Genomic DNA, 68,736 nt, shown 5'->3' with positions numbered 1-68,736 from the left:
ATAGGTTACAGCCCCGATCGCCCTTCACTCTCTACACAAGGTAACTTCTCCCGTGCCCAGCTGTGGTTCAGCTATTTTTGGGCAGCGCAGTGTCGGCTGAGTTAGGAAACCTAGCCTCCAGTGAAAAGATACAATCAATTCTGTCTTCCTGGCCTCTCTCTCTCTCTCTCCTCCCCTTTTCAGTTTGAAACAGAGCGCGCGAGAGCGACCCGTCATTGATCAGAAATTCAATTCAAAAGCCTATAAATAAAAACAAATGAGTCTCCTGGACCCTTCTCTGAAGGTGCCAGCTGTATGGAGATCAAATCTATAATCCTTCAGCAGCAGACAGGAACAGCTCCAATAACGACTCTAGCCAAATAATTTGCGTGCAAAAAAATGTAATAAAAAAAATTACACTGGAATTATAATGGAATGATTGCTGTAGTGTGTCAAAGTGGTTGCTCGCGATTGCTCATACATGACTAGTTAAAGAAGGGCTGGAATGAAGTAAGAGAAAAGGGAGTCAAGGAGTGACCAAGTGGAAATAAAGACGTCACATGCGAGGTTTCCAATAGGACCTTGACAGAACTTTTGACCTACTCAAGTGCCATCACAGTGGTGAAGATTTGAAATTCTATTAGAATTACCGATGGAAAAAAAAAAGAAGGCAAGGAGTCATCAGGAAAGCAAATCTATAGCTCGACTCTATCAGCCAATTACTGTTGTTAAAGTAGAATTAGATGGGTATTGACAATGAGAGAAGGAGAAGGGATTAGGCTGACAGCACCACTGCACTGAGGGGACGGAGACAGAATTAAAGGAGATGGATATTTAATAAAAGGTTTGGAATGGAAGGCTATTTTAATTTGCAGCACTCTGTAACTAAAACACTTTGCATCAGCTCAAGTACTTTGAGGAATGGCGGGAAACACCGTGTTCAATCCATTACGAGGTGTAATACTCTGTACTCTTCAATACTCCAGGTGAACTATTTACATGTGGCTCTTATAAAATGGTATATACTATAATACAAAATTCAGAGACTGTGTGTGTGTTAGAGAGAGAGAGAGAGAGAGAGAGAGAGAGAGAGAGAGAGAGAGAGAGAGAGAGAGAGAGACTCCACTGTCAGATCTTTATTTCTTATTGGAAAACTAGCTGAAGTTAATATTGACACAGCGAGGTATGAATCAATACATTGAGAATGAGCAATACATTTTAATTTCAAACCTGTTCAAACCCCAGCAGCAAATCCATGCAGTTAAGCCACAAAGCGGGCCACAAGGGAGGGCAGAAGAGTGGGATTGGACAAGATAGAAATTTGCTCTAGATCAAATTCTGGATCAACCTCCTCCACCGTGACATTTCCTGTCAGCGGCTATAGACCAGCCGATGCAACTTTTTAATCCATGCTTTAAAGCAGCGGTATGGAAGCATGGCCAGGCACTGGGAGCATCCACAAAAGATCTAGAACACACAAGGATGTTTAAACAAAGCCTTTTTAATACACAAGTAGTCTCATATTGGGTTCAGTTCATTTTTTTTTATGTACAAAGATGATAAAAATTTGAGACAAAGACACAAGCCACATCACACGTAATATAAAGCTAATATAAAGCTAACTAGCTCAGCATACACTTTTACTTTATGTTAGAAACCACTTTGTAGCTATTTAAGGTTTCTAGGCCAGTGGTCAGTAGGATGGACAATGGATTACTCATCTGTCCAGCCTTAGTATGTGTTCATTGTGTTGTAGAAACAACGTTTCATCCTCACACAAATGTTATTAAGAAACAACACCCACAAAACTTCATACAAGGTCATGTGCATAGACGGCTGGAAGCAACGAGCAAAAGCAGAGAGACAGAAGTGGAAGTTATTTTGACTCATTTCTATGCCACTATAAAGCATTACTAATACATGAATATTATCAACAATAAACAAGCATTAAATCTTTCTTACTAAAGCTTAGGGAAGAAGTTTCCAGTGTCAATTATTTTAGATTTCCAGTTTCTTAGTAACATGACAAACTGAGAGAGAGTGAGAGAGAGAGAGAAGAGAGAGAGAGAGAGAGAGAGAGAGAGAGAGAGAGAGAGAGAGAGAGAGAGAGAGAGAGAGAGAGAGAACAAGAGAGAGAGAAGAGAGAGAGAGAGAAGAGAGAGAGAGAAGTGAGAGACAGACAGACAGAGAGAGAGAGAGAGAGAGTGAGAGAGAGAGAGAGAAGAGAAGAGAGAGAGAGGATAGAGAGAGAGAGAGAGAAAGAGAGAGAGAGAGAGAGAGAGAGAGAGGAGAGAGAGAGAGAGAGAGAGAGAGAGAGGAGAGAGAGAGAGAGAGATGGGACATCGATCTGAACTGAGGTAACTGAACTGTTTTTCTAGCTGCTTAACTTATATTTCTGTAAAGCTACTTTCTGACAATGTAAATATCTTCTTACTGATGAAATGTTCTAGTGTTCATTTAAACAAGATCTTTTCTCTATTGTTAATAATAATTTATATTTATAGACACTCTCTGGTGTCACCTAAATGAGGATGGCTTCCTGTTTGAGTTTGGTTCCTCTTGAGGTTTCTCTCTCATATAATCTAATGGAGTTTTTCCTTTTCCTTCCTCAGGCTTGTTCATTAGGGATAAATAGGGATAAATCTACATAAAAATGTTCTATTCTGTAAAGCTGCTTTGAGACAATGTCCACTGTTAAAAGGACTATAGAAATAAAATTGAATTGAATTGAATTGAACAATATCCAGATGTCTAACTGTATTTATTGTCTAAACTAAATAATTGATGCTTCATTCTTTAATAAAATACTTTAATCACTAGAGGAATTATACAAAAATAAAAGTGGTGTGCAAAGCATGTGGAAAAAAATGATTTAATGTTAGTGTGATATAGAAAAGTTTGGCTTTACCTTTTCTGTATTATCTTACAGGAACGGCAGAACCCTCAGGCTGTCGTGTGCAGGTCATCGTAGTCGTGTGTCTGGGTTCACCAGGTCACCAGGAGGAACGGGGCTCTTAATCACACCCGGCAGACTAGTCATTACTGCAGCTGGCCAGGGTGAATTACCATATCACAGCCTGACAGACAAGAAGAGCGAATGAGTGGCAGCTAGCGATGACAGACGCTCAGTGAGGAAAAAGGGCCGATGCACACGATCACGCTGGAGGACATCTCAGAACAACAGAAAAAGAAAGAGAGGGTGCGAACGCCTGCATGATTGCTTTGGTCCTGAATAGAGAAGATGTTCCGGATGATGATGAGTCGAAATCACAATAGATTTTTACTTTAGAAAGTTTTTTTTTACTTGCCAAACAGCTGCGTAATTGATCGTATATCCTTAACTGTTATTTATGAAGAAGTTTGCGATATTTTTAGGCAAAACAAGAGGTAATTAAAGTCTAGTCTTCGAGAGAGGAACATCTGTTTTCATCCTGCATAATTACCATCATTAATTAATGTTAATCAATCTAAAACAAATTATTTTTTAACACCTAGAATAAATCACAAAGGCTTCCTCTTCTCCGACGACCCAGTCTGGTTGGGCCAAGTGATCGATCACAGGTAAATAAGACAACGTGCAGCAATGAGGCGTATTGTACTCCTGTAATACGCACACACCTGAATCGTTAGTCTGAACGGATGGAATGTAGTCAATCTAAAGTAAAGACACTACGAGAAATGACTGAATCGGTATAAGACATCATGAGAATAAACACTCAGGGAAAAAAGGATTTCGGTTTGCAGTGTAGTTTAATTGCTCTGTGTTGTGCCGTTATGCAGCGAGGCAGTGTGTAATGAGGTTATCAATTCATAGCCTCAGGAAGGGATGTGTTAGCTGAATATTTCCAAATGTTTTCGCAAAAGCTCACACACACACACACAAACACATACACACACACACACGCACACCGTAAATTGGAGCATGAGCAGTGCAGTCCAGTGCTCACATGAACAGACACCTTTGAAATCAAACAGATCCAGAGAGGTTTATGAAAAGACACAAAACAGGGGCCTGAGGGAATCTACCCACACCTGGTGCTACTATATCGCTGTCAAATCCACCGTTGGATGTGTTAATCAAAAACTCATGGGGAAAGGAGCTATCTGGCTCACACACTGCCTTCTTGATCGATTCTGTTTACTCCAACTCGCTGTGATCCACTTCTTTAATTTTTAAATTGGCCCAAAATGGATTATTGGGTTTTCACTGCTGTAAAGGGGAATAAAACTTTAACTTTTCAGTTTTCATTAAACAAAATATTAAGCACACATCCAGGGTTGGGGGTTCGATTCCCACCTCCGCCTTGTGTGTGTGGAGTTTGCATGTTCTCCCTGTGCCTCGGGGGTTTCCTCCGGGTACTCCGGTTTCCTCCCCCGGGCCAAAGACATGCATGGTAGGTGGATTGGCATCTCTGGAAAATTTTCTGTAGTGTGTGATTGCGTGAGTGAATGAGAGTGTGTGTGTGCCCTGTGATGGGTTGGCACTCCGTCCAGGGTGTATCCTGCCTTGATGCCCGATGACGCCTGAGATCCCCGTGACACACAGGCTCCCCGTGACCCGAGGTTTTCCGGATAAGTGGTAGAAAATGAGTGAGAGAGATGATCTCGACTTCTCGTTTTATCTCGTTTTACGACAGATCAGCAATGATGTTATTGCCTCCTTAACCTACATTGACACCCAAAGTGATTTTATCGCTACAAGTTTTCAGTCACCAGAAAGCATTCCTTCTATTGGTTGCCATAGTAATAATATTGCCAAACGTCGCTACCTTTTGTTGAAAATGAACAATATCCAGTTACTATTTGTGTGAATGTAGCATTAGAAGTAGAAATATTCTCTAAATCATATAGGATTAATTCAATTCAAGTTGGTTTTATGTATGTATATAGTGCTTTTAATAGTATTATCTTGTCTTGTGTAGTATAGTGTTATTTATGTCTGTACTTTTGTTACAAACAGCTGGAACCAAATTCCTTGTGTGTGTCAACACACTTAGCCAATAAACCTGATTCTGATTCTGATTCTGATTCTGATTTAAGATGGGATACTGTCACAAAGTAGGTTTGCAGAAATCTCAGAGCAGGTCAGAGGTGATATTAGCAAAACTAAGCTTCCTGAGAAATATTGTCTATGAGCGGGGCCTTGGGGGGGGGAAAGTATATTTATATTAAATTATATATAATTAGAGTGTACACCATAACATTAACCACCTTCCTAATATTGTGTTTGTTCCCCTTTTGCTGCCAAAACAGCCCTGACCCACTGAGGCATGGACAGACCAGGCCACTTTCTTCCGTTGCTCTTTAGTCCAGTTCTGATGATCACGTCATCAGACTTCTTCAGCAATTTGAGCTACACTAGCTCTTCTGCTGGTTTGGACTGCACTGGTTAACCTTCACTCCCCATGTGCACCAATGGGCCTTGGCTGCCTATGACCCTGTTCACCACTGTTGGACCACTTTTGATAGATACTGACCACTGCAGACTGGGAACACCAACAAAGAGCTGCAGTTTTGATCCAGTCATCTAGCCGTCACAATTTGGCCCTTGTCAAACTCGCGCAAATCCTTATGCTTGCAAATTTATTCTGCTTCTAACACATCATGGGGGATGTGGTAGCCTAGTGATTAAGGTGTTTGGCTACCAATAGGAAGGTTGTGAGTTTGATTCCTACATCCACCAAACTGCCACTGCTGGGCCCCTGAGCAAGGCCCTTAACCTCAATTAACTGCTCAGTTGTATACAAAGGAGATAAAAATGTAAGGCGCTCTGGATAAGGGTGTAAAATGCTGTAAATGTAAACATCAACTTAGAGGACAAAATGTTCACTTGTTGCCTAATATCCCTTGCACTAACAGGTACATGATGAAGAGATAATCAGTGTTATTCACTTCACCTGTCAGTGGTCCTGATGTTATGCTTGATCTCAGAGAGTAAATACTGTATATATTCATTCTATTAATCTTTATGTTGTTTATTAATCTTTATACTATTCTTTATAATAACCTCTTGTTCTATGTTTATGTTCTGTAAAGCCGCTTTGAGACAATGTTAATTGTAAAAAGCGCTATACAATTAAACTTGAATTGAATCGAAGTGAACTATTCTACTATAGACGGTAAAAAGAATTATAAGTAGATGCAGTATGGGCAGATGCGTAATTGTTTTTTGTTTGGCTACAATTTCTTCTTACCTAAATCAAGCCAAGAATTAAATGTAAAAAAAAAAAAAAAAAAAACTATACTGAGCCAACCTACAAATGATGACAAAATACTCAGCAAGCTCAAGCTGAACAAAAATCCATTTAGTTGCAAAAGTTTGTGCCTCGCTTACTCTGCTGATTTGATATTTAAACAAAAGAACTTTTGGGTGTCAAACAGTCTTCTAAACACACAACTTAGTGGAGTCATCAGGCCCCATGAAAAACAAATCTATCTATAGTAATAGCTCCTATAAAGCTAGACAGAGCCATTGCAATAAGGGCAAATAAACAGGCAACAAATCCTCGTTTAGGTTCAGCTGTGCAATGAAGCACACCGAGAAGTAGAAATGGGATCGGGCCCTGGATGGACCGCATGGAACTGTGACTAAAAAAAGGGCCAGAAATAAGGCCAGAGATCATAGGACAAGGTCTTTATTAAGACGCAGCTTTCCCTCCTCCCTTCTTTTCCCTCTCTAGGAGAAAATGAATCGTTAGACAGGCTATGTGTTGTCTGGATCAGATGCAATCCGCAAGCCATTGCAGCCACTTAATAATGCAAACTCAAGCAATTTAGTATGTAGTTCACTCTGAAAATAACAAGGCAGATACAAATGCTTTAAAGAGCTGAAACAGAGCCTTTGTAATGAGCTTTTCATTTGAAGAGAAGCATTTAAGAGATTTCTACATTTCTATTAGCGATCTTTCAAAACACCGCTCAGTGTTTATAGATTAAATGAAACCTGTCATAAAACACCAGTGTCAGTCTTCAAACTTATAGTGAAAAACAGATTCTCAAACACGCACACACACACATACACACACGTACACACACAGTGAAAGTACAGGTTAGTTAGAAAAGCTCAGATCAGGCAAGGTCACCATCTTTGATAATGTTTGTTATTTTTTATGTTTGTTATGCGATCAGACTTTGAGTAGTTGTGGATTATTAAAGATGGTACACAATCTTAAATCTTTTATTAACATGTATGTCCAAAACGTTATATAGTGAAAGTCCTCGATAAAGAGGATATTGAGGGTGAAAGCTATAGAAGTCACACATTCAGGAAGCATTAATATGAATACGGTAAAGTATCGAATGAATAATGGTAAAGAAAGTGTAGAGTGTGGACCGTATTACAGTTGTTGATGCTTCTAGTGAAATCCCACAACAAAAAGTTTCCAATAACATCACCAAGAGATTAAAGAAATGACTGATCTGCGAGTGGCACAGAGAGACGGAGCCAAGCTTCAGGTGGACAGACCCATGAGCAAAGACAGGAAACACAGCAGGTTTCACTTCTTCTTGTTCTTCTTCTTCCTTCCCCAAAATAGGAAATAGGACAGCCAGCAGTGTGTTTTTCATTAACAGAAAAGATTGGGATTTTAGACATCTGCAACTGGAAGCAGCAGGAAAAGCAGCAACCTCGGCGACGACGTAAATGACTTCGCATTTTATCATTCGCTCGATCAAACCACTGCCTATCTCAGCTTTGGCTTTATATGTGATGCGGCACACTGGCCACAAAAACAACACAGCTCGATGAAATGGAAGAGACCTCAATCAAACCCGGGCTAAGCCTTTCTTCAGGAAATGAAACACTGCAGCCCTCCAGGCAGTCTGAAAACCAGGCCAAGAAAGACAGAATGCAAAACAAACAGGAAAAGGAGCTGATGAATAATAACCAGCGAGAAGACACAAAATAACTGCGGGTAAGCAAGATTATAGTGAGCGTACCAAACAGTATGGGCAGAGTTAGCTGTTAATTGCTGTACTACAGCGGTAACACGGCCGCCCAACATGACCTGCCTTGTACAGCATGAATGTCTTTGGCCAGGCTGGTCAGAAATACAGAGGAGGTGCTGAAAATGATGAAGAGATAAGCCAGCGCCCACCAATGATGGATCTCACGCACTGGCAGCGTGGGCCGGCAGCACTAAATGCCCTTTTCCATGCAAGGCACAGAAAAGCCTGGACTTCATCAAGGCCCCTCGCAGGATCATCCCCCTTCTTAATGGATTACCACTGTCTCCACGCAAGCGCGCCACAAATAATGATAAACCGCCGGCAGATTAAAGCACCTTACACAATCCTCAATTCATTACCTTTCCCCCCCAGATAAGGGCCAGCTAATAAAAATATGATTTTCTTTCCCACCAGAACAGTCACGCTTTTTTATCCATTAGGGGAAACAAAGAAGGAAAGAGAAGGTGAGCTGGGTAAAAAAAAAAAAAAATCCAGGGGAATAATGACCATCATTTCAATTATGTAGCCCCCATGGCGCTGGAACAAAAAGACTTTCATAATTGATGATGCACAGGTACATGTGTAGAGGAAGAGATTTCCTGAAATTAAACAACTTCCTGCAGGCACTGGCATCCTCTAACAAGCTGCCAATTTTAGGATGATCTCTTATTGTCCCACAGGAGCAGGTGGGAGCAGTAGCTCTGTGGTTAGGATGGTGGACTATGGTTAGGAAGGTTGTATGTTCAAATCCTACCACTGCTATCCTACCACTTATCCTTGGATAAGACCCACAAATTCTTACAAATGAGATGTATGTCAGGAATTTTTTTTTTTAAATGATTTTTATTCTGATAGTCAATTTTGCATCTAAGGTCCTTGGGATCATCATTCCTTTTCATTCCTTGATAGCTAAACTGACAAATGAAAAAATGCTTATTTGGGATATAATAACATCCCAAAATGTCAAGATTAGGATGATACTTATTTAAGTTGAGTTGTATCCCAATCCAAACAGCTATAGCAGATGTTCAGAAAAGTAGCAGCAAACAAAAGAAAAAAAAACATCGCAAATGCTGGACCCATCATATCAAGTTTGCCACAGAGTGGGCCAGGAGGTCAGGTGTAAAACATGCTGGTCTCCGTGCTGTGGGGAATGATGACTTTACCATCATCCAGCTTGTCAAAACAGCACTCTGCAGGTAATTACCATGGCTTAAAGTCCAGAGCCTGGGTGGATTGGTGCCATCAAGAGGTGAGCAAATGGATGACGAAGTTGAGGGAGGTGCCACAAATCCATATGCATGCTCATAAAGAGAAGCGTGCATGGAATAAACAATGGTAACATGGCAGAGAGGATAAAAATATGATAAACACCAAAAAATATTTAAACTTTCTTATTCTTGAAACCTCTGGCCAGCTAATTCATATCACTGACTAGCAAGAAGCTAGAGGACTGGCAAAGAAAATATTGGAGTCAATAACAAACATATTATTTACCGCAAGAATACAACAACAGGCTGCTAATTAGTAAACAATGTTAAAAAAAGAGAGAGAGATTAATTATTATCTCTTGTTAGATAGAGCGTACAACAACCCTTCCTCCATACTGATATGTAAGGAATAAAACACAACAGGAAAATAGTGTCTGGAATTTACTTCCTGTGGAGCATAAGGATTAATAAGGAATAAGGATTTAATAAAGTTTCTATATAGCTATCTACAGTATCTGAATAGAGGCTGCAATGCATAAATCTCAACCTCTGACTTAAAAAATAAAAGCAAACAAACAAAAAATAGCCTGAGGATAATGTGACATTATCCTGCTGTAAGAGGCTACTGCCATTAGGGAATGCTGTTACCATAAAACAACGTTAATGAGGATTTAAGGTTTTCATTTAAAACATTGTTCAGTGTATCACACTGCCTCTGCCAGCTTTACATCATAGTCATCATGGTGTCATGTCGTCCCCCACATGCAATTCCCCCTGGGACGCTTGTATTTACCAGCTGGGAAGTCGTAATTACCCGAAAGTTGTACTTTCTCTTCATTCATTCATTCATTCACTCACTCACTCATTTTCTACCGCTTATCCGAACTACCTCGGGTCACGGGGAGCCTGTGCCTATCTCAGGCATCATCGGGCATCAAGGCAGGATACACCCTGGACGGAGTGCCAACCCATCACAGGGCACACACACACACTCTCATTCACTCACGCAATCACACACTAGGGACAATTTTCCAGAGATGCCAATCAACCTACCATGCATGTCTTTGGCCCGGGGGAGGAAACCGGAGTACCCGGAGGAAACCCCCGAGGCACGGAGAGAACATGCAAACTCCACACACACAAGGCAGATGCGGGAATCGAACCCCCAACTAGGTCTGGGCGGTATGACGGTATAATCCGTTTCCGCGGAATAAAATGTCTACCGTTACAGGTTTTTCTATTCCGTGCATACCGTGAAATTTAAATTAGTGGGCGTGGTTAACCTCACGTGTAGCACGCCTGAATCTGAGAACAACAGATGCGCTCCGCATCAGGTGTTCCGTCAACATAATTAGGTCTAAAAGTTGAGAGTCTCATTCACTACTAACGCTAAATAAAAGAAAAATTAATAAAATAAGACGAGAAAGCCTATTCTTTATTTTTAAAGTGTTAAAGTGGTATTTAATATATTAAGCACGTTCCTTTTGTTGATTTACCTGAAGAATTATTATTCCGTGATATATACCGCTACCGTGAAATAAAATAACTTATTCCGTGAAACAGATTTTTGGTCATTCCCCCCAACCCTCAACCCCCAACCCTAACCCACCCCCAACCCTCAACCCCCAGCCCCCAACCCCCAGCCCCCAACCCTCAACCCCCAACCCTACCCCACCCCCAACCCTCAACCCCCAACCCTACCCCTACCCCACCCCCAAGCCTGGAGGTGTGAGGCGAACGTGCTAACCACTAAGCCACCGTGCCCCCTGTACTTTCTCTTAATTAACTACAAATACAATGAATGCACATGATATGTTGATGTGTTTTACTTTTTTGTTTGTTTTTTTAGTTGTTTTTAATCAATTTATGACGCGAATGTAAACTTTAGATAGATACTATATCGTATTGTACAGTGTTATCGTATTTTGTGCAGCCAGTTAGCTAGTAAAAATTAAATACGTATATTTAATTTTTAAATTAATATATATATATATATATATATATATATATATATATATATATATATTTTTTTTTTTTTTTTTAAAGAACAATTTACTTGCATTCCAATAACTTCCTGCATATACCAAACACAATTATAATCAGCTTCTAAGACCAATATAATTAAAATGTTAACAAATGTTTTGCCACATCGACCCATAAATTCCACCATGTTTTCTTACTGACACACACACACACACAAAATCCCACTAGTAATTACGACTTTGTGATGGCGGTTCACGTTCGTTCATGCTTGTAAACACTTGTGATCTTTCCGACATGACTTGAACGCACCAACTTAGTGTAGTTACAAACACCCCTCCCTTCGCTGGGTTGGACTCGTCCTCTCGTTGTCATGGTTACAAGCAAAGCAACCTGAAAATGGCTAGGCTAGTGAAGTTGTACGAGCATATAGACCTCGTCAAAGAGCAATATTTTATCCGAAACAGGTAAACACAACGACGCAAAACTTTCATTTGTTGTGTGTTTGTTTTTCTTCACTACAATTTGAGCAATATTTAATATCACTAAGCTAATCTATATCTGTTTACTTAGTAGTTACAGCTAGCTTTAGTTCGACAGATAGTAAAAAAAAAAAAAGTTATAATAATAAAATGTAATGGTGAACTCGGTAAATTTGGATATTTCACCAAACTGATTAAGCAGTTGTTTTTTTTTTTTTTGTAATTTTATATGATAGAAAAGCGGAAGAAAACAGACAGCACGAATATGATGCAGCTGTCAAAATTCAGAGGTGGTTTCGAGGCTGTCAGGCACGTGCCTACGTCAGGTGAGTGCGACACACACACACACACACACACACACACACACACACACACACACACACACACACACACACACACACACACACACACACACACACACACACACACACACACACACACACACACACACACACACACACACACGAACGATTGTTTACTGTGTGTAAAGTTTCAGAGTTGATGTGATTAGTTCTGTGAAGATATTAATCCAAGTTTGGAGCATTTATAAGGACAAAGCATGCAACTTTTCTTAGTTCATATGTATATGTTTAACCCTAGGGCCGGTGTGAGTGCAGCTTTTCATTCCAACCAAGCAGAAGCCACACCAGAGTCTACTAAAAGCCAATAACAACTGATTAAACAGGTGGAATCAGGTGTGGCTTCTGCTTAGTTGGAATGAAAACCTGCACCCACACCAACCCTTTGTGGATAAGATTGGACATGGATACCCTAACCCTAACCCTAACCTCATAAACAATTGCACGTGTGTGTTGCGCCTAAGATCCACCATGACCTTGACTAGTTACTGAAGATGATTAAATGACTGCTAGGTACATATGTAACTGTTGTTTTGGGAACACAATTCAACCAGTGTTTATAGATCCACAGCTACAAATATAACTAGCATTCATTCAGAAACAACTGGAAAACCTCTCATGCTGGCCTTCACGATGACCTTCATGACCTGATATTAGATTTAAAAAAAGAAAATGTCATGTGACCATTGTTCCATTGTACTTTGTGAGCGAGTTCCAATCAAGTATCATCTAATTAACTAAACTAAGTAACTTTATATACATAACTAGTGTTATATTTCATCCCTTCACTTTGTTTCGTGAGGAAGCAACCCAGTTTGGGACCAAACAGAGAGTTGTTTGGATATGAGCACCGCTGGAATTTAACACCATAGAAGCTGGTATTAACATCTATCCTGGGTGATCTGGTCACTATGGGATAGCTGTTTACACGTTGTCTTCGGTGTCTACATATGATTGGAATTTTATCCACATTTAGGGATAAACAGATCTTGTATATATTAAATAAACAGATCTATATATTTAATAGCATTTATATATTCAATAGCATAGTTATATATGGCGAAAAGATTTAAAAGAAAATTTTTTTCCCCCTCCAAGTGTTGTTGGTCCATTACTGTGTTTTCATTCATAAGCCTAAAGTGCTGTGGACAATCACCACCCCCCTGGAGCTACACTTTATGCGGCCTCTGCGTGCTAAATCACTGTCTATTTTAGTCTTTAGGCACAGAAATTAGCGAGACCACTTGGTGCTCCAGCAGTGTAACCTCCATATATTTCTGTGCAGTCAGCAGACAAACTTCCAGACACTAGGTTCATTTAGATTACTTTAGTTAATTGATCAGTGTGTTAAGTGGTTAATTAGGCACAATCTGAGCGCCTTAAGTGCAGTTCTTGGGTTACCACCTTCCCTATATACGCATTGATTTTCTGGGATTATAAATGGTCTTTTTAAAACTGATGGCCTTGTTGAGTTCAGCATTGCCATAGACGTGCATTTAGAGTGGATCATCTTGAGGAATGAATGTAAATGTCTGAGAAGCGCCAACCATTTAGGGCTCTTAGGAGGAAACTTTCTAAATGTTCCTTTCACTGTTAATATCTAGCAAAGATGATTAACTCAGAAATATTATTACAGCTATCTTCACCAGAAGGCAACTGTAATACAGAAAACATGGCGGGCTTTCAGCGCACGCAAGTACTTTAGGAAAAGGCTAAAGGTAAGCTGTGCCATTGTGTAATATCGATTATGTTATGATTACCCTCATTAACATTCAGCGGTTACAGGCATGCCACGACTTACACCTCAAGTAGGTTTCTAATTTGACAGGATGTATTGATTAGCTATGAAATGCCTTATCTAAAAGAGGCTGCTGATGTAGTGCACTTATTCCTCTTGACAGTCATTACATAGGTATTGTTTTATGCAAGCTCTTTAACAGTGAACTTCAGAATTTATCGCCCCTCTTCAGGAAACCTGGAAAAACATTACCAAGCTCAAATATTCAAATATCGCTTTCAAACTATTGGACAATGTGTTTTTAATTTTTACAGATGTCTGGTAAAATCCGACTGCCTAAGACATACATTAAATAAATGTAAAACACATAGTCACCCATTAAAATGTATTGCTCTCCATAACCATAAAATAAATGGCTCTTCAGGAATAATTGTTGCCTTTAGCCAGATATAAGGCTTTAGGCTTTTTTTTGCCCATTTATCACCAGTCATCACAGAAAGAGCAATCAACACAAAACGGACAGATGGTCTTGAACTTGTATGGGTCAAAAAAAAAGCAAAGGATTCAAAGTTAAGCACAGTCAGATGATTAAAAAAAAATTAATGACGGAAACTTTTGTAAATCTGTTTCATAATAATAATACACTATATGACCAAATGCTTGTGTACACCTAACCATCACATCCATATGTGCTTTTTAAACATCCTGTTCCAAATGTAGTCCCTCTCTGCTGTTATAATAACCTCCATTCTTCTGGAAAGTCTTTCCACTAGATGTTGGATGTTGACTGTTCGGATTTCCTCCACTCCGTCCTACAAACAATATCTTCATATAGCTTGCTTTGTGCACAGGAGCATTGGCATGCTGGAGCAGGTTTAGGCCTTTTATTTCCAATAATGGGAAATTGTAATATTTCAGCAAACAAAGACATTTTATACAAGCTTGTGGCAACAGTGTGGGGCAGAGTCATATGTGTGTGATGTTCAGATGACCGCAACCATTTGGCCATGTTGTGTACTGTATATCATGAGACCAATTAGAGATTGTATACAATTTAAAACCCCTAAAGCCATTGTAAAATGGCTTGGTCATAGGTTCAGTGTATCAATTATAATCAGCAACAGCAGTTGATGTATTTAATTAAATGTGATGGTCACTCCAAAACTCAATATAAAACCTTTGCTATGATCTGTTGAGGAAGTCCAGAAGTAATATTATTAACACAGAAAAAACTTAGCCTTAGCATGTAGCTACCTACTATCATGTGTGTTGATAATGTATCATATCGCGGTAAAGTAAAAGTGTATTAAACATTAGTATACTTAAGGTATATTATCAAATACGCTAACATTTGCCCCCAGCCCCTGACACAAGCGGTTCTTAGGTCTAGACCAACAATGTTTTGGTGCTACTTAAGAACCACTTTTCCTGGTTCAGAGCCGGTGCTTTGGCTGTCGAAAAAGAAAGAACTGGTTCTAAATTAGGCTCTGGCTCCGAACCAGCACTCAAACTGCCTCGGTGGAAAAGGGGCATAGTGATCTTGAAATGTCCAGCTTGGAGGTACTCACCTGCCAGTTTTCACCGGACAGCCAGCTCTCCTCATTATACAACAGCTTCCAATCACTGAGGGTGAAGGCTAACATGTTCTTCCTCCAAGACACATGAAGCCAACCAACAGCGTAGTTTTTTTAAACTGTTGCTCATGCTGCGTAAGATGCTTAGAGAAATCTGCCCTCTTTCACATACATGAGCTCATAGACAGTCTGGATTGGACAGTATAGAGAGAAGGGCTAGGTTTGCTCGCTTGGTTCCTGGAAATGGGTAGCTGTTGCATTGCTGGGATTCTAACTTAGATTAAAAGTTGTTAGAAAGAACACATTTTTATTGTGCTACTTAGCTTCAACTTAGATTACTATGACTCTGATTATCACATTCTGTGTGTTATTTGTTGCTCAATATCATTCCGGGTGCCAATGATTCTGAAGATATTTTGATTGCTTGATATTTTATTTTATTAAAACGCAACTCCGGTAAATTACATTAAAAGTGGCATTAAACATTTTAAAGCTTGCATAAGCTGAGTGAGATGTCTAATGGGGCGGTAGTAAATTCACTATACGTTTGCTATAAGTTATTCCTAAATAGTGTTCACACTTAATAAATCATATCCTTACCTCTAGTAAATATTCTCTGCTATGGTTATTCAGTTAATTCCCCACAGGGCGTCATTGATTATCAGACTCAGCATAGAGTGTTTTGCCATACATCTCCATTAGGTTCCAGTCTGACTAGCATAGATTTTCCCTAGCCATAACTATATTATGTATTAAGAGCAACGGTGTCCCTTCCATATGAGGTCTGACTTCCTTTTACATCCCATCTCTCTCTCTCACAGCTAGGGCTTTGTTGCTTAATGCATATTACATATTTCATATAAAGCGGATTCCTTTCGCATATGTTTGGAACAAGTCAGAAAGCAAGAAGGTTCAGTGTGTGTGATGTAACTCCATCTCCCTCTCTCCTCACAGATAGCATACTTTCGCATGAAGATGAATTTCTACAATAAGATGGCTGTCAAGGTAATACTTCTATGTCTTCTTGTCTCAAGTTTATAATACGCTGAAATCTACTAACAGATCGTCTTGCCATCTGATAAGCAGAAGTCAGGGTACAACCGATAGGCATGTGATGAAGACCTCGTTATATTATATACTAATATATAAGTGTCTGAAGTAAAAACACTGCATGTAAAATGTAAATTTGGACCCTACACTTATTTATCTCAATAGAATTTATGATTTAATTTATGATTTATTATAGTTAAAGTAAGTTTTTATCATTTATCTTTTTTTTAGCAAGTGCTTGTTCAGCAGGTTAAACTTCTTATAACTCAAACAAATTTAGGTTTTAATGTGGTTTTCACACCAATGACATTCACCCATATTCTTCTGTACAGTCATTACAAAGTCTAAACAGACTAAAGTCTTTTTTCACTTATTTTCGACCTTTTCCAGTTACGCATTCCAAACCATATAAAGTAGCGGCTTTTTATTTGACTGATGAATTGACACTTTTATAGGGGTATCAATATGCAGTGAAATCGTAGCTTTACAATCCCATGCAGCATTTTCTTTTCCTCCCTGAAGTAAAATTTTACAACACTTGCAAAACTTCCCAGTTTATTTTATTGAGGAACGGCAGGTTCCCACTACAGAAAAATATTACTGTGATGTTTGGAGAACACTGGAAATCAGGAACAAGTGAAGATTTATATATCCATTTCCATGTAGAACATAGGCCCTAAGCCTGTGCTCTCTGTCCGTTCTTTTTACATGAGTATAATTGGAGCGATGGAGCTCGACCTTTTCCCAGAGGCCCCAGTGCGCAAGGCCGAAGGTCCTGTCACCGCTTAGATGCAAACAGAAGCCGCTCAACAAGGCAGATGTGTTTTATAGTTCTTGTAAAAGAAGAGACTGTTATGTCTAGGAAGGAAAGGAACGTAAAAAAATATTACGGGAGAAACAAGGGGCCGGTGTGAAAATGACACTCAGCTGCTAATGTTACAGTCCACAAAAACACGTTAGTCTGTTAGAATAGAATAGAATGTATTTGTCACATATATACATTACAGCACAGTGAAATTCTTTCTTCACATATCCCAACTGAGGAGGTTATGGTCAGATCACAGGGTCAGCCATGATACAGCACCCCTTGAGCAGGGGGCATAAGGGCCTTGCTCAAGGGCCAAACAGTGGCAGTGCTGCGGCTTGAACCCAGGGCCTCCGTTCACCAACACGGTGCCTTAACCGCTTGAGCCACCACTGCCTGTAGTCAATTAATTAATAAACTAATCCCATAAAAATCCAAACCTATAGTATTTATGATTATCTGTCTTTTGCTTGTTGATGTGAATTGGTTATTGACTTTTAATTTTTAGACACAGTTTTATCAATTACTGTTTAAGCTGTGCACTTTTTCCCATCTAGTTTTCCTCACTCACCCACATTCTTTCCCAAAAACCCAAAGTGTTAAGTTTGTTAATAGAAACCAGTGTTTACAAGGATGCACACATTTGTATTAGATCTAATTGAGCAGTACGCATCATCGATTTTACTCGTCTAAAAGGTCAGCGAGAACTTGGATTTGCAGCACGCAATTACTTTATTTCGAATTATCTATTGACTGCTGATCAATGCCAATTTTCATTTTGTTTTGTTTTTGCCTTATTATTTTTCTGCTGCTGTTGTTTTAATCTCCTAATTATCCTGAAGGACATGTGTCCACTCCGGTACAGGACTCCAGCACGAGAGTTCGAGTAATGCCGTCCTACACACTTAGCTGTGTAACTGTGTGTAACGGCCATGTCTAAACCTTCTTCATTTATGCCATTTCTTTCAGTGGTTAAGTCAATAACCTTATTTCTATTAATGAGCACATTTATCTAGCTGTGTAGGCGACCATACAGACAGAGCTACTTTAGAGTTAATTAAGCTCTGGAGTTAATTAAACTCTAGCGTTGTGCACGTAATGAGGAAAAAAAAAAGAAGAAGCTAATGACAAACAATAATTCTGACAATTCTAAATGAAATATATTCTTGACAGATACAACAGACATGGAGAGGCTACTACATAAGGAAGTATGTTCACAATTACTATGCGCGGAAGAGGTATTTGGAAGACTTGGCAAAGAAGAACGAACAAGTCAGGTGGGAGAAAACACTCAATCATTTTATTTACTGAAACTAAATATTTGTATTATTTTATTGAATTATTATTATTGTTATTATTATTATTATTATTATTGTTGTTATTATTATTAATTATTATGCAGTTTTTAGATTATCTTGCACTACACAGAAATATATACAGGCAGAGAGAGAGAAATAAATGTATGATCTAAGATGTTTACACGGTTCCCAACTATTGTGTATTTGTAAGAAGTAGATTTAAATCTGATTTTCTATCAAAAGAAATGACTTTCCTAAACTGTAAAATGTGCAGATTAAGTAACATGCCAGGCATTATTTGCCTGTGGGTTACTCAGAAGTAAAGGATACAGTTAAAATACTAAAATAAATTAGCCCTAGTGTCTGCGTTAATAAACTATGCATGCTTTGGGGCTGAAAATGATACCATCTTTTAGTTTTGATAAAAACTTGGAGTCACATGTTAATGTGGCCAATATATTTTGTGGGGAAAATATCTTAAGGGTTTTGCTAAAATTAAATGTGAATTTGTTAAGTGCTCCTTGGATCAGTAACTCCAACTCCCACCATCGACACCTCCAGCCACCAGAGACTCAACTCACTTAAGTGATGCTGCTTGCTTTTAATGGGGTTTCTCACCTATGAGTCACTTTCTCTAATGTGTATAAAACACTGAGGATTCAATTTCTGTTTTTTTTTTTTTTTTAATGGCCTTTTACAGTATCCCTTTGTGTTTGATGAAAGGTTTGTAACATATGGGCCGACGTATTGACATTCATAAGATATTAAATAATTGTCTAGAATTAGAAAACTGCATACATGGTAATAAGCTTATTATTATTATTTTTAACTAACTGCAATATAAAGTATGCACCAAAACAAGGTGCCTCGTCAGATCAGACTTGTTTCTCCAGCACGTCCCATAGATTCTTGATCAGTCTGAGTGAGATCTGGGGAATCTGGAGGCCAATTCAACACCTCTAAACTCTGTCATATTGCTTAAAACATTACTGAAACATGATCTGACGCACACTCACCTGGCTGTCCAGAAGATCAAACAGAAGACACGATTCTTCAGACCAGCTTACCTTCTTCCATTGCTCCATGGTCCAGTGCTTTTGGTGGTGGACAGGGTTCAACATGGACATTCCAAGGGCCTGATATTTTTCACACAGCGAGCTTCACAACTGTGTGCTTTTCTGTAAGCGCCAGCTTAATCTTTTCAGAAGGTTGTGCAACAGTATGCATTGCACTCTTTAGTCTGTCACTGGTCCATGGGTTGCCCTTCCTTGGAGCAATTTTGGAAGCTTATGATGAACACCACAAAAGATCTGCTGTTTTGGAGATGAGTCATGTAGCCATCACAATTTGGCTCTTGCAAGATTTGCTCAGATTCTTACACTTGCTCATTTTTTCCAGATTTCCAAAACATCAGTGTATGAAAAGCATCATTTTTTTTCCCTCTTGGTTAAGTTCATTGTTTATGTCTTGCACTACTCAATCTATAATATGTGTCAATATATTTCTGTAACTACTCACTCACTAATCGATCTCACTGACTTTGTGAAAACGTTCCACTTTGGGCTTGGAATCACACGATGATTGATACGTCACCCTTTAAAGGTCTCTGTAACAGGACTTTAATTCATGTAGCTCTAGCAACCAAATAAATTATTCAGAATTTTACTAATGGTTCCCATTGAACACAAGGCAATTGGATCAAGCTGCTAGTGACCCCCCCCCCTTCTCTCTCACAAGCACATGTGCTGCCAACAATGAAAGATTTCAACCAACAACAACAGGGAAAAACTAAAAAAGAATCATCCTTGCCTATTCATTAGCTGAGATTTGATGACATGAGAAACTATGCTCCAGTGTCCATCTCCATCCCGCCGTCCCCTCCTGCATATCTTAATGAAGTCAAGGCCCAAGTTCACTGCAGTAATTCCACAGCAAGAGTTTGTGCAATATAACACTTCATCATTTGTCAAGAAGACACTTAAGGTTCTGCTGCTTAATAAGGGCTTCCTCTGGGCTTGAGTAATTAGAAGTGAGCGGCTTGCATATTTACTAAATGCGGAGTGTCATTGCCACCGCGGCCTGTTTCCCGCATGAATTATTTCTCTATCTGTAATAAACAGCTGGGTAATTATTACAGCCATAATCAGATAAATGTCTCTCTACAATGTTGTAGTAAGGCAAGTCTTTAACTCTTCAGCAGTGTCCGGGGGGGGGCAGTGGGGTGGGGATAATTGATGGACTGCTACCGGAAAGGCTACTTTTGTGACTCTTGTATTCCTTTCAAGGGCATGTGAAAAACTGGCTTTCTTTTAATGTATTGCAAGCATTTGGAGAGTGTTTAAGGCACGTACCTTATCACAGTAACAAAGAAATAATTTATGGCTACGGAATGCGAAAACATTGAAATACGGCTTAATTTATGGAACAGTCAGACATTTTATATTGAAAGATTATATTTAGTATATATTTATATTTTTATATATATTTTTAGGTTGTACTAAAATAATACAGAAATGGCAGGCTATACTTAAATATTAAAAGCTTCTGAGAGCTACAATGGGTATAAAAAAATCTACAAAACCTTGTTAAAAGTATTGTTGTAAAAAAAAGATAAATCATGGCAGAATCTTTTTCTATCAATCAAAATTTCATTGGAAAAAAATTAAGTGAAAAACAATTTATCAGACAGATTTTCTGATTAAAGAAAAGTAAAATAAATTAAATTAAGTAAAATACAAAACAGGGGGGCACGGTGGCTTAGTGGTTAGCACTTTCGCCTCACACCTCCAGGGTCGGGGTTCGATTCCTGCCTCCGCCTTGTATGTGTGGAGTTTGCATGTTCTCCCCGTGCCTCGGGGGTTTCCTCCGGGTACTCCGGTTTCCTCCCCCGGTCCAAAGACATGCATGGTAGGTTGATTGGCATCTCTGGAAAATTGTCTGTAGTGTGTGATTGCGTGAGTGAATGACAGTGTGTGTGTGTGTGTTTGTGTGCCCTGTGATGGGTTGGCACTCCGTCCAGGGTGTATCCTGCCTTGATGCCCGATGATGCCTGAGATAGGCACAGGCTCCCCGTGACCCGAGATATTTCGGATAAGCGGTAGAATATGAATGAATGAATGAAAATACAAAACAAAAAATAATAGTTCCTATTTGGAGATTTGGCTGTGTTCAGAATTAAACAAATACATTCAATCTCATGTGCAAGTTATTATCTTACATCTGACATCAATTAGATGATTCAGACTTTTCCCCAAATAAAGATTTCTGTTTCTTCAGAATCAGAATCAGAATCAGCTTTATTGCCAGGCATGTTTTCACATGCGAGGAATTTGTTTTAGTGACAGAAGCTCCACAGTGTAACAGAATGGCATATACAGTATAGACGAAATTGTATGTACACATTTACAGGTGTGAAATGTGCAGTTGAAATATACATATACAATATAGGCAATTTGTATGTACAAATTTGCAAGTGTGAGAAATGTGCAATTGAAGTATATAATACAATTTGTATGTACATATGTGCAATTGTGAAATGTGCAATTGAAGTAAACAGTAAACAGTATAGACAATATGTATGTATGTATGTATGTACAGGTGTGCAAGTATGAAATGTGCAAATTGAGGTATACATAGTACAAATGTGCAAGTGTGAAATGTGCAATTAGGTGTGTGTTCCATGGTGTTAATTGTTCATCAGATGGATTGCTTGAGGAAGAAACTGTTCCTATGTCTGGTCGTTCTTCTTGGTTTCCTCCACAAAAAGCTTACAGTGTATGCATAGTATTGATCAAAAGAATTACAGTAGCTTTTATTGTCATTTCAACCATATATAGATGACGTGGTACATAGTGAAATGAGACAACGTTTCTTCAGGACCGTAGTGCTACATAGAACAAAGACAAAGCTAAGGACTTTAGTAAGTCAGTCCTAGCCACATAAAGTGCATCTGTGCAACCGGAATGAACACTTAATATAATATCCGCAGTTATATGAATTCATTATATTGTAATGAATTGTGCAAAACAGCAATTGACTGAAATGTGCAAGACAACATGTGCAAAGAGCAAAAACAGTGTGCAACACATACATGTAAACAGTTTGATATGGGTGATGCTGTGAACATGGATGTATTGGAAGTGTGTGTATTTGGTGCAGATCAGTGTCGTCCATACTGTTGTCCATACTGTGTGTGTGTGTGTGTGTGTGTGTGTGTGTGTATTGTGCTCGGTTCAGTTTAGTTATTGAGTAGTCTGATGGCTTGTGGAAAGAAACTGTTACCAAACCATGTGGCAAAACTTGTTCTAGTCTGATGAGTCCAATTCCAAAAAGTAGGATATGTTTGTGCACCAAAAAGTACATCACCAAAACAACAACATAGCAGCAGGGTGTTGTTATTGTCATGCTTTACATCTGCTCTTCTTCAGCCAGAATTGGGGCTTTTATTGAGGCAGCAGGAATCACGAATAGCTACAAAAACAGTAGATTTTAGTGCAAAACTTTACATTACATTTATGGCATTTGGCACCCTTATCCAAAGCGACGTACAAAAGTGCTTTGAAGTCTATCAATGAATACATTAACACTGGTTCACTAAGTTTACAGACTTTGGGACTATAGACACAGTGGGGCGGTATGTGAGAACTTGAAACAAGTCGTGCAGTTGCATTTTGGATCATTTGCAGAGGATGAATTGCGTTCATAGGCTGACCTGTCAGTACTGAGTTGCAGTAGACCAGTCTGGAAATGACTGAAGAGACTGAATAAGTACCTGAGCAGCCTGTGTGGATAAAAATGGCTGATGTTGTAGAGAAGAATCCGACATGAGCGTGTCACATTAGCAGCATGCAATGAAAGAACAGTTGAGTGTCCATGGTTACCCCAAGGTTGCAAGCCGAGAGATCAGATCGTTGTGTAGGGATATTGCAAGATCCTGACCTGGGGATGAATCTCCTGGGATGAGCAGCAGTATAAGGTCCACGTTAATTTGTCTCCTAGTACGTTAAAGATGAACACATACAAATCAATAAGGAAATGGCTTAACTAAAGAATGTAGAATGTTTTTGCAAGAAAGAATGGGAAAATCTTGCCAAGTCAGAATGTGCCATGCTTATAGAGTCTGTACCCAAAAAGACTGAATGGGCAACAAAATTGAAACAAAAGTTGTTCAACAAAGTATAAGTTTAGGGTGTGCATACTTATGAAACTCAGTTATGTACGGGTATATTTTTCTTTTTTTTTCATAAAAGGTCTTCTGATTGTTTTTTACTTTATATCTATATTTTGGAATTTGACATTGACAAACATTTTTTGCTGGATTTATCTTTTTTTCTACATCACAGATACCTTTTTTTTTTTTTTTTTATCACAGATACCTCTATACTTTCTTTTTTTTTCTTCTTCTTCTTCTTTTTTTTTTAATATCCATTGAATGTGCAAAAATGAACCCAAATCTTTCAAATTGCTTGTTGAAACACTTTAAGAATAAGCAGACCTCCTGCAAAAATGTTTTCGGATTTAGAAGCATGTACGTGTGTTGTGGTTTAAGGACGCACAAAGGTCATCTGTGTGAGCCACTCCCGTGTCTCCCCACTGGTCCATCAGCACTAATGAGCTTTATGTGTTTCCCCATCGCCTTCCTCAGACACAGATTGAGATCCCCTCTACGGTTACAAATCTGTTTGGCTTTTGTCCACTACAGTGCAATTAATAATAAGTGTGAGATATAGGTCAGCAAGGTCGCACAGACAGACTATAGTACACAGACCAAAAAAAAAAAAAAAACTGGATTGATACATTACCTATTATTGTGCTTCCTAAATCCAATATATTATGTACTTTACAGAATATCGTTTATAAGGAAGCTGGAGCTAGGCAGAATAATGCAAATGGGATCAAGCCAACTGTTAGATTTCACTCCTCATTAATACACAAGTCCATTTTGTACAGACGAAGATGTCTCTGTTCTACATATTTCATTTTGTAATTTAATCTTCCGCACGGAGAGAAGGGGAGTTCTGCAAAAGCGGTGATTTTTAAGTGTCAGTACACTCAGTTCTCTCATGATATGTAATAGAGAATGATAATTGAAAAGCGAGAGCTTAGGCACGATGACGCCGCACGACTACGCGCGTGCGCTTGCGTGTGTATATTAGAACAGAAAGTTGTTATCCCTTACTGTATATTGTACTGTACGTGTTCTATTCTGCTACACTGCCAACCAGCTGTGTGTAGAAATATACACAAATACAGACTATGTTTTTGTTTGTTTTTTTATGTTAAATAATTCTATGTAAAAAGTATGATGAGTGATATAAAAAGTAGATGAGTAAATCATTTGTGAAGAAATGTTAGTTTTTTTTTTTTTGTTTTTTTTTTTAATTGTTCCTTAAATTGTTTTATTTTCCTTTAATAAATTTCCGTTTTAAAGAAGGGAACTAGAGGAATTGGCAGAGCAGCAGAAAAGAGAACGAGAGCGCATTGCTTTGGAGAAAGAGGAGCAGGAGAAATATATGCAAGCCCAGCGTCTTCACTTCCTCCTCAGCACCAAACAGGTCAGAACCAAGTTCAAGTTTTGCTTTGTTATCAATCTTCCACATGTATAGTACATACAGAGAATTGAAATTGCGTTACTCTCAGTCCCAAGGTGCACACACACACACACACACACACAAACAATTTTTTTTTATTGTTTTTTAATTCTTAATTTTCACTTTTCGTATTTCCCATTTTAGGTTGTGTGACAGCTTTTTATCTGCTTTTCAATGACACAGTGTGAATAGGAGCATGACTTTTTTAAGAGCACATACTGTACACTGCAGATGAAAACATTAGTTATGAAAGATAACTGGCAACATTTAGTGCATGTTTTTTAAACAGGTCAGTTGATTCGGTGTCCAGCAGTGATGTTAATACCGTCTCATGGCCTTTAACTCATGGCTTTTAACTCATTTTTGTCTGTGGCATCTGTGGGGTTACATCTACTGTCATGGCCATTAGAGCAAGAAGACGTCATTGGCAACATTCTGCAGTCGGTGTGCAGAAATTAAGTAATAAAACGTAAAGGTAAATGGAGAACAGATGTTCGGAAACAGCATGATACAGGATTTAAAGGGGGAAAGATGGGCAGTCGTCGAGTGGGCACTCCAAGAACAGCCCTCAACACAGATTAGCTACGGTGTTTGGACAGATACTGCTTTAAACCAGCCCCTGTTTCTAGAAATCTAAATCCCTGTACCTTAATCAAGCTCTTCTTACTGCAGATTGTCAGCGTACCCCATTAGCCACATCAGCTCCATCATCAGGTCTGTAACGGAATTGGGTACGGTGGTAGATTACCAGGAACAGGGTGTTGAAAACATTTTACTTACACCCATCTCACATGCACATTATTCATCCTGGCACATAAAAAGCTATTGGAAAGGCCATGAACCTCGAGCTTAACCTCACTATAAAGCAAGAATGGCATCACTATCTTTAGGAGAAGCGCTCTCTTCCTTTCGCTTCCTCTCGCCTGCACTTTCTCTTAGTCACTCGCACGCTGCGTGTGTGTGCTAGGCAACTTCTGTTCCCACAGTCTGACCTTGTCTGGAGGAAATGAATGGGTCTCCGACGGTTCATCGTTAACCAGAGAAAATTCTGCCGGACAAAAGTGGCTTGTGCTGACATAGATGTAGTTGCTCAGTATGAGGGTCAACATCATTGCTCTTTTTTCCTAGAAGACTGTGGCAAGTTGGGAGTTTACAGTGTACCTACGGTCCCCAAAAGACCTGCAGTAGCATCCGAAAAAAAAGAGAAAAAGAAATGCCACAAAAGTGGTTTATTAGCAGTTCTGTTAGTACGTATTGTAGCGCAGTTAATACATTATACGCACAATGCGTGAAGGATACCCAGGATAACTAGACATTCCAGCCAGCTCACCTACAGCAAGGTTGAAACTTCCTGGAGGAAGCTAATGTTCATGCTAGCTGGAGGACTTGACAGGTGCTGAAGTGATAGATATACGTCTACTCACGGGAGGTGACAAGTATAATTGTTTTGCCGAGGTTGAGTGATTAAAAGCAGGTTCATTGTCAGTAAGAACGTGTGCATTTTTTGAGCAGGTTTTGCATGGATGCCTTCAATAAAAGGAGGTGATCAGATTGCAAAATTATTAGAGTGAGAAAACACACACACACACACACAATGGAGCCTTTTCAAGGCCACTGGAATAGTTTGAATATGTCAGTACTTTGTTGGTGACGTATATTTTTTTAAGTGTGTGTGTGTGTGTGTGTGTGTGTGTGTGTGTGTGTGTGTGTGTGTGTGTGTGTGCGTGTGTGTGCGTGTGTGTGCGTGTGTGTGCGTGTGTGTGCGTGTGTGTGCGTGTGTGTGCGTGTGTGTGTGTGATCTACAGCGCCCAGGTGTGTTCAACTCACCGTTCCGCCCAGAGCCTGATGAGATGGAGCTGAGGTTAAGGGCATTAAAACCTTTGCGGACAAGATCTGCTCCCAAAGAAACAGCAACCAACCAGCAGCCATCTGGCTTCTTGTCTAGCGTAAAGAGACTACCACCAATACATAAGACACCACAGGTAGAGTCACCTCATGTCTTAACATGTCTCTAGTATGCTTCCTTTCATACCCTAATGCTGGCTTGTCCTAAGTCTAAAACCTTGTCCAGACATTAATAAATCCTATTGAGCGTAAACACATTTTAGAACATTTGACGACGCATATTTGCATCTGTGTTATTTACAACACACGTCTTTTACAGTGACCGATTCTCATTACTGGGTTCTAGTAATGTTAAACATGAGAGAGCAGAAATAAGACATGAGTCATTTCTTTTTATTAGAGGTCAAGTTAATCGGTGTGGGCTGTAGATTCATCAGCACATACTAGTAAATTACAGACAGACAGCTTGACAAAGATAAAAGATGTATTATTTATTAATATTATACCCCATACAAAAATAAATAAATAAAAACACCTCTTTCTTACTCATTGTAACTCTTCTCCGGCATGATAAGCATCAGGGAGTGATGGATTGATTATGTGTGCCATTTGGGGAAGCCGGGGGATTGGTCAGTGCCGGATGCTGATCTGGTCTCGATAGCATCAAGGGCATTTGTGCCTGCATGAATTAGCAACCACAATGTCTGAAGGTCACATTAAGAAACAAAGAGCAACAAAAAAAACACAAGTGCATTTGAGCAGAGCAAAACGATGCTGTGAGCGTAACACATTGTCATTTCATTTGTGTCTCTGGACAGAGTCTATATGCTGTACCATATTAATGCCGTACTAATAAAAATAATTCCACTAAAAAAATTCCACTGTTTTTATGAAACATTTATTGTAACACCTTTTTTTAATTAACAAACCAACTAGGCCAAAAATTAGAGAATAGAGTATGTCTCGAGTTTTAGTTTAGTGAGTATTTAAACTTTTTAATAATTTTTCTAAAATTCCTTTTAAATAGACATCTTGTATGTGTTTAATAGTTGTATGTGTCCATTTAATACACTTTTTAAATTGTAGCTGAGGTTGTAGCAGATACCTCGATATAACACCAACCCTGCTGTGTGAGGTACCATACGGTGAAATATTTAGATTTTTTTAAACCCCTAATCCCATTCATGCTCATCATGCCTTCAGCATCGCTACAACAAGCTTTAATGCCACAACAGTAGAGGAACCCGGGGGCCAGTTGGCTGAAAGAGGGAATCATCAATAACAAGTAGGGTGAGCAATAAAACATTTACGTTATCCCTCCCCATTCATGTCAGGGGCCTTTCAGGCCAGCTGCAGAGGTTCAACGGCAGCGCCAGCGGCCCCTGGAGCCGAGTCTGCGCGTGGCCACATCCATCACGGACCTGGAGGAGGCCAGAGAGGAGCTGCGGCAGCGGGAATGGAGGTCTCGCCTCATCGACCAGCCGTGAGTCCCACACACACGTATGCAACACAAGAGCATTTAGACCAAAACTGTTTTAAGTGTAAAATCAAAGCTATACATATAAATCAAGATTTGACCAAGCAAGTAATGTAGTCATGGCCAAACACAGAATAAATGTGTTTTAAGATTCAGCGAATTCAGTGACCACACTTCAGTGTTGAGGGTTCAGTGTATCTTTATGCTCGAATAACATATATCATACTGACAGCAGGCAACATGTCACACTGCATTTGATATTCAGATGTCATAAATTAGGATACTTAAATGCCAGCTGGTGGCTTTCCAGTAGCTCAAAAGTTGTTGCGCTTTATTTAAAAGAACACCCAACTCTGGCTTAAAGGGCAATAGAGCTTCTAGCTTTATCCTTCCAAACTTCCCGAACAGATGGTAAAAACTCAGAAGGGGCCACTTTTAAACAAGTTAGCGAGAAAATAACTGCACTCTTGAATAAAACACTGCTATTTCAGCTATTAATGTCCCTCCACACGTATTCCATGCTCGCTGAAACATTATTAGAACGCCTCTCAAGAATATAATGATTACACCGGATTATCATAATAACATTTTAAAACAATATTCCTTTAACAGTTTGGTTTGAAATCCCTGCCATTTATTTAAATTACAAGCTTAGTGTGCAGTGTTTATTAATCAGGATGACTCCAACATTCAACAGGAAATTAGCTAACCCTATTAACACAGACCACTGCAGCCAGGCTGTTATATGAGAAGTAGTTACTGTGCACATGTGGCAGCTCTGGGGCATGCCGAAGTGCAATTAGACCGTGTTTTTTGCTCTTGTGTCCAGCTCATCCTGTTCTCAGTAATTCCCACTGAAAAAGTTTCTTCTAAAACATCATCTTAATTTAAATTTAAAGACCTCTACTAAGTTAACCATTCAGTCTATACTGGGGAGTGTTGTGACAAATTCAAGCAGCTTCAATATGGACTGGACAATAAAGCTGGCTGAAAGTGCGACTTTAATTATTTTGGCTGTTTTAATTTGCATGGAGCCTTGCAGCCTTTTGGGTTGGTTATTCATATGGAACATGCATTAATTGTTATTGCTCCACCGTGCTGTCGAATTCTCGATTCTGATTGGTCAGAAGGTGTTGATGAATATTCTGAGAGAGCAGCTCTGACAGTAGGGCTGGCTGCAATTCAGATCACAGGCTTATGTTAATCTGCTCATTCTAATATGTCTAATTCACACTGGATGATCCACATAATCAAAGACTAATAATAAACAGATGCTAATGTGTAACAAAATAATAAAATGGCACATAGATAGATAGATAGATAGATAGATAGATAGATAGATAGATACATAGATACATAGATACATAGATACATAGATACATACTGTAGATAGATAGATTTATTTTGTGGAAGAAGTCTCAAGTCTCAGCATTTGAATGTTTAGCATTACCTTAAAATTTAAAAGGCTGGTGAGGTTCCAGCACTTCATACCGTATGCTATAACGCAAGTGATAAAAGAAAGGAACTTGTTTTTCAGGCATTCCACAACATTTACCTACCAACATTTTAATTAAATTTCTACGCCATGTACAAACAGGATTATGATTATCATGAACACAGAGCTTTAATCTTGCCATATAAAAAGTGGGAGAGAAAACTCTCTCTCTCTCTCTCTCTCTCTCTCTCTCTCTCTCTCTCTCTCTCTCTCTCTCTCTCTCTCTCTCTCTCTCTCCCTCTCACACACACACAGTCTCTCTATCACTAACTTTTCCCCCTTTTTTCCTCTCTGTTTGGTGGCTGCCTAGTGTGTTGTCACTGCACACTGCCAAGAGATCCCCTGTGAGGAAGCCAAACTCCTCTTAATGGCTTTGAATGAATAAAAACTAGCCTATTAAAATGCAATTCAGAGGCAATGAAAGCAGTAAGTGAAACAGCCGGCTAGCAGCAGAAGCATTGTGTATTCGAGGACATTGGGGCCACATTAATTTTTACTCTGCGCTGTCTGTCCCATGTGCACATTAGCATGAGTTGCACTGTAATCTGTCTTGCAGGAGCGGCTGGTGTCTCTAGTGGGGAAGGATGTACGTATGAGGCCATTATTTAAAGTGCTGTGTTTGATGCAAACTTTTTTACTACCCTATCAAAATTTTTATCCGCTGTTTTTTTGCTCCTTTATTAGGCTATTAGGCCATAATTATTTATTAGAGTATTATACATAGGTTCTCTCCTTGAGGTGTATATGGAGAATAAATTACAAAATCACGCTGATTCTTTTTTTTTATTATTATTTGACATTTTCTTCCGTTGTCAGATGTAACAGTACTTTACTTTTTGTTTCCCTCCACCGAACATGTCGTACCCTAGCCCACCCCCATGCATGATTACCCACAGGAGAAGAGGCAATTATAAAATATCCATATGCCAGGAATGATTTATAGACAGTTTACCTTTTACAAAGTGCTTTGATAAGAGCCATGTTCTTTCTTCCTGTTCACTGACAGTTCCCTCTTCGTACATGGCTTCTGTATGATCCTGTATAGTTTATTTTTTATTTTTTAATTTTTTTATTGCATTCCAAAATGACAATTTAACACCTGTGGTTGTTGTCAGATCATCATTAAAATCTTATGAACATGACAAGGGTGGGGGAATTAAAAGGGGCCTTTTAGTGCAGAGAAAGCTCACAGGAAGTGCCAGAATTGTTGGTTGTTTGTTTGTTTTGTGATGAGCCAAGCCAATGCCCAGAGGACGTTTAGCCGTGCTCATGCAGACACCTCTTGTACTGCGCCGGATAAATCTTCCTCCAGGCAACGTGTCTTGGGTGCAATTTACAAAATCAACCTCGCTGTAATTAACATCTGGCATTTTTCCTAAGTAACAGCCATTTGCATTGAACAAGTGCCCAACAAACACACAGGCGACTCTAACAACCCACAAGAAATCAAGCGATTAAGAAGCCATTCCGATTTGGACTGGAATCCATTGCGGTTCCAAGGGAGGAATGAGCCGACACGGTGATGTATAAGGGTTGAAACATTAGCTGCGAGTGGATGTATTAGATAGAACTAGAGGCTATTGCTTCAATTTAGGACTCAAATTAAATCTCTACTGCAGATTGTGGCAACTGTAGCAATGTGGATGTTTCGTCGTTTAATGCCATTTACAACATTTCACAACATCAGAACACTAAGTTCCTTATATTCCTTACATTACGAGCTTATTTGTAGGAAAAGCTACTCCATCTATTACATGTATATTAACTTCAGGTTGTTTTTTTTTCTCCCACCTGAATAGGTTTATGCCTTTCTCAAAGGCCCACCAGAACAAAGAATATGAGGCTCTTCTCCAAACACGTTCTCCATATAAGAGGAAAGAGTACGGAACCAAGCACTTCCGAGAGGAGAACCAAGTCCAACTACAAGGGAAAAAGGTAGACTTATAGCACAGACAATCTAGATACACACACACATACACACACATATATATATATGATTGAACAGGGAAAAGGGAAAGACATAAAGACACATCTTCAAGACATGTCACAAATTTGTCAAATCCGACAGCAATTTTACAAATACCCAAAAGTAAATGAGAGGGAAAAAAAGCTCTTTGGTCTCACAACCCCGAAGTCCTTACATTAGGTAATTGAGTGTGTCTTTGCTGAAGGCAGTTCATGGATGAAAGTTCTTTATTGGCTTTTACCAGCAGCCACTGCCCTCTGCATCCAGTGCAATTGCCTGGAAATACATCCTCCTAGAACCAAATAAATATGAGTGCCTACTACTGACACCACTCAGACATGTGCAGCCAGTGTTTCAGACAGCGTCTCATGTTCGAACACGTCATACCCGAACTGTCTGCTGATCCCGGGAACACGAGACACTGATGCCTACATGCTATCCTTTCTATTAATCCATGTTTAAAGAGGAATGAATCGTTCTAGGTTCATCGTGGTGTAACGCTAAAAAGTGCAGCCAATCATGACACAACGTAGTAACTCTCTTCATTCTTTTTTTAAACCAGCTTCATATTCCAGGGCTGTAAAGCCTGTCCTGCTGGCGTTTGACAGTAATGAAGGCTCAGCGTAACAAGCATGTGTGAGATTAGCATAATTGATGCAGCTGAGGATGTCACATTGAGGATTAGCACTGATCCATAGGTAGAAACCAGGTTCCTCCCACCATCAGGGGTTAGGCCCCACTGAGAGAGGTCTCTCAACTTAATGTCAAAGCACACACACACACACACATGCCCGTGCACACACACATACATTATGAAGTGCTTCGTCTGTGTTTTCAAGTAGTTTTTTAGTTTTAGTTTTTTTTGTGTGTTTTACATTAAATCTCCTTCTTTTATCTGCACAGCAGGAAGTCAGATAATTCTAGTACAGTATAAATGTTTACACAGTTCTAAAAAAAATAAAGCTTAGGCATTTACTAACTCCTTAGTAAATAATCAGAATCAGAATCCGGTTTATTGACCAAGTGTGTTGACACACAAGAAATTTGGTTCCAGCTGTTGGTGACTCAGACGTAAAGTACAGACTAAATAACACTATATATTTAGCTTGGACTATACAAGACAGAATAGACAAGACAAAACAGACTATACGAGACAATACAATGTGAGACAATATAGACAGTACGAGTATTAAATAGGAATACAGAGTATATGACAGATCAGTAATGTACATAAAGTGCGAGAGTGCATGTAGTGCAAATAACAGTATCAGGTACGATAAAGAGTTTACTTTAGAACTTTTGTACAATATACAGCAGCAATAGTGTGTGTAACATATACGGATGATGTGATGACTGACGGTTCTGATAATTCGGTCTTAGCATAATATATATTCAATGTCATTCCAAGAAAATACTGTTGACGAAAATGTAATGATTTAGTGACTTCTACTAAATAATTATGCCAACAAAACCTCAGTCATCCACAGTCTGAGTCGTACACATTTATTTACTGATACATTAAATAACTTTGATGATGTATTGATTCATGGCTCCTTAATTAATGATTGATGAAGTACATATTGTAGTACTAGTATTTCCATATCAGTTCTCTGTTCATGTACAGTATGTAATTAACAGCAATGCTGATGAATTTATAATATTTTAGTAACTGATCTTAAACACTTACCTTAACACTTACCTGTGTGTGTGTGTGTGTGTGTGTGTGTGTGTGCGTGTGTGTGTGTGTGTGCGCGTGTGTGTGTGCGTAAAGTTTGAATGTTCTTCCCATGCATTAGGGGTTTCTATTGGGTACTATGGATTTCTTCCCGGTTTGTCTGAATTATTTGTGTGTGTGTGTGTGTGTGTGTGTGTGTGTGTGTGTGTGTGTGTGTGTGTGTGTGTGTGTGTGTGTGTGTGTGTGTGTGTGTGTGTGTGTTTGTGTGCAACCTTCAGTGGGTTGGTCCACGGTGTTTCCATTGTTCGGCTGAGAGTTTACTGGGATAGACTCCAGGCTGCAGCTGTATGGAGAAAAATTGCTACAGTAAATGGATGGTTAAAGACACTTATTGGAAAATATCATCAGTAATAACTTCTGTAATGAGGAAGCTTACAACACTAATATGTGTAGATCAAAATTCTTTTTTTTAATTAGTTACTAAATCGACAGTCAGAAGTTTATTACAGTGATTAGTAATTATTGAAAAACTACTACGCTCACACTTGTTCACTTCCTGCTTGCTGAGGTTTTTATTAGTCATTATAATATCATTTTATTTTATTTTATTTTATTTTTTTTTCCCCACCATGTCCATGTTAATGTAGGACAAAAAGAAAACGCTCCAACATGTAAGTTCCTACGTCAAGTTGCACTCTTGTCTTTATCAGATCTCACTGAGCTGTTTGATATGCAAAAGTATTTCCACCTCTTTAACTCTCGCAGGAAAAGTTTTGTCCCTTGATAGCAATCCTAAACGTAAATTGATTCTAAAGAGGAAATTAAATGGCACTTATTACACTGTCTAACTAGTAACCCGGTGTCATTTGTCTGTGGCGTGATAAATGTGCCATATTTGCCTGCGGTTGCCGCTTAGCGGTGAGATATGCACCGCACACAAACCTGTCTTAATAATGAATTTCCACATCGTCTCATTCCTTTCTGCCTCACATTGACTCACAAGAAGATAATGATGGATATGGTTATTTTCAGGTGCATTTGTGATTAAATTATACCCATAATCTTTTTTTTTTTTTCTTTCTCTACATTTCTTCTTTCCTCTTCTACTTCTCCTTAATATGGCACCCTGCGATGTGCTGAGATTAACACTCCTTTACCCATAATGCAGTGCGCTGTGATTTATCTCAATTGCGAAGTTAAAAAGGAAGATGGCAGAGGCCTCAGGCATGCTCACATACATAGCTAATGAACATCTGATACGTCTGTCTGCTTTTTTAAACATTTAAAATCTTAGTGTTCGTGTGAACAGCTATCTTTGCTGGTTGACGTATCAATTGCTGTAAGTGTTCATCATGTATAGATCCTGAACAAAGAGAGTATGTGTGTATGTGCATACAAGCTTCTCACGATGATGCCGGTTGTTGTTGATGCATTGTGAAAGTCCAGGTGGTGAGGATGACGGGTGATGCGTACCGCTTAATTAGCACATTAGTTAACACCCCCTTGATGAGGACGGCCCTTCATCAGGCTGCCCTCTGCATGGTAAGAGCGTGTGTTTTTCGAGCTTTGCATCAGCACTGCTAGCACTAGCTAATTACAGAGCCTAATGAAGTTCAGACAGCGGCCGTGCCTAGCCGCAAAAGCCTCACTATCACCTTTTATTAGACTTTCATCAATCACGCTTTTAAACCGATATACCTTGCTAGTGAAAGCACCTCTACACTATACCTACATTTTACCTTGCTCGCTTTTTGAATGTTGCTTCAGTAATTGCTTTTTGCGTCGCGTGTCTCAGCCAACACACCACATTGTAGTAGATACAAGCAGGAAAATGTTTACCAGTGACGTGACTGGTGTATGAGGCGTGTTTTATGGGTTTGATACTCATTATGACAAACAAAGAGTAAAATAAAAAGTCAAACTTTTTTTTTTTCTTAAGTGTTCCTATAACCAATCTCACACACTCACACACACACTAGTCTCAGCTACATTAGAGACCAAAGAGGCTCTGGGTGATTCACTATAACTGTTTTATAGGGTGATAAAAAAATTCCCAGCCCCTTCATTTGCCACGTAATAAACAAATCTCCAGACGTCTCACTCTCCATTTTTTTTTTTATCTTAGGTATGTATCAGTTAACACTGCACCTTCTTCCATCATGCCATCCTTTTTTTAATCGCTGCATACAAATAATGTCAATGAAAAAGAACTTGACACATTTAAATGGGCTTCTTGCCTTTTTATATTTAGCACAGAACATGTTTGACTCAGATCAGTTGTACTATAATTAAATAATTGAAAATATTATTTCACTTCTCAGGGAACCCGATGCCGTAATGAAATCCAGTGCACTTTTATCTCTGAACGAATCAGCCTGTGTTATGTATGTATTTAGTCTTGGACCAGCTCACTATATTTCCTGCTTAAGATCTCTCTTATTCTAATGCTTGCTGTGTCCAGAAATTCTAACAAACAAGAAAAAAATAATAACACAACACGTGACCAGTATCTTTCCAGTGCAAATAGGAATCAAAGCTGGAAAACTTTCAAAAGTGTCTTTGCATTAAGCGAGTGCCAGAGACTCACCCTTGCATCCGGCACGCTCTTTAATAATTATGCTCCACTGAACCCATATACTCCTGTGTTCTTTCAGGACTGTACGCTTTCCACACCAGCACCAGATCTCAAGCCTTCAAACAGCCAGACATGACAGCTTCCTTCCTTTTGATTCGTGAGGAATGTAAGAAAGAATAGCGTAGAACGTAAACAAAGAAGAAAATGAAATTACCGTTTGATTATTTTGTTTAGCAAAAAATAATAATAATAAAAGGAAAAAAAAGATGCAGGTGTAATCCGAATGGTGTATGAGACTGGTAACACACACACACACACACACACACACACGTATACATATATATATATATATATATATATATATATATATATATATATATATATATATACACATGACAAAAACAGGATAAAAAATTTAGCATTAATACAGGCTTGCCTGAGTTTATCAAAACATTCATTGTGCTACTGTGAATTTTTTTTACAGGGTTTTGTTTATATTACAAGGATTTTTATGTAAAGAAATTAATAATGCACAACATTCATATTAACCAAAAATGTGATTATTTTTCAGGTCTCATTATGTTTCAAAACAATCCATTATTTGTATTAGTCAGAACACAGACACGATCAGTAGTTACCTGGCTTTTTTTTTTTAATCCCGTTACGTCTCGGTTGAACAAGACATTGAAAAACGAGCCGGATTAAAGAGAAGGACCTGCAAGAAGGAGCAACACCGCTTTACATTTCCAAATCATTGTTATGGGGAACGTAGGGAGACGAATGAAAGCACTAAACCCTGGTGAAAGAGCGGGATTTAGAGGAACAGCGTCCACGTTCCAGCATGTGCCGGAATTTAATTGCACAGCCTTTGAGCTCAGTTGATCTGGATAAAAGAGAGTATTAAAAAAATCTGTGGTTGTTATTATTAGTAGTAGTATTAGAATATTAAGGTACGGTATACAGAATGACAGATTTGACAACTTGTACTGTAATTTCCGGACTATTAAGCGCACCTGAATATAAGCCTCACCCACTGAATTTTTTAAAAAAATATTATTTTGAACATAAATAAGCCGCACATGTCGATAAGCCGCAGGTGCCTACAGGTACATTGAAACAAATTAAAGGTAGGGTCTCCGATTTTTGAGAAATGCTTCAGAAAACTGAGTCGGAACAACAAACTAAAAAACAAAACAAATATCAAAACAAACGTGTAGCCAATGAGCAGAAAGGGGCGGGACTTGTCAATATGCGGTGGAGAGAGTGTTCAGTGCGCATGTGTGACATTAGCAGAAAGCGGTTTTAACACTGACATGGAGGATAAAAACAAAGAAAGAAAGCGAAGAAATGCTAACCACTGTTACTAGCAAAACGCGGTTGTAGCTGCGTCTCTACATTACTACGATAGAAAAGAGGTGTTATTTGTGTAGTAACAGCGTTTAGCTCAGGAGTTATTGACTCGGGAAACTCCAATCTGTGAATATGCGGCCAACTTCCTGCTCCTTATTTCTCTTCAGCGCTGGAAAGCTGATCCTATATTAACACGGGTCCTACTCCTTATCGTAAGCCTTTCTTCACTTTCTTTCGGAAAAACTCGAACATGAGCTTGTGTTAGTGAGTTTCTGTCAGTTCTCCTGGTGTCAGCATGGGGTTCCTCTCAGGTTCCTCTCCAGCTTCCTCCCTGTTAGTAGGTGGATCAGATAAGATGCCCTCAGCACACGTTGTCCTGAGTGGGGTGTGGTAGCTTAATGTTTCAGGTGTTGGACTACCGATCAGAAGATTGCAAAGAGCAACCTCAGGTCCACCAAGGTTCACTGCTGGGTCCCTGATGTCTCATCTAGGGTTCATTCCTACTTCACACACAGGGTAGCTGGGATTCTGACAACTCTGGGATCTGTACCTACCGCAAGGATCTGTACCTACTGTGACCAGGATAGAGCAGATACTGTGGAGCAGGAGATACTAAAAGGAAACAGGAAACACGATGGTTATTTTGAACCTGCTTGGAAAAAAAGCAAGTTTTTACACCTAAGAGAGATGCAGTAATTCAATCGCTACTCAATACTCCTGCAGTAGAACATCACCTCGAGGTAGCATAATTAAGAAAAACAAAATATTTAGATATACTGTTGAGATATAAAGTGTCAAACTTTTTAGCAATGTAGATAAAATACGGATGAGTTTATACCTAATATATCTAAGTGTAGACTTTCACATCAATGCTCAAGTACACAGGAGTTCTCGAGCTATAATTAATATGCACAATATGTCAATAGACACTTCTCCCTTCTCTTCTGGTCCCATGTCACTGGCTATCAGACACTCAGACAGTCAGGTCTAACCCTTTGGTGTTAATAATATTACATTAACACGTACTGTATGATTTCTTTTCTTTCTTTTTTTTTGCCATGTTTCAGCAGAGATTTGTGTGTTTTGTTTTTGTTTAGGTTTCTATTCTTGAACCTCTTCTCAGCCTAAAGTTGAGTCTTCACATGGGAGAGATAAATAAATAAAATAAGAAGATAAAATAGGACTTTTGGTATGTGGGATGCATATTTCATCAAGCATCTGAATAAAGTCGAATTATTATGCATTGCCATCTTGGGCTTGGACTGATTACCATATACCATAAAGGGCTTTTTTTTTTATCAGTCTAGCCCTGATTGTTTTTTTGCCTGTAGATATTTTTGCTTGTAGATATCCTGTAAGACTTTCGGCAGAAAAAAATAGAAAGAAACACCATATGAAATGTACTTTTGTTTTCCATCTGAGTTCAAATAAATTTCATATTTGCGGCATGAAAAGGTCCAAAATCAGATTTTGAGGTTTTTTGTTGTTGTTTTTACACCTTTTTATTTACTTTTTTTTTAAAGTGTGTTAATACAATTATCTTACACTCTTCTGTTCTGTAACATAAACGTATTTATAGAAATAAAGCAGAAAGTACATAATTATTTTTTCAGAATAACGGTTCATAGTTTTCCTAGATCAGATGCTTATAAACCCATAAAAAGTCAAAAATAAAAATTTTTGAAAACTCTTTTATATTTTTAAGAACATTCCTGTCAGATGACACAATGCTAAACACATCTGTATTCAGACAGTGTGAACGAAAACATCCATGAACATCTGTGGGCTGTTATTTAATTAATTTACTTTTGAATAAGAAAGTTCATATTTTTTATTTATTTTTTTTTAATTGCTACAGAGAAGCTTCAACTACCACTAATAATAAAATATTTAAAAAATAAAATAACATTATTATGATGATTATTATTATTATTATTAATATTATTATTATAACTAAATTATATTTACCATCTATCTATCTATCTATCTATCTATCTATCTATCTATCTATCTATCTATCTATCTGTCTGTCTGTCTGTCTGTCTCTTAGTTAACTAGTAATAAATGAAATGAGCAAAGCCATTTTAATATATCATGGTTTTAAAGTTTTCAGACACGATACCTTCATTTTATTACACAGTGTCTTTGTTATATTCAGTTTCTCTACACTCACTTAACCCAAGCTAGCACATGTGCTTGATGTGTCCTAATTGTTTTCTCAGTGTCTCAAAATCAACTAGACTAAACACTCATTTGCTATGTCAAACGTCACAGTGTTAAGAGCTGAAGCAGCTTCAGAGGGAACAAAAGGCAGCGGCGTATGAAAGAGTCCTCTGCCTTTTCAGCAGGGAATTACACCATCAGCTTCTGGCTAGCGAACATAATGTAAACTCGTTTCGGCTGCAGGCCGACGAGATGTCAGCGTGTCGGACTGAGGAAAGTGCATTGGATGCATTAGGACTTGACAGGGTCCGTTCTTGAAATAAGTGAAATTAATGGAGCTCTTTTCATGTACGACAAGGCCGCGGCACCCCTTTCACACTGCTTACATTCAGAGAAAAGTCAATACTTTTTTATTACTCGATTCTGACCTACATTCTGCACTACAAGTGCTAGCCCACTAATTGGTTTGAAGAGGAAAAAAAAAACAGAATAGCTCCATGCCAAAGAATGGCAAAGTAAATTATTCAATCTTTTTGTTTCTTTATAATGCCTGCATCTAGGGTAAAGTTGCAATAAATGCTGTGATAAATATGGCTCCAGCAGGAGGGAGAAAAATAAAGTGTTCATATTGAAGCTGTAGTTAAGTGGCTTCAATAATGCCGATGTCTCCTGGCATGTCGTACCCTGTTGTTGGGTTTTAATATTAACCAATGTACACAATAATAATCTAAAAAAAATCACAATAATTATGATGAGTAATGAATAATTCTGGGAATCAGGAACCATTGAGATTACGGTATGTTATTCAAACTCTAAAAAAAAAACCCATGAAAACAGCTGAGTAAATGGGTAGAATATGAGCGTGTGATTATGTATATATCAAATACAAAGTGAAGACTATGAAGCTTTACTCACATTGGTTCCTGACTTTTCAGACCAGCCCCCTTGTCTACACCTCTTCCTTAAGCTGACACGTCGGCACATAACAGTAACTAGCTCTGTGTAATAATGCCTCATTCAAGATGTTACTCTGATTTAATCAAAACAAAGTAAAAAAAAAAATATACCGATTTTTTTTTTGTTTCCCTTTTTTCTCTTCTGAGGGCTGTAAATAAATTGCATTTTCAACAGCATCCACTTGCGTTTCCTTCGTAGTCATTAGTGTCACAACTGAGCAAACGGTGTCTACAAGGACAGCAGTCTGCAGCATTTCCCGAGGCCATGGCACAAAGATGATTGTCACGCTGGCCGACACTGACTGACAGACAAATCGCATGCATGCCTGCAAGAAGGGAAATCGTCAAAGCCCCAGTCTATGACATTAGTTTGTCCTTCGTCGTTTTTTTTTCCTTTAACTCTAAACAAAATATATAATTAAAGTAGCTCCCTTCCCTCGCTCTTTTTCCTGCTTTTCTAACTTGACTCTCCACATTCATTGCTTAGCCCAAACGCTAGCGAGCAGGCAAGCCGTGTCCGAATGGATTCGGACCACCTCTGCCTCTAGGGGGGGTCTGCGAGCGTTAACGCTCGTCTAGTGAAACGGAGAGGAACGCGGCAACTAGGACACTTGTAAAAAGCTGAATCCAGTCCAGCTAAAAATACCTGACACTTTTTTTGCAGAGCTGCAAAAATAGAGGTCAGGATGTATGTGGTGGCTCTGGCATTCATCATTAACAGGCTGACTGAGCTCAGGATAAACTATTAGGATTATGATGAAGAGGGCATGCTACTTACAGCAGCAACTTCTCCATATTAGAGCACAGAGTAAAACAAAGTATTTATGCATAGTGAACTCTCTACTAAAACTAATAAAAAAATTCATTTTTTGAAATAATTATTGCACATAACAATGAGTAAACAATAATAACTCGTTCAGCAATAATAACTCGTTCAGATGGTGCCAGGAGAACAATCTTCTCATGAACGTCAGCAAGACCAAGGAGTTGATAGTGAACTTCAGCACAAAGCAGAAGCGGTCATACCAACCGCTAAACATCAACGGGACTCCAGTGGAGAGAGTGGATAGTTTCTGATACCTGGGTGTTCACATCACACAGGACCTGTCTTGGTCCTGTCACATCAACACCCTGGTGAAGAAGGCCCGGCAGCGTCTGTACCATCTGAGACGCTTAAGGGACTTCAGACTACCCTCTCAGGTGCTAAAAACTTTCTACACCTGCACCACTGAGAGCGTCCTGACGGGTGTCATCACTTCCTGGTTCGGGAACAGCACCATGCAGGACAGGCGAGCCCTCCAGAGGGTGGTGCAATCAGCTGAACGTACCATCCACACCGAGCTCCCTGACCTGCAGGACATCTACAGAACGCAGTGCCGGACCAGGGCCAGGAAGATTGTAAAAGATCTCAGCCATCCAAACAATGGACTCTTTTCTTTGTTGCGTTCAGGGAAACGCTTCTGCTCCCTGAAAGCAAACACAGAGAGGATGAGGTGAAGCTTCTTTCCGCAGGCCATTTGGATCTTAAACCAGGAAACACCCAGGATCTGGATCTAGATCTGGATCTAGGACTGGACCGCTCCCCTTCACTGTTTTTTGCACACCTTTTTTGCACTGACACTTTAACTCTGGACTGTCACTTTAACTCTGGACTGACACTTTAACTCTGGACTGTCACTTTAACTCTGGACTGTCACTTTAACTCTGGACTGTCACTTTAACTCTGGACTGACACTTTAACTCTGGACTTTATACACTTTATACACACCATACTGCACATGGACACTTTAAGGACAATCATTTAAAACCATACGCATTTATGTATATGTATATACATTATTTTTTACTTATATTTTCATATTTTATATAGTTTTTTTTTTTTATATAGTTTATACTTTTTTATTTATCTACCTCCTTTTGGTTATATTTTTTATCCCAAATTGCATTCCTTATGTTTGAATATCGGACAGATGCAAAAAGCATTTCAGTGCATGTCGTACTCTGTATGTATGTGTATGTGACAAATAAAATTTGATTTGATTTGATTTGATTTGGTGTCACCTCTATTTGTCTTTCAACCCGCATTACCTACATCTGTAGACTTTGGCTGCTTCGGCTCCAGACAGCCTTCAAAAAACGACTTGATTACTCAATATCCTACTTTCTTTAATGACATTTAAACATTTGACATTTGCAGAATATTTAATGTGCACTTGCAGAAAAAATAAACCTTTACTGTGAAATAGATAGATAGATAGATAGATAGATAGATAGATAGATAGATAGATAGATAGATAGATAGATAGATAGATAGATTAACTATTTATCTGACTAGATATTAGATTATTTACTGTATATCTCTTGGTAAACAGCTCTCTAATGGCTTCTTCGTCTTCTTTTTTCCAGCCATTCAAGACGGTCTTCACAACATGCCACGTCTTTGACAAGGTTGGACGACTGTACTCTGATGCTGGGAATATTGTTTAGCGGAGTAAATCAATTCAATAAAATGTGTACCATGTTGTTGTTTTTTTGTTTTCATTATATAAGGCATTATATAAAACAAAATATATCCCATGTTGCTGAACTGTGCTATTTTACTATATATCCTGTGATTAGATTTTTTTTATTATTTCCAAAGATATATGATCATTATTCTAATGATGGATTATTCTAATCACATTTATAAAGGATAATTATGTTTGCATGTTATATTAACTCTGTTCTTCCAGTGAATTATTTTTATTTCAGCATATGGAAGATCTGCTTCAATTAAATTTGAACTTAGTGCTTTGAAGTCGTGATTGTAGACTTGACAGCTGTCCATCAGCAGCACAAGTAGGCAGCTACCTTATTGCATGCGTCCAATCTTTCCTCGTCCTGGAACCAAGGCCACTTTCCCCATGCATTTTTGCACTGAACAAAAAATGTCCTTAATTTCATTGAGTGGGAGAAAGGCGAAGTCGGCCAAGTGAGGACTCTGCTACTGAGATTTAATTTCCACAAATAATTTTGAGTGCTTTGTTCTGTTATGGTAGTATGTGTGGTTGTGTGTGTGGTTGTGTGTGTGTGGGGGGTTGTGTCGTTTTCTGTGTGTGTGTGTGTGTATACCCATGTGGTGTGTATCTACGTGAAGCCTGCAGGCGACCATCACCATCATCCCTGTTGATGAATCAGTGGCAGAAGCAGGCGATAATTTGCAGATGCACAAGCTATCTCTTTGATTGCTTTCCGTCTACGGTAGTCCATCACTTCACAATAACTCAAGCCGCAGCTGACTCCTTCCTTAAAAAATGCCGCTTTCCCATCAGAGTGATACGCCGCTTTCCATCAGGCCGATTAGAAAAAAAAGCCCCGGTGACTTATTCTGATAGCTCACTCTTCATACCAAGTCTGATAAACCATGCAAGACCCACATCAGTGAAAACAAGGGCAGGGGATTGTGGGAAAGAGCCGTTTTCAGATGATTCATAATCATTATTCAGCAAAAGGCTCCACATGAGAACATTCATGACATCTAAAGCATCAGTGTTCACTGCAGCCCTGACCAGGATAAAGCTGAGTCTGAATAAATGATTTTTTTCTCTGGTTTAAATAAGACCTCACATCCACCTGGACTATATTTTAGACTACAGGACACAGTGCACAAAAAGTTTCAGATTTATCACTACTCAATACTCACTACTATACTATAGTCCACTAATCTTCTCTTTTAATCAACTGTACTACAGTTAGTCCACTACACTTTTTACATAGTCCACTACACATCAGTTAGTCCACTACACTTCAGTTAGTCCACTACACATCAGTTAATCCACTACACTTCAGTTAGTCCACTACACTTCAGTTAGTCCACTACACTTTTTACATAGTCCACTACACTTCAGTTAGTCCACTACACTTCAGTTAGTCCACTACACCTTTCACATAGTCCACTACACTTTTTACATAGTCCACTACACTTTTTATATAGTCCACTACACTTCAGTTAGTCCACTACACTTCAGTTAATCCACTACACTTCAGTTAGTCCACTACACTTCAGTTAGTCCACTACACCTTTCACATAGTCCACTACACCAGTTAGTCCACTACACTTCAGTTAGTCCACTACAATTTTTACATAGTCCACTACACTTCAGTTAGTCCACTACACTTCAGTTAGTCCACTACACCTTTCACATAGTCCACTACACTTCAGTTAGTCCACTACACTTCAGTTAGTCCACTACACCTTTCACATAGTCCACTACACTTCAGTTAGTCCACTACAGTTAGTCCACTACACTTTTTACATAGTCCACTACACATCAGTTAGTCCACTACACTTTTTACATAGTCCACTACACATCAGTTAATCCACTACACTTCAGTTAGTCCACTACACTTTTTACATAGTCCACTACACATCAGTTAGTCCACTACACTTCAGTTAGTCCACTACACTTCAGTTAGTCCACTACACCTTTCACAGTCCACTACACTTAAGTTAGTCCACTACACTTCAGTTAGTCCACTACACATCAGTTAGTCCACTACACTTCAGTTAGTCCACTACACTTCAGTTAGTCCACTACACTTCAGTTAGTCCACTACACATCAGTTAGTCCACTACACTTCAGTTAGTCCACTACACTTTTTACATAGTCCTCTACACTTCAGTTAGTCCACTACACTTCAGTTAGTCCACTACACTTTTTACATAGTCCACTACACTTCAGTTAGTCCACTACACTTCAGTTAGTCCACTACACTTCAGTTAGTCCACTACACTTTTTACATAGTCCACTACACTTCAGTTAGTCCACTACACTTCAGTTAGTCCACTACACTTCAGTTAGTCCACTACACATCAGTTAGTCCACTACACTTCAGTTAGTCCACTACACTTCAGTTAGTCCACTACACTTCAGTTAGTCCACTACACATCAGTTAGTCCACTACACTTCAGTTAGTCCACTACACTTCAGTTAGTCCACTACACATCAGTTAGTCCACTACACATCAGTTAGTCCACTTCAGTTAGTCCACTACACATCAGTTAGTCCACTACACTTCAGTTAGTCCACTACACATCAGTTAGTCCACTACACATCAGTTAGTCCACTACACATCAGTTAGTCCACTACACTTCAGTTAGTCCACTACACCTTTCACATAGTCCACTACACTTCAGTTAGTCCACTACACTTCAGTTAGTCCACTACACATCAGTTAGTCCACTACACATCAGTTAGTCCACTACACTTCAGTTAGTCCACTACACATCAGTTAGTCCACTACACATCAGTTAGTCCACTACACATCAGTTAGTCCACTACACTTCAGTTAGTCCACTACACTTCAGTTAGTCCACTACACCTTTCACATAGTCCACTACACTTCAGTTAGTCCACTACACTTCTTAGTCCACTATACTTTAGTCAGTCCACTACACTTCAGGTAGTCCACTATACCTCTCAGTTAGTCCACTATGCTTCAGTTAGTCCTCTGCACATCTTAGTCCACTATACTTCTCACTTAGTCCACTATACTTTAGATAGTCCACTACACTATATAGTCCACTACAGTTCTCAGTTAGTCCACTATTCTTCTCACTTAGTCCACTACACTTCTTACATAGTCCACTATACTTCAGTTAGTCCAATACACTTATCACTTAGTCCAATATACTTCAGCTAGTCCACTGCACTTCATAGTCCACTACAGTTCTCAGTTAGTCCACTGTACTGCTCACTTAGTCCACTACACTTCAGTTAGTCCACTAGACTTCACTGTACTTCAGTTAGTCCGCTGTATTTTCTTGGTTAACAGTACACTTCCTGATTGGTATACGTTATGTCTTAGTGTGCCCAGTATACACTTTAGTTAATCCACTAAACTTCTCTTTGGTTCCACAGTACTGAGACTGGACTTCTCAGCAAGCCCCTACTTAGTTTATTCACTCTTCTTCTCAGTTAGCTCATTATATATCTGTTTACTCACTGTACTTCTCACTTAGTCTACAATACTTCACAGAGTTTCTACATCATTCTATAATGACCCCTTATTATCTCTTAAAACATCTCATTGCTTCTGCATCGACGTCCTCATTAGACAGGAGCAATATAAATAAGTCTCACAGTCGAGCCCTGCAGTGTGTTCTTCACAGAGCGTGTGTTGGGTTTGGCTGCAGCTTGAGTGTGGATTTAAGCCAAGGCGTGTGGTGAAAAGTTGCTGCAGTGACGGCAGGAGGTCCTCCGACAGTCCGATGACCATATGCAGTGATAAAATGCTCTAATGAGTGAAGACAGGTACGAGAAATATTGAAGATTAGCATAGCTTTAAAATCAGATCCCTTTTATTGTCATATGGATAGTAGAGTCATTAGGGGAGTAATAATACTAGATATTTCAAATTACCTGGATGACTGAAATCCAATGACATATGAGTCACAGGGCACTCCTTAAAATGGGAGAAAAACTGGTCAGTGTGTTATGCTTAACATGGTGGCTTTTTGTGCTAGTCTAATTTTGCTAAATGTGCCAGATTTCTCAATACATGGTAAGATACATCACATTGAGTAATAGTCAGATGTAGGGGACATTAGTTAAGGACAACCATGCATTAACCTGAAGAAGCCAGAACTATATTTTTTCCATGTCATTTAAGTGTTCAGTTTATTTTTATATCATAATGTCACAATTTAACACTAATTCATAATAACTCAGTCAAGGAAATAGTAGACTGAAAATACCTTCTGATTGCCAAGATACACTAGAAACACTTAGTAGAAGCACTTCCCTAAAAATCCAAATAGACAACAGCATTTATGAGATGTTATTCATGGCTTAAAAGAACTTAATCCTAATTCTAAAGATAATGAATTATTTCTGACTAACAAACTTCCATTAACACAAAATACCCACATGTGGTGTTTAGTCATTTGGACTGTCATTATTCACCAAAAATACAAAATTACATATTAGAACTTTATTGGAAAGTAAAGATTACACAACAGATTCGATTAGCAGCTCTATAAAGAATGAAGACATGAATGTTGATGTATATTGTATACCGATTGTAGTGTTTCTGTCTTTTTGTTATGCTTCATGCTGAAATGTTCTTACATTATGATAACACTGTATCTTAACATAACTATTTATTATAGAAAGTCCTTTAGGCTGAATGTCAAATTTGAAATTTGCACTTGAGTAGCATTTTAAAATCCAGGAATAGCTCCTGCCACACAGCAGTAAAGCTCACCCTTTCTGGCTTCATGAGAAGTCAGAAGTGCTGATCATGTGGGTCAGTGTAGTGCTGTTGGTCAGAGTGATCAGTCAGTGAGGGGGGTCTTCCTCCTCCTACTCCCAAACCCAGCTAACGGACTTGAGCACTGGGGAGAGAGGTGGGTCGGAGGGCTGACAGTGAAGTGATGGGCTGTCTGAGCTCACTGCTGGGTCACAGCAGGATGTGTCAGAGTAGCTGGCTTGCCTCCTACCTGTCTGTCTGCTCTGTCCATCTTCTCTCTCAGACCGGACTAGCAACTCTCACACTCTCTCAGACTGCATGCAAAAATTACAAATGGCTAAGCTCAACTAGTCTTACATAGTCGTATCTTTTATTAAAGCACACCAAAAGTCTCTGTTGCAATAAAAAGTTCTTTTCTAATCATATCAGATACTGGGGAGTATGTAATATGAGAATAAGACAGGTTTTCTATTTTCTGTACTTTGTTTTTGTTGAAAGTAAATAGGGTCCTGTTTTTTTTTTTTAATTATTGTCTTGAAATTACTCAAAGATTTACTGGAATATGAACTAAATAACTTTTAGGATCTTAAAAAAATTCAATAATTCCACTGTATAATGGTTTTTCCCAGCAGCCACTGCAATTTTAATAGGAGCTGTTATTGTTATTATATTAATGGTGTCAGTGAACATAATTGAAATCCGATGAATTATGTTATTTATTATTATGATTTATTAATGTTATTAATCTTTAGTAACTTCTTTATTGTGGTCATGGTCTCAGGGGATTCAGAGAATGTACCTGGGCATAAGGTGGGAGAGTTTACCCCAGCTTGTACACTGGTCACAGGGCACCGAAAACACACACATGCATTTACTTTTCACTGTGTGTGTTATTGGACAGTGAGTGGGAGGAAACCGGAGAACTCTGCAGAAAGATACACTAACACAGGGAAAACATGTGACAGACAGTAACCTGAGCCGAGAATCTAACCCAGGACCCAGGTGGAAATTCTGCATATTGTACAATTATCTGATAAATCCTCAAACTAAATCCTCAAGATTCAGAATTCAGGATTTTATTTGTACAGTATACAGTGTACAAGAAATAATTAGGAACTCACAGTTATCCTGAGATATTATTCAAATACGCTGTGAGAGCCAGGGTTGAGCCTCACACTCACACTCTACCTAATAAAACGTCCGAAAGATGCTTTATCCTGAAGATGAAAATGACATTCTCCCTTTAATTACAGTAGTCTTAAAGGTTGCACAACCATTTCATACACAGCACATGCGATAATATAATCTATGAACTCCAAAACAACATCCTTTTATTTTTACCATCATGAACATTTATGTAAAAAAGAATATTTAAATTTTTAATCCTCTGATATCAATCTAATCTTATCGTTCCCTACCGACTACATGAAATGGCCCTCGTTCGACACGAACGATTTGTATTAAAATGAACAGATAGGAAATTGTCTCCATTGTTCCATAAGCAGAGCATGAACTGAGTAAATAGCAAGCTTAATGTGCTTGTAGGAGCCCTATTCGGATTGTCTGGAACATAGAAGGAGAGCTGCAATGAGGGTAGTGCCAGATGCTATGCCAGATGTGTAGCCCAGCTCACTTGGGTGACTCCATAATTACATTTCTCATGCAGATCGGAGCAGGCAGTTTCAATTGCCACACTGAATGCAGAAGGCCTCAGCTCCTGTGTCTTTCCCTTGACTAATTCATGATTTGGTGGCAGTTGTGGATGAGGAATTCCATTTAATGATCACCTTTTTCACCAATACACTTTCCCTGAAAGCCCATGTTATAATGAGCAGGTTCTAATGTTCTGTCAGCCTCGGGCAATCATAGTGTATATTACAGATATTTTTATTCAGGCTTTTAACATTAGGACTTTGCATCAAAGTGGAAAAAGGACGTTTTTTTAAGCTCCAAACATCTCTATATCTCAGACGATGAACGAAATTCAACGGCAGTGATGAATACCAATCAGAACAGGAGGCGACAAGCATTTGTTCTGTGTAGCGCATGAGAAAGAGACAGGTGTCTCTCTTCAAAAGTCGTATTGGCAGGTGTGTGCCTCGGGCACTCATCAACCACCCGAATGACAAGGCAGTATTGATAGACAGGATGTGCTGACATTTAAAAACACAGACAGATTGAGAACCTGTAATTATGTTCAACGTTTATAGAACATATCAACCAAAAACGAGACACAGACAGAATAAAGATGAATCTGTCTAATGTAGGATGCATCTATCTTTCTCTCTAGTAATTTCATGACATCCTGGTATTTACTGTGGTCAGGACGTGTCAACTGGCCAGGACAGCCAATCTGACGGGGCAAATAATTGAGATGATGACAATGAATGTTGGAGGAAGGTGCCAGCTGCTGCCCTCCCTTAGTGACCCTTGGTCCTGACGGGAGCCCTGGGTTCTGGCAGGGTGGACAGGTACAGCTCAGTGTGTGGGCTCATGCCCCTGCCTGGCTTCACTCAGAGAGTCTAAATCAATCAGCCAAGCTGTCAAAAGCTAACCCACACAGACAGAGGAGGGCAGCAAGAGGCAGAGGGAGCTGTTCCCACTGGGAGTCCAACACTGAGAGCCAACAGCATGCATTACCAGCTTCGACCTCTATCCCTATCTCAATCAACCCCTTTCCCCACTTTTGTCTGCTTTGTGTTTAACGTTATCAAGGCATAACATAACATATCTGGGATACTTGATATATCCCAATATATGTAAATCCAGATAAGTGTAACAAGCAAGTTTTAATATAATGCACTGTGTTCCATAAAGGCAAGAGAAAATACCCATTATGGTAATAAAGATCTATGACCTTTCCTGCTCCAGCTGCAGACACACACATGCACACTGATGCATCCTGCCTAACTGTGTCTTGTATCACCTCAGGAAACTTGTGGCTATTTTTCTGGCGGGGGCTCGGAGAAAGAGAGAATGCAAATGAGTGCAGACAGCTGGTGCCTTCCTGGTGGCGAGAAGTGATGGAGGGCCTGGAGGCCTCACTCATCAGCCCCTCGTCTTGCCTCCTCCTTTCAGACAGAAACCCACCGGGGAGAAGGTGGGGAAGCTGCTCCAACAGCGGGACCAGATGGTCCGAAAGGTAAAAAGCACAGCTCATTCGGTTAGCACAACGCTATTGGTCACCTGGGTGAGGCTCTTAATGCCTTCATGGCCCACAGGCTTTTCAAAGAGTTTGAACAGCTCCACCATCTAGCTGACACCATGTGTGAGCAAGAGAAGAAGCGCTTCCAGTCAATCTCACACACGCACTTGTGTTTGGACGTTCAGTACTCCAAAGAAAATAGCATAACTGTACAATTCAAATGTGAACTGATGTCATCCTCTGTGTTCAGTAAGGACAAATACATATTATTTACACAGTAATAGAACAACCCAATACAAACTCACAGACATACTAACTAATGTATTTACATACTAACACACCAATGCTGGTAAAAAAAAGAAAACTATACTGTATGAAAGGGCCTTGCTTGTGGTGTGAGAAGGCATTCCGTAATGGTAAAAGAAATCATTCTATAAAGAAACATGGATATAAAATGTTAATTAGTTGACCCTGTCTGAAATTAAAGGGATATATGATGTCTGGTTGACCTTTGACCTTTCATCAGTAATTGACATATTTCTTTTGGAGAAAAATTCACAACCCAGCACTGATCCCACAGGAAACTGGGAACCGCTGTCAGGTATCACACAGCAGGGAGGTGAGGAGTCACCTGTCCACCAACCAGCCACTGAGAGAGTTGACAAGACATCTCACAAATGTCTCTATCTCTTTCTCCCAGTCATTCACTCAGTCACTCCCTCTCTTCACTGTTTGACATCTGCCAGCTAGGCAAGAACCCCTATGTCTCCCCCCCTACAAACAAGCCTTCATTTACAAACACAGCCCCCTGTCCGCATCTCCAGCTCATCAACATTTAGATATAGTCATCATTTACTGGGCCAGCCCTGTCAGCTAACATATGGATGTCAGGTGCAGTCTCTGCCAGAGCTGGAGTCAGGACGGTATGTGTGTGTGTGTGTGTGTGTGGGTGTGTGTGTTTGTGTGTGTGTGAGAGAGAGAGAAAGGAAAGAGAGAGAGAGAGAGAGAGAGAGAGAGAGAGAGAGAGAGAGAGAGAGGGAAAGAGAGAGAGAGAGAGAGAGAGAGAGAGAGAGAGAGAGAGAGAGAGAGAGAGAGAGAGGGGGAAAGGAGAGAGAGAGAGGGAAAGGAAAGAGAGAGAGAGAGAGAGAGAGAGAGAGAGAGAGAGAGAGAGAGAGAGAGAGAGGGAAAGGAAAGAGAGAGGGAAAGGAGAGAGAGAGAGGGAAAGGAAAGAGAGAGAGAGAGAGAGAGAGAGAGAGAGAGAGAGAGAGAGAGAGAGAGAGAGAGAGAGAAAGGACAGAGAGAGGGGGGAAGGAAAGAGAGAGACAGAGAGAGAGAGAGAGAGAGAGAGAGAGAGAGAGAGACAGAGAGAGAGAGAGGGAAAGGAAAGAGAGAGAGAGAGAGAGAGAGAGAAATAGAGAGAAATATATGGAGAAAGAAGGAGAGGTATAGGGGAACTTTACTCTCTTATGTAAAAAATTCAGGAAGGTATACTTTCTGGTGACTACATAGTGGACAGGGAACAGGGGAAGACAGAGAATAGAGAGAGTGAGAGAGGTAGCCAGAGTAGATTAGCCCTAAGATTCACAAGAGAACTGCCACAGGTCCCCTAGCCGCCTACTGATATATCAAAAACTGATGGAAAGACACAGTTCAATTTGTCTGACTTTCATAAAAGATAATTAAGCTGTCAGTCTCCACACTTCAACAACTTTATTAGATCGGAAGTGGAGCGTAGGTCGGTACAAAGGGGGAGCCAATCAGGATGGGTCCTGATCAGAAACCCCTCCAGCGTCTACCTCTCTCTTTTTACTTCCTATACTCCCCACTACTAAGTACATGTCAAAATATCAATGGATCATAGACATGTGTTTGCAATAAACACAAGTGACATCTTACAGTAATGGCTTATGTTAAACAGTGCATGTTTCTTGAACGGGGGGCTTGACACCATTTAACATAACATGAAAAACTCACAGAGAGAGCAAATCAATTTAGTGCCACTGAACCATGGAGTGGTCTCAAAAAGACCTTTTCTTAAAATAATGCAATGGTATCTTAAATTGAGGTTAAGGGGTTAGCCTGTCATTACGAGTCTATGCTCATACAAGAATCAAATTTTCATATGCAGAGGTTCAGGAATGAGCTTGAGAAGGTCGATTATAGCCAAGAATTCCACTGAGGAGTGTGACACAAGGACTACTGACCTAGCTGCGATTCTGGCCTCATTAGGAATATGTACTGCTTCCACTAGCACACACTTAAATGAACACTTTCAGTCTTCCACTTAAGAGGCCATCACAGGAGCCGAAACTTTAAAAGCATGATAGAAGCAGACAAGTGCTGCAACTTTTACCATTACTAATCACTAAAGTGTCAAATTCCAGAGCAGGTTAAAAATGTGCATAGTCTGCATGGTATGCCTTATTAACTGACACTACTGTAGTGCAAACAGTAAAAATTTTAAAGAGCCACGCATTTAACGAGTATGTTAAACACTCAGGTTCCAACAGATGTATCCCTCATAATTACCAGGGGAAACGGTATAATCTCCTGTAAGTGAGTGTGCCGTCTGACTCTTTCAAGCACACACACATTACTGCAGTTCACTGTGAGAACTGGGCCAGGTGCGAGACCTCCTTGTTTGGTGTCCAGGATTCTTCATGCCGAGTACGAGAATCTCCTGACCCTCTGATGGTATGAATATTCAAATGCTCTCTCATCTCTATGGCTGAAGGTGAAGGGGGGCTTGTTGAAGACATTTCCTCCAACAGATGGACCACAAGGACCCATCTGCTGGCAAGACAAGCAAACGTTCAATGATGCATCACAAAATGATTTAGCTTTCAAGTATCCTCGGCAAGTAGTTAGCAATGATTGTCGCAGTAGCGCCATGTGCAAACACTCTATTTTAGATATGATCTATTGCTACCATAAACAAGGGAGCTTTTCTTAAAGAGCCAGTGTCTTGTTTATAAAGGCAGGAAATGAGAATCTACAATTCAAAACAAAACAGTGAGATCCACGCCATTGCCTCACCATCTAGTGCTGACCACAAGATGAACATTTGTCATGCGATCATGCTGATTCAGATCTATCAATTCCTTTGGGATTCTGGAACTTTGGTGTTATTTAAGGCTCTTTTTTTGTACCTCCAATGTTGTCAAATTCAGTATGGCAACAGTGACATCTTGATAATGTGGCGGACGAATGTAAGGGAAAAACATATCCAAGAACCAATCAGCAGTGCTGAAAGGCTCTCAGAGCAGCTGTTTACCTATAGACTTGTCCATTTTGCTTTCTTCTATGATTCCAGGATTTAGGAAGAACTTATGCAAGAACTTATGATGTACATGTTAGTGTTTACAAATGTAGTTGGAGGTTTGTGAAATGTAAATTAATCATAACATTTCTAACCAAATAAACTAGTTAGATGCAGTAACATTAGCAGAGGACAAAATGTGCGTGTATTATAAATACAATAAAATATAACCAATAGCGTTGATCTAAACATCATTCGATATATTTAAATAGGAAGCCTTGTCAGGTGACAGCTCTGAGGTCCAGATATGATTTCATCCTCCAAATTTAGCTGATGTGTGTAAAAGAATGAATGAATGAATGAATGAATGAATGAATGAATGAAAAGTATAGTTCATGCCAATGTTCATTTCATACCCAAGTGTACAGGAATGTATGCAAGTGTGACAGTTTGCTCAAGGGCAAATGCTTATAAAACTAACCATAGAATGTAAATGAACTTTTTTCCTACCCTGAAGAAAGAAGCATCCACTCTTAGCCCGCTACCGTGTTGATGGAGTGCTGAATCTTATTATGTATCTAATACAATAACTGCCGTGTCGTTCTGGAGGGGTAACAGCAAAACCAGATTAGTCTTATTACTTTATTATGCACCACATGCCACAACTCAGAGTGGACAATTGCATTAAACAACAGATGAGATCGCAGACAGAGAAGGCAACGTGCCCCTCAAAACCATTTAATTGATTCTACGTGTAATTAGCAAGGACAGATTTGGGATATCTACAACCACCTTTTTGTAAACTCAGACGTCTCGAGCGGCCTCCTGTTTTTGGGGAGAGGACCATGGCGGTGGTCAGGACAAAAGGGAGAGAGGTGTATGTCATTGTCTGAGTGAGTAGATGGAGAAGGGATTAATTACTGTGACCCTGTTGTGCAGTTTTGTTTTGTGTTGTGCTACTTGGCTTGCCACCCGGTTTCTCATTACTGCACCTCTCGCTGAGTAACTCAGGCACTGAACTCATCATCTCATTTACAACCACTTTGTGAAGTCTAAAAGTTTGAGAACTTCTGGTGCTCCATAGGCATCAAATGACTAGTTTACACCGAGAGTGGAATGTAGGAGAGGAATACGATTAACACGTTTAGAGGATCCCAGGTATGGAGAGTCGTGTATGATTTATTACAGTGTCAATAAGTATCAGAACTGTCCTTCTGACCGTGAGGAGTAGATTACCCATCTATTGCCTCTTCAGTGTTACATATGTTAATAGAAATACTAAGCATATCATATCAGAATATATTATTAACTACACAATGATGATTGTAGTCTGCAAAATGGCTAAATTCCAGTCATACCTTTTGCTGCTCACTGCTTTATATTATTTTATAAGTGTACAATTTTATATAAAATAAATCATTTATCACAATTTAATCGATCATATAGATTAACTGTCAAATGATTTCATGTAACTTAGCACAGGAATATTCATATCAAATATTCATGATGTTAGATGAGGTAACTATGATACACACACACACACACACACACATATATGACAAGAGAATTGTACGGATTTGTTTCATGGCTCATCTAACTGTCAGCACTCCTTCAGTAGCAGGGACTGGTGATGATATTGTGTGTGACATCTCACCTTGACCGCTGTTACCTCAGTGTTCTTTTCCAGCCTGGCACCAACACTGTTCTCTACCACTACAACAGCCATGACCTTGATTCCCCACTCTCTCTCTTTTACTCTTTCTCTCTCTCTCTCTCTCTCTCTCCCTCTCTCTCTCTCTCTCTCTCTCTCTCTCTGTCTCTCTCTCTCCCTCTCTCTGTCTCTCTCTCACTTCCTCACAGCTTTCCTCAAAGTGACAGGCTCTTGGTGGCCATGGGCTGCTAACTTCACACACTTGTGATGGCCTGGCAGTTTAAGGATGCTCTCTGTCAGTCACTGGTCAAGTCTCCTGGTGGCTAAAAAACATAGTGTTATTTTCTCTCTTTTCCTTTAGTTTCATATGTAATTTTAGCAAAGCTATGAAATCATTTAATAACTGATTTCGTTGCTGTAATGATAACACGCTACGGACCAAGGTAAGCAAAACACAAGGTAAGCAAAACAGAGTGGATGTTAATTGAAGTCAGTGAACATAAATCAGAAGTGATGATAGCACAAAGCATCAAAATGTTGCAGCACACACAAACGCACACACAGGGGATATCACAGGAATCCGAGTAAATGAATCCTCAACTTGAGGAAGTAGATCTTGGAGCCAATCCAGACGCTCCGGAAGCGAGGACGGAGAAAGGGTAGAGGATTTTAATAGCCAGATAGATTTTAATAGCCAGAAGACAAACGGGGGAGTCTGGAGTTTGAATGACTGTAGAGAAAACCACGTTAGTACATACGAGACCAGACCACGAGTGAGTGACTGAGGGTGGAATTTATAGTGTGTAGTGATTGGTAAATGAGGAGTAGGTGGTGCTGATTAGTACTCAGGTGAGTGTGATTACTGGTGAGTGAGGGAAGGACCTGGTGACTCCGTGACAACTCTTACTATTAATTACATTTGCAGCATTTGGCAGACGCCCTTATCCAGAGCAACTTGCATCATCTCATTTTTATACATCTGAGGGTTAAGGGCCTTGCTCAGGGGCCCAACAGTGGCAGCTTGGTGGACCTGGGATCAAACTCACAACCTTCCGATTGGTAGTCCAACACCTTAACCACCAGGCTACCACATGCCCCTAATTCTATGAGCTGTTGAAATTCATGAGATTTTATGACTTCATCCACATTCCCCAGTAGACAAATTCTGCTATAGCAAAGGTCAGAGACCTGTCACTTTTCAGTAGGCCGCTTCACAGCCATTCAGTGTAATTGCCTCCACAACAGGAAAGTCTTACCTCTGAAAGATGGCAGCTTGTGTTATAGCATCCCGTACCCTTCTGCACACTTCCTCCTCCACTTATTTGATTATGTTTATGCTGACTTTCCATTTCTTGCAGCATATACATTTATTGGCCTGAACAGAAGTCAAGATGTCACGATCATGGTCCTCCAGGCTTTTTCTATCACATCAATTAGATGTTCAGCCAAGGAATCTATGTTTTTTTCATGTTCTGTGTTTTCTTGTACCATTCAAAGCCCTTAGTTATGAATAATTAGATCTGTTCGACAAAGGAAACCACTATTCGAGTGAAAAAACTGGACTTCAGACTTTACATGGGCTAAAACCACTCCTTTTTATTATTATTATTAGTTCTGCCTGAAAAACAACCCTTGGCAGGCATCAAAGTGACTGCATGGGAAGGTGCAGAGAGTGCATGAGAGAAGGGCCTGTGGTGCTTTAAAAATAAAGTTGGAAAGCGCTTTGGTCAAGGCGGAGAGAGAAAGAGTAATTCAAATGGTTGCGCTAATGACCGGAGGAGGAGCAGCACAGCAGTTGTTTCCCTGATACGATGGCAGGTCATTGCGACAGATGTTCCCAACATATGTGGAGAATTAATTACCCACTAGTAAACAAAATCTGTGATGCAGAGAGTCGTTTTGTCCAAATTTCTTTCGTTTCGCTGTTATTAGGGGCATAATTTTTCTTGATCAGCCAGCCCTACTCAAATGCTAGAGCCCAGTAATGGAACAGCCACATGAGGCCAGAAGGGTGTTTAATTGGCAGAGCTGATTGTCAGCCTGCACAATGTGAAAGCCATTGATTTTATAATTGGTTGATTGAAGCACTGGGGTCCCAGAGCACGTTTTCCCCTACTTTTCCTCCTAACGGGCTGGGATGCCAGGACTGTTTTCACAGAGAAAAGAAACCTTGGCAGGGGAAAAACACACAGAGTGCATATTGGTCTAGAGTGAGTTAGTGAGTAAAATAATCTGAAATAATAGAAAAGTGCTAGTTTGTAGCAAAGTCATCAAGCGAAAGAGCACAACGTCTCTTTTATGAAACATCACAGAGAACTGAGGACAATTAAGTATTTCTTTTATTCAGCATATTTCTTAATGTCATTACATTTGGTTGCGTAATGTGATAAAGTGAGCACTGACTCGATAGAAAGGACGGCGACATCCATTAACCGAGCAAGCTGAATCTCAAGAAGCTAAAACGAAAATCAATTCATAAATAAGGAATGACATTGTCCCTCCGAACAATGCAGAAAATTGCAGCTGGTATTTAGAAGTCTCTCAACATCAACAAATATCGATTTCTCCATCACCTTATTCACACCCTCAATTTAATATTAGATTAAGCTAAAGAAATACTTCTCAAGGTGAATTATGCATTCCTGCACAAATCCTAATCAGATTAAATAAACCGATCGATTCGTATCACTTACATCTGACTGAAGTATAGCGGCATGTAGGACATATGGTTTGGGAAACTCTTCATTGTAATTAATATTTTGTGAATAGAATAGAATGTATAAAATATTTGATGATTCATTATACAATTACTGTTCAGTGAATAAGACTGAGTTGATGTTGTTTAAAAAAAAAAAAACATTGCTTTCAATCAAAGAACCAAATCAATATCAATTCACATTAAAAACACAATGAGCTGCACAAATATATCAAATCATTGCCATTACTCAGTTAGATGAGGTCGGTATATGTTACTACTTTAATCAAGACTGGCAGGCTGATTAAGCTGATGGCTAACTCTAGGAGCACGGAGGGACTCAACCCTGACATATTCACCATATCCAATTCAACAGCAGAGCTTCAGCTCCGATCTTCCTGAGAGTGGAGCTCTAGTGAAGTGTAACTAAACTCTGGGAAATGAAGTTGTTAGCTAAAATGAGCTAAGCTCCGAGGCTGTGACTAAAGCTGCATGTGATTGCTTCAGGGGGTGAAAAACACTTATTACTTCATTACATCCATAACGTATTGATTTCCTGCCACGATAACATGTCAGTTGGAGTTAGGTATCGCTTTGAGGAAAATATGGCTGTCTGACATTATTGTCCAGTCTTTAATAAAATGTCTAGCTATCACACTGTGCACAGAAGGGGCTCAAATACAGGCATTCCTGTACTAGAAATAAAATTTCATTTAGAGTAATGTATTCATTTTATTTTATTAATTACAATATTTTTCATATATTTGGTTTGAAAAAAAGAATTGTGACTGTAAATAGTTTAGAAGACAACAGCAAGACAAAAGCAGAATAATATCATATAAAATGAGGCATAGTAAATCATTTTCATTTAAAAGTATCATATATTATATTATAATGTCTTTGTTTGCTGCAGCATTACCATTTTCTTTCAGTGGAACTAAGGGGCCCAAACCTGTGTCATTATTGTCCCAAAGCAAGTGCACAAATCCAGGTTCATAACCTTGGTTCACCAAGGTTTATATGGAAATACTCGATTGGCCCGAGCCCTGATCTCAACCCCACTTGGAACACTTTTGATGAATTGGAACACCTACTGTGCACCTTCTTACTTGACATCAGTGCCTGACCTTACTAATACTCCTGTGGTTGAATGGGCTTCCCAACAAAATATTGGAAGAGATTGTGTTAATGTTTATGGAATGGGCATCCACATACTTCTGGGAAAAATGGTGGCAAGGGGACAAAGTGGCACATTGCTGCCTCACAGCCCCAAGGTCTCTGCTACTGTATGGTCCTCCTGGTTCTCTAGTTTCCCACTTTCCAAAAATGTGCAGGTAGGTGGACTGACAAGGCTAAACAACAACGGATGAATGAATGGGGCACTGATCTGGTCTGGCGTTCCGGTTCGAGTAAATTCTATCACCTTGTGTTACCAGTGTTACCCTAAATTATCTCCAGATCCACTGTAACCCTGACCAGGATAAAGCAGGTAGTAAAGATGACAGACTGAAAAGGATTACATGGAGAATCTATCTGATTATGCAGACTGAGTAAATACTAATTTGGTTGTAAATAAAAAAGGTATTATTGGCATTCAATCATTTTAAAGTCAAAACTGCAAAAAGCTTCATGATAAATTTCAGCTTGTGCTTTCCCAATCCTTGTTTTCCTACACAATCAATTACCCCCACACAACCAACCCCTTGTTGTCTGCCTCTCGAATTTCAGATCATGGGATGTAAATCTCTGACAAGGGTATCTATATATAATATTAATGTGCATTGTGGAGGATTTCCCATGAACACTGCCAAACCCAGCTAACCCATCCTCCCTGGCCCTCTTCTGAGTTCTCAGACCCAGGATGGATGGAGCATCATTAGGCAAAGGAGCCTGGCCATTCTCTGCAGAAATGGCCAAGCTGGAGGTACCCATCAATCTACCCACAGATACCATCAGTGCAGTAAGGTACAGAGGGCTGCATGTTGGTGCTCAGGGAATCACTGAGCCAAACACGGGCCAATCTCATCTACAGGCATCCTGTAGGGATGGAGGGTGGGGGTGGATATTCTCACTCGCTTACACACCTGACTTCTAACTTATTTACGAAAGGAAACAGTCACCAAGGAGAAAATGTACAAGGAAGGAGAAAACAAAAATGTTTTCATTTATTCCAGGGGTGCCCAAACTTATCCGAAAAAAGTTTTCCTTTCACATGAGTCTATTGAAAAGCAAGATCAACCGAACAAACTGGTGGAATCAGGTGTAGCTTATCTCTCGCTTTATTGCAATTAGTTAAGGCCAGGCTCCGTTATTGTTTTCATAAGTCCACTTGAATTACTCTTAATTAATGAGAAGACATCTTTTTCTAACTCCAAAACAATTCCAGATGTCACATTCATGTACATCCATTCATGTACACCTGCAATGGACTGGTGTGTGTGTTCCCTGCTTGCCCCAGTGTTCCCAGGAAAGGCTCAACCCCATCTCAACCTTTACCAGGATACACAGGATAAACTTGCTAGCACTAAGCGTGCACATCGGTGATGCTTTCCATCAAATAATGTGAGATCCTTGTAAACTATATTATTAGGTGGAAGGACATACATTTGTTTCGAAGATAATAGCTTGTGGAGCACAAAGCCTGATGTGAAAGGATTTGATTTAATTGATTGAATTGTTTGTTATGCTAATACTAATAGAAGAAAGACAGCAGGATATTTGAATCAAAGGGAAGGGTGTTGAGTAGGACTTGAATTAGAAAATGGAGCAATGTTGTGGAATGCATGTTAGGTTATTGGTAATCAATCGGAATAGAGCGGCGATTGAAAAACTGTCTGTCATGCAGTTTGGAGAAACAATTTGAAAATAATGGCAAGAAAAAGGAGGCAAAAAAGAGTGTGACAGAGTCAATACAGAAAGACAGCTGCAGGACAGATGTTAGATGTGCTTTGTGTGATTATCTAGCTGGATGTGACACTGTGCATTGTGAGCAGTTGAATGCACATTGAAAGAGAAATACGCTCAAAGTCAATAATGCAATGACCGAGCAAAGGCATATAAAAACTTAAAACAAGACAAGTTTTTTATGATCAGAGGCACAGTTAATAGGAAACATATATTACATTCTAATAATAATAATAATAATAATAATAATAATAATAATAATAATAATAATAATAGTATTACATCATAAAAACAAAACAACAGTGATGATTTTATTTAAAATTTGTTTGCAGCAAGAATCTGTGATTTTTAGATGTATAATTAGGATTTATTGGTCATCAAGATGCCAAAAGGCCTGACTATAGCTTTATTACGGAGGTTATTGTTCAATTGGTCAATAATCACTGGTTGAAAACAATGTTGTATTTATTATTTTCATCACTACCTTGTTTTACTTTCATATTTTGTGTTATGTTGCATCATGTTCTCTGTCCCTCTCTTTCTCTTTCTTCTCTTGTAGCTACTGTAGGAAATCTTTCAAGATTTCTTTTAACAGAGTGTTGGGGGTAGTGGACTTGTTAGTCCACCACTGTCCAATTTGTTGAGGGTGTTTGGATTTGATTAAGGTTAGGGTCCCTCCTGCTGTCCACCCCGCCCATCAATCACATTGATAAGTCCCAGAATGGCGACACATTGCCTGGGAAGAGGACGGAGAGGGATATCAATTTCACTGTCATGCTGCCGTCTCTGCAACTCGAAAACATCCCATGCTGTTTTGGCAGAGGTGCAGGACCGCCAAGGGTGAGGTGAAGGGGAGAGAGGATGGAGTACTCCTGCAGGGGGAGGGTGGAGGGGGTTCAGCAAGTGGGAAAGGCTAGCAGCTGGGGATCTGTGGGGTTAGAATGGTTATTCAGGGACACTGGTAATTTTATTGTCTTTTTTCAGTCTTCAGATGATTTGTTAGATTTTAATTTTTATCAGTGTGTATATACATTAAAAAAAAAGTTAATGCAGGTCTTTTTTTTTTTGACTAAGGTTTCTTTTACTGTCATGTTAAAAGCAAGATAATGTAAAGTTTGGATTGTCGCCCTTATTGCTACTTTATTGTAGAACCCTAGAGTAGGGGGTTTCCAAATTAAAAAGAAGACGAAGCCTTTAATTGTCACATATACATTGGATGGCAATGAAATTCAATAAAATAAAATTATTTTCTTCCCATATCGAGGCTTAGGAAGTTGGGGTCAGAACACATGATTTAAACATTTGAACTAGCACCAGCCCTTAGAAAAGGGTCCAAGCAGAACTACTTTATAGTGCTAATAATTCTTAACTGCCCATAAATAAAGAAATAAATAACCTTTTCTAAGAGTGTTGTCAATACATAGTTTATATGTTTTTAGTGAAGTTTGGCTCATTAATTCTTAAGCTGTCTATGGAAGTCATATATTTCTATGTATAATGTTCTTATTTCCAAGAAAATTAAAAATTCACAAATGTTAAATGTATACATGTATATGGCAAAAATTATCTGAACAAATTTGTAAATAAATTGTCCTGTTTTTTAATCAGACCACCAAAATGTACTTCATACTATAATGACGTTTTCTATGACTAATAAGTGAGCTAAATATTTCACAAATACATGGAAGGCAATCACATATAGAGGCCATTGTTCTCCCACTAATCAATTAATCAACAATTTAGTTATATTGAAATATCATATCAATTAATTTACAATAAAAAAAATATTTAAGGGAGCTGGATAGATAATATTGTTGTTCCAAGCTGGTGGCCTCACTGCAAGTAAGCACAGGGTCCTGGTGATTTTCTCGGTTTGGAACGTGCTAATTTTTTTATACTTATGAATGTGCATAAATTATCAATTAGCTGGAATGAGATAGATAAAGCAAACATGGATAGTATATCTGGTACATTTTAAAGACATGATCTAGAAATGGGACATGTTAAGGTGGCCTTATACATGTTAGAAAAGCATGCCAAAATATATAAACTATCTTAAGCACTAAACAGTAGATTAGCAAGGGTGTGTGTGCAACTTTCAATTGAGGAAATGCCAGCTAGCTTGTAGGCACCTGATATTCATTTCATTTGAAAACAACAAACAATTAGACCTGCACATGAAAGCTTTTCTTTAATCCCAGAAAGTCTTATATTTCCTTTCTAGACTGTGAATTTAAACAAAAGTTCGCAGCAGGGAGTTCAACTTCATCTATGTCATCTTTTAAAGTTGTCGATCAATGACTTAAAACACTCACATTCACAAACTCGGTCACTTCTAGCTTTTAGTAGCATTAGGTCCAGTCTCTTGTGCTTTTCTGTCACTTTCCTTTGTTTAGTGTCCTTCTCTTTACCTTTGAAAATATAATGATGCAAATTATAGTTTGGTCATTTAACAGTCCAACCGCAAAACCAGTGAATGAGAAAGGAGAGAAAAAGAAGGGAGGACAAGGGGGAAAAGGTGTCTGCCTTTTCACAGTTGCTAAGTGCTAACTTGGGATTTCCCAGGCCCATTGTCATGTCAGCCAGTGCAGCAGCCCTTCCATTGTGATGATAATGGATTCGGTGTTGTTGGCTCGGAGGGCACGGGGTCAACATAAGCTCCTTAATGGACTGTGAAATAACTCTAACTGCATTAACCTCCCCAGATCACATGGTGCAGCACCCACTCTCCCTCCTGGAATCACAGCCCTTTATGGCCACCACACGATTGGATTGAATTTTAATTGGCAAGGCGTGCACCTGGCAGCGGCGCTCCAAGGATTTTAATCACTGAAATAGGTGCAACTGAAAAGATATGGTAAACATGCACAGATAAAAGCTGACAGTCTCCACGGGTGTAACACAAGCATGAAAAGCTCAAAGTGGCCTTCATTAGACTGGGACTGCCTTTCGTCTGCGCGTGCTTACGAATTGACCGCTTCATTGAGTTTGCTTGTCAGAGACCTCATGCATGCCCTCTTGCCACAGAAGTCGATTCACAAGAGGCTGGCGTTCGTACTGGGGCCTGTGACTAAGAATTGCTCCCTTAATCACACTGATTAGGAACTGATGGCAATACACAGTAATTTCATCGCAGGATTCTTACATTAGCGGCAGGAAGTTAAGGACCAACTAACATCAATATATCAAAATATGTTTATTTCAAGAACTGCTAAAAACTAAGACAAGTCTGATTAACAAACTACAAACACCTATAGACATTCAGTTAAATTAAAGTAAATGCTGGTTATTGAATGCAAGTTCTGTCCTGGTCATAGTACATTAATAACAGCACCTCTTCCAATAAGTGTTTTGGGGCAGATTTTATAAATGCTACATTGAGAAACAACTGAATTCTTAACCTTTGTGTGGTGTTCGGTGACCCATTTTATATGTTTACTTCTTTAACAGTTTTATTTGCGGATACGTTTTTGAGAGTTGTATTTCATAGCCAGTGACTATGATCATCTTTTGTCGCGAGATTTTATTATTGTTCATTACCTGTTTATGACAAATCAGTTCTAAATAATACTAATTATTTGAATAAGTATTGCATTAAATTTTTTTTTAGGTCTTTATTATATTTTTGTAATATATTTTGTCAGACAAATTATAACATTATCAAAAAAAACGAATGACACTTTTATTGTCAAACGTGATCTAGTAATTTCAAACATTAATCCCAAATGTTATTTATATTAACTTTAAATTAATATTTTGTACATTTTTGTAGGGCTTTTAAAACCCCAATAATGTCCTGGATCAAATTGCCCTGAACAGTATCAAAGGGACCAAAGAGTGAACATAAACAGGGATTAATTTATTGTTGAATATAAATGTTAATGTGAATTATTTTTGTTATTTCAAAAAAAAAAGGACACATTTAAAAAGCATAATCATCCTCAGTTAATGCAAAATGAAAAAGGTTTTGCAATCGTTTGCACGAATGCACGAATGAAGTGGGATAAAGTTTGTGGTATGCTGCTGCCATTCAGCTTTATTTGCAGTAGTATTGAGTGATACAGTTTTTGTAAGAGATAGATGGGGTAGGATGACAGGAAAGTGCAAGTGACAAACAGTGCAAATAGTTTGATGTACGAGTAGGGATGAGTCCAGACACAGGAAAAAAATAATTTTCAAAGAATAAAGTACAATCGAACATACGGTGCAATGCAGTGGGGATAAGTGGGCATGTATCCAGTGACACGAGTGAGTGGAATCCAAACACAAATGTATGGTGTAGAAAAATGTGTGAAACTGGATATAAATACATATAGTCAGTGTGCAAAGAACAATCTGGGTTTGGAGAAAGGGCGATTAGAGCCGTTATGAGAAATTGGACAGCGCTTCCTGGATGGGGGAGGAATGAATCATTTTGTCATACATCGGAATTATTTTAGAAATCCATAACTTTTCACTAAAGGTGTGCAGACCTGTGTAAGGCTTTGGCAGAACTGTGTGTACTAGTGGTACTTGTAATGTAGGGGTGTTATAGTGTGCCTCTACAGAGGGAACGTATTAGTCAAAACCAAGCCAACTTACTTAAGAAATTAGGATATGCTTCAAGAGAATCCAAACTGCCCCAAGATACACCCCCACCCCTCTCTAAGGGTAAATGGAAAGTGACAGAATGAAGCGCTGGACTTTGTAATGCTGATTGAGCATGTTCCGTGTGAATAAAGAATAAACAGTGATTAATTTCAGTCAATAAATAACCGTTTGAAGCATTGCATCAAAAAAGCCCAACAATTACTTTTCCATTTTTCCTGCCAAATGGGCTGATGGGGGGAAAACAGGGGATCATACCGCGTAAATCAGTCTTAATTTTGCCTTCCCCATTAAAAAGCCGCCATTAAGACCTTCCTCGCCTCATTTCATCTTCCTCTTGTTTCACTTTTTCAATTTGTGCGTAAGGGGGAGTTCACTCATCATAAAATTTCACTTTGGCTGGCCTATCATTTGCATCTGAGCCAATAAATAGCAATTAGCATTAACAATTAAACCAGAGAGTGGAACCAATGTCTGCTCTCTTGGAAAGCTGATGAATGGCTATGAAGTGACTTTTTCTTTTTTTTTTTTTGCAGTAAAAGTAAGAGCTCTCAGAGAAGTGGTACATCCTAAATGCTGATTTATTCCATACTATAGTGACCTCCCACATCTATTGTAATCCAACACACAAGATGACTGTGTTGAAGTAGAGGAAAGATACATTTCCAAAGCTTTTTTGCTGCAGTCTTCAAAAACATGTCCAGGTACAGAATGATGTACAGTATAAGAGATACAAGTCACTGTTTATGGACAAGTAGAGCTTCCATGTTGCAAACTTTTATTTTTTAGTGGTAGCAGTCGGGAAATTTTTGATCAAATATTTCTTTAAGGGCAAAAGATAAAACCTTTGAAAGATGCTAACTGGATAGCAGCTTTTGCTGTGAATCAGCCAAGGGAGACAAATGACTCTGTTTAGCCCCTCATGGCACTCAAGCACATTTTTAATGTCTTATTTTAGTGACCCATTTTATTCTCCCTCTGTGGGAGATCAAAACAGAGTACAGGTTCAAGAGGCATTCAGGATAACTGTTACCACCGGTATCTGGCCGCTCTCCAGAATTACACCACACCACTGTTTTAGACTTGTTCAGCTGCTCAAATTTGCTCAAATAAAAATGACATGTTGTTTGTATGCAGCAGACATGCAGCTGGACGTGGAAGGATATCAGCTCATAATGTCTGTACCTTATGAATTCATTTAGTTGCATTAATCATCCGGGAAAAGTGCTGACATGGCAGTTTAGGTGCCCTAGCTAACAAACCATGGACTAAGGACAGTGGCACCCAAAAGCAAAAAAGAGGCCCTGAAACTGGAAGAGAGTGGCTTTGGTTCTCTTTTTTTGTCCTTTTATTAACATCACAGGCCCATTAGAAAGCTCCCTGTTCACCTTCACTGGAGCAGCAAATGAAGAAGCTTCGGAGCGCAGGACTCCTACAGCCTCGCGCGGTCACAACCCAGGCCAGCGCCACCCGTGTTTTAATGCTTGTAAGAAACAGATGTTCCTTCCCTGACAAATCTCTCACTTTGATTTATTAGTCATTTGCTCAAAGCACAATGGAAAGTCTTTGGGCCATTAATTAAATCCCACGCAAAAATAAAAACTGGGCCGTCACAAGCTCATTACTGGTAAATGACTTTGACACATCGTCACATCTGAGAGTAGAAGCTAAAGATCTTTTTTTGGTGGTAATATGAGAGGAACTGGTTCCGGTCTACTGAATCCAGGTTCTTACATCGTAAGAAAAACATGAGCTTTAAGATTAGAATCTGTGAATAAGGCTTTCCAATTGTGTCAAGACAAACCATCCTGAAATCAATTTAAACTTGTGGGGAAAAAAACAATGATCTAATAGTTTTACAACTACAAGGAGGATGAAAGCAATATGAAGAAAGCAAGCACTGTGAAATTTGTACCTCTGATAAGTTGATTATACTGTTTCTGAAGTGCAGAAACATTGTTGTGCTTAACGCTTCTACACTGGCAACATGAAAACAACTCATGTCTTTTTGTCACAGCCTTCTGTCTTTGTAAAATGTAATAGATCTTGACAAAGGATGAGTTCAAGCCACAACATACAGTTTTAATCTATTCATAACCCCCCCAAAAGAAAATCTGAAATGGGGGATCTCAGTGACTTTGTGGCACGGTTGTTGGTGCAAGAAAGGCTGGTGTTTAAGTGATCTGAACCGCTGATCTCCAGGGGTTTTCATACACCACAGCTGAAAGACTTTATACAGAGTTCTGTGAAAAACAAAAATGTCCAGTGAGAGGCAGCTCTGTGGGCACAAAAGCTTTGTAATACTGTAAGAGAGGTCCAAGGAGAATAACCAGGCCTCGATAACTCTTTACAATAGTGATGAACAGATAGCATTTCAGAAACGTTGAAGGCTTGAGGTGGATGGGATAAGACAGCATTAGACCACTGAGGTTCCACTGCTGTTAGCCATAAACCCATCTTTATTTTGCATTAATATATTTTTCTATACACTTTCTTCCCTTTCCTATGTGTATGGTAAATTCTATTTTTTTTTTCTAAAAAAAAATACATTTTAATTTAAATTAGAATTCTACTGTTAGTATATTTTTATTCTTATTTTCTTATGTTTTTTATTTTTATTAATTGTATATTTATGAGGCCAGTCGATAAAGCACTGCATGACGTTGTACTGTCTATGACTGTGAATTGTATATAAAATTCAACTTATTTTTCACATACATGTATACAGATGAAATGCAGTATGATATAAA

General features: G+C 39.1%; 1 protein-coding gene across 1 annotated transcript; it reads left to right on the top strand.

Moving 5' to 3' along the window:
* Window positions 1-11,479: 11,479 nt before the first annotated feature.
* spata17 (spermatogenesis associated 17) lies at window positions 11,480-43,026 on the top strand. The gene is made up of 10 exons (XM_060879481.1): window positions 11,480-11,584; window positions 11,836-11,925; window positions 13,595-13,676; window positions 16,225-16,275; window positions 18,299-18,402; window positions 24,854-24,977; window positions 26,819-26,995; window positions 28,193-28,341; window positions 31,630-31,765; window positions 42,922-43,026. Exons 1-10 carry the CDS (start codon window positions 11,517-11,519, stop codon window positions 43,000-43,002), a joined length of 1,062 nt encoding a protein of 353 aa, XP_060735464.1. The 5' UTR covers window positions 11,480-11,516; the 3' UTR covers window positions 43,003-43,026.
* Window positions 43,027-68,736: the final 25,710 nt, after the last annotated feature.

The sequence above is a fragment of the Tachysurus vachellii genome, chromosome 10 (assembly GCF_030014155.1).
Source record: "Tachysurus vachellii isolate PV-2020 chromosome 10, HZAU_Pvac_v1, whole genome shotgun sequence".
NCBI classification, from domain to species: Eukaryota; Metazoa; Chordata; class Actinopteri; order Siluriformes; family Bagridae; genus Tachysurus; species Tachysurus vachellii.
Note: the sequence above shows the minus strand (reverse complement) of the source record. Positions and strands in the feature narration are given on the sequence as shown.

Bases quoted from the DNA above. Each gene is read 5' to 3' on its own strand.
- spata17 (XM_060879481.1), top strand. From the start codon at position 11,517: ATGGCTAGGCTAGTGAAGTTGTACGAGCATATAGACCTCGTCAAAGAG. The intron at 18,403-24,853 runs GTGGGAGAAAAC...TCCGTTTTAAAG, and splicing joins AAGAAGAACGAACAAGTCAG to AAGGGAACTAGAGGAATTGG. The intron at 24,978-26,818 runs GTCAGAACCAAG...TGTGATCTACAG, and splicing joins TCCTCCTCAGCACCAAACAG to CGCCCAGGTGTGTTCAACTC.